Below are 72,089 nucleotides of genomic sequence, written 5' to 3'. Positions count from 1 at the left end.
TTTGCATTTACTGCAGCTTCATATTTGCTTGTGTGAAGATTTAATTACTATGCCTGCTTCGCCATCCCCACCCAGTAAACTCAGGGCTTGGTGAGGGAGAGTCCTTGTTGCCTTCTGTTCACCATGACATTCTTCCAGTGCCCAGCACTGTGCCTTGGAGCAGTAGAAGCTTGATAAACATTTGTAGAAAGAGTGAACAATGCGTAGTAGCAGTGTACGGAAGCCTGTAATGTTGGCCAGGTCTCAAGCCCGTGTATTTGTGTAATTAAATATCAGAAGACATAAAAGATGGTTTAATTTACGTTTGGAATATTGAAATCAAGAGATTATAATGAATGAAGTGCTATTTGTTTCTGCCCTTGCTTTTGATTCCTTAGGGCACCTACTAATTTGTCAAATGCCTTTGATGAAATTGTTTGCATTGTGTTTGATGTTTATTTGTTTTCTTGTTGTCCTTAGGGAACAGAATGCCTGTGTGACTCACCCTGACAGATCAGCAATGGCAGGTCTGCTGCTTTAGAAAATTATTCACCCCGAAGGCTGTAGCTCTCCTGTGGGGAAGGCTCAAGAGCAAATGCCCTCATTGGCAATGCATTGCTGAAGGCAGTGAGAAAATGCCAGGCATTGATTCGGCGTACAGGTTTTAGTAGAAAACTATGATGAATTTTCAGATTAACACAACAATAACCTTTAATCTAAATCCTGAGAGCTTCCCTTGTTATTTTTATTTTCTTATTTTTCTTGCCCACTGTTTTAAATTTAATGCATTTGTCTTCATATTATTCATGGAAACATGCCTTTATCAGAGAATTATTTTAGCTATACTATTGGCTTTCACTTCACTTTTTACATAGTCTATTTCATACTTCTTATTTAAAATCATCAAAAGAAAACTTCCCCAAAGTGAGGACAATAGGCATATCAGGTTTTCTTATATAAGGTCTTTTTTTTTCTTTTTTAATGTACGTACAAGTACACTGCACTGTCTTTCACATAACAGATAGCAAATATTTGTTGAAGTAATAAGCACATAAGCCTGGCCTTGTGGCTCAGTGGTTGAGCATTGACCCACGAACCAGGAGGTCACGGTTCAATTCCAGATCTGGGCACATGCCCAGGTCGCAGGCTAGATCCCCAATTGGGGGTGTGCAGGAGGCAGCCAATCAGTGATTCTCTGTCATCCTTGATGTTTCTATTCCTCTCTCCCTCTCCCTTCCTCTCTCTGAAATCATTTTTTTTTTAAATAAGCACTTAAAATAATTATATCGGTCTATTTCTCTCCTTACAAACTATTCTGAAAAATAGTAACACTTTAATTTAGTCAAAGTAAGATGCTTTTTATTTAAATATTCAAAAATATAAACTATAGTGATAATCCTTTGCTCTATAGGAGCCAACAAAGTTGAGTGAATGGACTGATTTGACCAAGAAATGAATTTCCTAAAAATTGTAGTAATTAGAAGAATGGTCAGGATTAAAAGCCAATAGTTAATGGGTACTTCTGAGATAATTTTGCTCAGCCTGTTTTCTTTAGATCATTATAGTTCAGGGTGTATCTAAACTTTGTTGATAGTTAAAGGATTTGAAAAGAAAGGAAGGGCTTGAGGTTCAAGTGTAAGATAGATGGAGCCACAGAATAATTATTTAACATATTGGCATCTGAATAAATAGTATGATAGGAATTCTCTTATCTAATTTGAGGAAAATCTATAGTTGGTTACATAATTGAAAAACAGTGAATGTGAGGACTCATTAAACAGTGATGAACACATACCTTGAATACTTTATAGTAATATAAACCTATAAATTTATTGTTTATTCACCAGCTTTTTGAGAGTTGTCTTCTGATACAAGGTCTTTATCTTCTTTCTTGCATACACCACACCCATAACACATCATTTACATTTCCAGTTTGAGTTTCATTAAGGACTTATCACTCGTAAAGCAATCTAAAAGTATAAGCATTTTAAATTTTTATCATAATATTTCACAGTTGTCTTACCATCACCTAACTTAATAGCATTTTAATCATTTCTTTATAAAATATTCAAAGATAACAACACTTTATTTTCATAATTACCTCATTAGATTTTACATAATGGTAACTTAAATAATTAGACTGATAAGAACAACTGGCTTTCACTTGTAAAGAAACAGACACAGCTGATTTTGACTCTGTAAGCCACACAGTTCAAGGAGAGGGAGGGAGCCAAGTGTCTGGGGCTGCTGGGGAGTAACTGTCAGGGACTGGGTGGGCCATGGGCAGACTGACCGTGTCTTAGAGGTGAATGAAGCACATTAGTGAATTCAAAATTTTGGTTAATTCTAAGTGGACAACATGCTTTTAAAAATTTACTTTTTCCTCATCTTAAGAATAACCTTTTTACAGAAATTTGAAAAAAATATATGAAAATAAAACCACACATATGATATACCACCTGAAAATCACTATAAATATTTTCAATCATTCTCAGTTCATAAGTGCACAGACCACATGCAACCCAATAGTTTTAAACACGGTCCATGTTTTAGCTAATAGTACATGTATCATATATCACATGGTAGACACAGCAACATCTAATCTAATAAAAGACAAACATGCAAATTGACCGTACCTTTGCTATGCCTTAAGCCACGCCCACCAGCCAATCAGAGTGACTATATACAAATTAACCCAACCAAGATGGTGGCCGGCAGCCACGGAGCTGGAGCTAGCAGGAGGCTTGGTTGCTCCAGTGATGGAGGAAGCCAAGCTTCCCGCCTCGCCCTGGTTGGCTCTGAGTTCCACTGAAGGCAACAAAGTTTCAATTATAGCAGGTAAATAAATCCCAGAATAAAAGAGAAAAAAGAAAAAAAGGAGAGGCTGGGAGCTTCTGTCATTGGGGGGGCTTGGCCAGCCTGAAAATGGCCCTCAGCCCCTCACCCAGACTGGCCAGGCACCCCAATGGGGACTCCCACCCTGAAAGGGGTGTGACCAGCTGCAAACAACCATTAGCCCCTCACCTAGGCTGGCCAGGCACCTCAATGGGGACCCCCACCCTGAAGGGGGTGTGATCAGCCTTCAAACACCCATCAGCCCCTCACCCAGGCTGGCCAGGCACCCCAGTGGGACCCCCACCCTGATCCGGAACACCCTTCAGGGCAAACCAGCCGGTCCCCACCAGTGCACCACACCTCTATCCTATATAATAAAAGGGTAATATGCAAACTGACCCTAACAGCAGAACGACTGGGAATGACTGGTCACTATGACACACACTGACCACCAGGGGGCAGACACTCAATGCAGGAGCTGCATCCTGGTGATCAGTGTGCTCCCACAGGGGGAGCTCTGCTCAGCCACAAGCCAGGCTGACGGCTGCCAGTACAGTGGTGGTGGGTGGGTGCCTCTCCTGCCTCCTCAGCAGCACTAAGGATGTCTGACTGCAGCTTAGGCCTGCTCCCCGCTGGCAAGTGGACTTCCCTCGAGGGCTCCCGGGCTGCCAGAGGGATGTCTGATTGCAAGCTTAGGCCCAACCCCCCGGGGGGTTAAAAGAGGGCACAGGCCAGGCTGAGGGACCCCACCCCCTGAGTGCACAAATTTTTGTGCACTGGGCCTCTAGTGTAATTATAACAAGCCACTATTTCTTTATAACTCATAAATATTAGTAGTGAAGTTGATCACCTATATTAGAGTTTTTAAATTTCTTTCTTTTCTACAAAGGTCTTGTACCAAAGAGATATTTTTATAAATAATATAAAAATGTATATCACTAATATGTACATTATGTGAACATTTTAAAAATTACTATTTTTTGGAATATTACATTTTTTAAATGCCTTACCCATTTACAAATGAAGATACATGATGATAGGAAGATTAGAGACACTCCCAAGACTACCTTGTCTGGTACTTAATGAAAGAGTGGGACATCCTTAGCACTGCCATGGAGGCAGGAGAAGCTCTAGCCACTGCCCCTGCGCTCGCCAGCCATGAGCCTGGCTTAGAGCTTCTGGCTGAGCAGCGCTCCCTCTGTGGGAGCGCACTGACCACCAGGAGGCAGCTCCTGCATTGAGTGTCAGCTCCCCTGGTGGCAGTGCAGGTATAGTGACCGGTTGTTCTGTTGATTTGCATATTAGCCTTTTATTAAATAGGATTTGAGGTGCAAAAGAAGCGGGGATGCTGGAAGAAGGGAAAGGCTACTGGCAGAAAGAAGAGAGTCAAAGGGTGGATCGTATGTTCAGATGGGTTTCCTGCACCTCCATTGACTCCAGTCTCCCCCTCAGGGCATCCTTGTAGGGGGATTGCTCTGGGGAAATCACTGGCTTTTAAGTGCATTCATAATGTGCCCTTTTATCGCCTCTCTGACCTGACGCTTCCTGCTTCATTTTTAACTCTATTCCCAGTCACATTGTACCGCTGCCACTGTTGTAGTGTCTATCTTGTTGAATTTCAGTTCTGTCCTAGTTTCTTCTGGATGTCCAACTCTCCCCTTCCCTCCCCCACCCCATTCACTTGCAGGCCTTAAGGGAAGCTACTATAACCTTTTTTTTTTTTTTTTTTTGAAATTCATAACATTTGTATATAGTAGAAAATTACCTGGTATTCCAAAGCACAGGAAATATGATTCATAAGGAGGAATAAAAGTAAAAATCAACTGAAACAATTTCAAAATGACACACATGATAGAGTTAGTAGATAAAAATATTAAAATAGCTATTGTCATTATAATCCATGTGTTCAAGAAACTGAGGAAAGATTGAACATATTAAGTAGAGACATAAAATAATATCTCCCCATATCAAACTTCTCCAGATGAAAATGACAATGTCCAATATGATGAACACAGAATGAGATCAACAATAGATTATACATTACACAAGGAAGAAATTGGTGACCTTGCAGAAGTTATGAATAAAAATATTCAAAATGGAAATTGAGAAAAAGAGTGAATTAAAGTTAACATCAGAGGGTTGTGGGAAAACTTCAAGCAGATATCTGCATCTACATCTATATACATATATATTATATAGTATAGCATTATATAATGAAGCCATCAGAGGATAAGAAAATAAGAAAAATATAAAACAACATAAAAATGATAGAAATAGATTACAAGTAAAATAATGATAAAATATACCATGATAATACAAATCAAAAGAAATCTGTGGTGGCTATATTACTATCAGACAAAATAGGTTTTAGAATAAATATTGCTGTTATGCCCAGATTTCAGGATCCCCAAGAAACCAACAGGGAGCCAGCCAGTCCGATGCAAAAGCAAAGAGTCCTTTATATTTCAAGCTAACTTGAGCTCCCCGTCCACCAGACTCACCGACACAACGGCAAGCCAAGTGGCCAAGGGGAAGCTACTATAACCTTATGTAGACAGTCTGCATAAGACAGCTCTTCATGTTTTCATTAGCAGCCCCACCTCCCTATTCTAGAACTAACTTTGTCATGGTACATGGTAGATTCTAATTCACTGCCTACTTGCCTGATTGAATTTCCTATTATAGTGTAAGTTCCTTGAGGAGATGGACCATAGCTGTTTTGTTTGCCACTATATGTCTAGCACACACAGTACAATTCCTGGCACAGAAGAGGTAAGCGATAAATATTGTTGAATAAATAAAAGATTATATTTAAATATTACCAGACTCAGGATAAGTAGATCTCCAAGTCAAATATCATGTAATTATTTTCTTTATTAAGTACTCTTCAAAAAATAAAATTGACACTAACCTTTTTAAGAACAAAAATTCTCCTACAGCCTGGCTGGATGGCTCAGTGGTTGAGCATTGACCTATTAACAGGAGGTCAAGGTTCAATTCCTGACCCAATTGTGGGTTTGATACACCAGTGGCGGGGGTGGGGGGGGGCGTGCTGAAGGCAGCTGATCAATGATTTGCTTTCATCATTGATGTTTTTCTCTCTCCCTCTCCTTTCCTCTCTGAAACCAATAAAAAATATATTTTCAACATAATTCTCCTACATTATGCTAGCAACACCGAAGTGCTCCTTGCTCCATAATCTTCCTTCTTCTCTTCTCCCAGTCTTTTCTGAGGGGCAATCCCTCTGCTTGCAGCATGGATTCTTCCTCCTCCCACTTCAATAGCCAACTCCTCCCTCTCTGCCCTTTTACCTCCCACCTCTTTCAGGAAGTCTTCCTGACCCCACTGATTGCCTCCCTCTTCCCTCTCAGAGAACTTAATTTTTAGTTCAAAGTCTACATGTGCTGCACTGCACGAAGGAGAGCAAACAACCTCACCCACTTTGGTCAGTGTCCTTATTTTGAAAATGAAGGATTTGTACTAGATCATTGATCTTTAATTTCCGTTTAGCAACCAAATTCTCTTATTCTATATAATAAAACTCTAATATGCAAATCAGCCTAATGGCAGAACGACCAGTGGCTATGATGTGCCATGACCACCGGGGGCAGACTCTCAATGCAGGAGCTGCCCCCTGGTGGTCAGTGTGCTCCCACAGGGGGAGTGCCACTCAGCCAGAAGCCGGGCTCACTGCTGGTGAGTGCAGTGGCAGTGGTGGGAGCCTCTCCTGCCCCCAAGGTAGCGCTAAAGGCCTCTTGGGGAATGTCGCTGAGGGGTCCAAGACTGCGAGAGGGTGCAGGCCAGGCTGAGGGACATCCCCCCACCCCAGTGCATGACATTCGTGCACTGGGCTTCTAGTTTTATAAATAAAATTCTTTATGAAGTCCAATATACTCATTAATAGAAGTCCATCATAGAGCAAATGCGTGTTCTCTTTTCCAGTGAGCTAAAAAGCATCTTGCAATCATGGAAGCTACCCTTCCCTACACTGCCTAACAGGGGCCAACCTTGTGGACACAATCATCAGGGTCACCTCTCCGGGAAGGTAAAGCACTGCAAGGGGTCTCAGTCATATTATCACATGCATGTCTTCTCTCTAAAATACCAGGAGCTGATGGGCTACTTTGTTATCTGGGAGTGAAAATGAAAGGCTTCCCTACTCCTGAAGGTGGATGCTTAGGGAAGGATATTGAATTCATGAAGGGATGAACATGAACCTGTTGGTGGTGGCAAAAAAAACAGCACCAGGTGTTAGAACCATGCAGTCAGACCGGATCTCAGTTCAGTAACCACGGTACTGGAGTTCCGGTTAAGAAAGAATTCAGAGGCAAGACACATACTATAAGAGAAAGTTCATTTAGAAAGTCACAGAGGTAGAATAAGTGATACATAGCAGAAGTAGGCTCAGGGAACAAGTTTCAGATGCAAAAAGAAGGTTCCTTGGAGCTTAGAAGAGAGGAAGGTAAAGGCAACTTGCCTGGAGGGAAGAAGAGGTGGAGAGGAAAGGTTCTGGCACATCCAAGGAGGGAGAGCCATAAGGACATTCAAGGGTGGGGATTTTTAGGGAAGGTCCCAGGAGTGGATCTCAATAGAATAGTCATCAGCTTTCCCAGCTGTATTCTTTTAGGGTCACTGTCTCTACTGATTGATCGGAGCTAGGGTAGGGGGTCATTAGTCAATGCAGCTGGTCCTGGCATTGTCTGGAGCTGAAATACAACTGAGGTTTAGATGTCATCTCTAGGGAGGAAAGGTCAGGGGGCCTAAATGGCAGGACCATTGATATGCCGGGGAGAAAAGGCCACCCAGGGGGTGAGGTTTGGCACCAGTTTTGCCCATTGCTAGGCACCCAGGGCTTTCCATCCTGGTGACCTTGTGTATGTGGCTATAAGTTAGTTGCTCACCCATTTTGTTCAGCTATCCGTCTCCGTTTCCCCCTTCCACTTGCCAAGGAATTTTTCTAGCTTCTTACTGTCCTGCCTCAGCACAATTTATATTTTAACTACTAATCAAGAATGTAATTGCTCAAAGTAGCAGGACTTAAGGCTTAGATATGTCCATTGAATCAATTTCTTCCCTGGAGCTAAAATTTAATAGATTGCCAAGAGAGCCAAATCAGTGATGTGTTCCTCACTTATAATCCTTCTATCTCAGCTTTTCAATTTTCATATAGAAATGTATAAATGTTCTTCACTGGTTTTGTATAGAAAAATTACATTCTAGTCAATTGGCTAAAAATTCAAATTAACTAGTATTGAAAACTTTTTAAAAAGAATGCTCTGTAGTTTGGCTTTACTTGCTTTTATATTTGAGTATTATTCAGTATCAATATTACACAGAAAGCTGACTTAAAGTATAATACTGAATCAGAGACCCAGCATAGTAGAATAGGAGGATTTATTTTGGAGAGTCTTAGAAGGAATCTTATTGAATCAATCAATATACAGCTTGGATCCAAATAATAGAAGAAAGTAAAATATGTATCTTTATAATATCACATTTTTCTTTGGACACTGTTGAAAAGTTCTGCTTACTATAATTATTTATAGGATTGATTTAAAGCTAAATTAATAACTAGGGGGAATATATTGTTTGAGAAGTGTGCCGAGCCAGCTCAGCCAAGGGTTTGAAAGCCTGAGTTAGGGCGGTGAAAGGATGAAGAAATGACAGAGAGTAAGCTGGGTCTAGGTGGATCTTCCTGTGCCTGGCTGAGGCCACACAGAGAGATCCAGAGACAAGCTGAGCCTTTATTTTATAGCCAGAGGTAAGCAAGGTAGTGGTCACCATAGTTACAATGTTCTTGTGAGTTTCCCTTGTTTTGGCTGCACCTCCCACAGCCCAGTAGCTGCCTAAGAAGGACCTAGGGAGCCTTATAAGGTCAAGCCTAATTATGCTAAGAGGACTGTGCCCTCTAAGCTGGGACTTGTTTGTGGCTTTGCCAACAGGTCAGTCCGAGGCTTAACCCTATTAGTCGCCCTACAGAGAAGTTATAAGGGTCTAAAGCTTGAGGTCCTCTGGTCGCCAGTGTATCTTACTGGCTCAGTGCCAACTGGTATCTCTGCTTCTCAAGGGATTTTCATCACAAAGCGATGCTGCATTTCACAGAGCATTCACTTCCATAAAGAGTTGCTAAAGGTTAGAATGTATGTGTGTTAATTCATCTTTAATTTTACCCCTTTTTTACATTCATGTCTCTTTCCGATTAAAAAAAAACAACACAAAACACTTGGCTATGCAATATGGTGTAGTGGTCCAAACATATTTTATGTAGCCCAACAGACACATTTTTCTGTCTTAAATAAAGGATTGTTTTTATTATTGTTCTTTCATATTAAATTTTATATAATTGTATATTGGTAGGTGAATTTTGAGATAGACATAATCATATTGGCGATTTGTCCCTAACAGTACCGTTATTGTTATTGATTCTAAAGGGGTTGTTACATGTGGCAAAGGGGAAGGATAGTCAATGAACGGCTTTCAAACTAACAATTAGTAATTTAGGGACAGAGAAAGCAGCCACAATCTTTTAAAAAGACATGTTTTGAATCTCAGAAAATAATAACCTATTGGTTGCATGTTAGAATTTCTCTTCGAGAAATGGTCCGTTTGTATTCTGTGGAGCCAAAAGGAAAGAATAATTATCTGAGAAGTAAACTGAGTGCTGAGTAACACTTTTCCTGTTCATTGATGTATCTTAAAACTTAAAATAGTCATTTCTCTTATTTTGTACTATGTCTTTTTTCACACACCAAACACTAAATGAAGGTAATAGATTGTATAACAATGCCAAGACAGGTAATAATTTACATGTTCTCTTTTGTATATAAAAAATCAATATTATGTTTTAGAAACCCTGTGGCATGCTGACACAGAAAAATCCATGTTCAAATCAGTTTTTGTACAAATGACCTCTGATGTCAACCAGACAATGGTTAGCCAACATATTTTCCGATTATATTTCTAAACTAGAACCTACAGAAATAGATGAGCTATGACAATTTTCATTTAAAAAAATATAATTACAGATGAGATAAGCTTTGGGAAAAGATTTGAAAGACATTTATTTTTTTCTTATTGCAGTGAATGCTTTCTAAATTTTCTTATAAAATAAACTCATTACTTTAGATTAATTTATTAAGCATGATCTCTTTCAAGACTTATATGTTCTTGATGGCATTTAAATTTTGCTAATAGCAAGAAATAGTTGAACTACTAAGAGCAAACAAATATTGTACACTTATAAAGTCTTTTCCTATGTGCCTAATTATTATAACAATTTGCATGGGCAGAGCTGAGACCAGGAATGCGTATCCCTGTTTTACTGATAAGAAAATTGTGTTTCCCAAAAGATAGGTGATTGGCATTGTGCAAGCTCCAATAGAGTGGCCGGAGTTCTCTGTGATTTTATTCATGGTCACCAAGTCTTTATTTAAGGTGCCAGAGCATGGCAGTCATCCAAGTAGGAAGGCATCATTGCTCAGGTTAAGGAGGGGACTTCTTCTGAGGCATCCCCACCTCCAGGATTTTCCTAAACCGCTCTCCAAGTTGGAGACCTCAGCTGCAGCTGACCGCTTTGAGAATGATGCTGTAATCTTGAGGTTCTTTACCACCATTTTACCATTTTCTATCAAATAAACCGCATTGCACACAGATCTTTGCTGTGTTTTATTAGTTAACATTTAGTATATTAAGGAAACTTCTCTACTTATAGTTTGCTAACAGATTTAATAATAATGATTGAATTTAACCATTTTTTTCCTGCATCTGTTGAGATGAATGTATCCTTGTCCTTCAATATCTCAATTTCATTAATTATTTTTAAAATGTTGTAAATCTTGGCATTCCTGGGACAAGCCCTATTAAATGCCATATTCAACAACAACAACAACAACAAACAGGTGGGGTTGAAATCAACTTGTCAGGATTTTCTTTGGTATTTTTGGATATGAGTGTGTAAATACTAAAACATCACTTTATTACAGAGGCTTTCACTACCATCATTATAAAGGGGCAGCCATTCCCCATTAATTGCTGTATTCCTTTACTCTCTAGTTTTTCTCCATAGTACTTATCATCTGACATTACATAAGTATTTGTTTATTGCTTATCTCCTCCAAGAGAATATAAATTCAGTGAGAGCAGACCTTTATTTTTTTCACTAATCTACCCTACATAATTTGGGAAAAATATTTGTGTACTGAAATAATTCATATGATATAATTAGTGTATGTAAATGAATAACTTACTATACATTGAGTGGCCAGATTATTATGACCACCTGACATTTGTAGGCAAATTAGCTATAATTTCCCTCTGAAGTTGCTAGAGGGCCAGACCATTACAAATAGGGAAAAAAGGTTGTTTACCACGACAGTAGAAGTGATTTTTTCTGAAGATATGGGAAAACAACGCAATTTAACATTCTTTGAACATGGGATGATTGTTAGTGCTCGGAGCCATGGAGCGAGTATTAGCAAAACAGCCAAAGGTCTGTTTGAACATCTTTGCTGTCTGCAGTTACCAAGATAAAACATCTCCAATTCACACAGGAACACAAGGATTGGACAGTCGAGCATTGGAAAAAAGTCATGTGGTCTGATGTATCACGTTTCCAGTTGTATCATGCAAATGGCAGAATGAGAATTTGGCGGAAACAGCAGAAAGCATGCACCCCACATGCATGAGTACAACCCTTCAAGCTGGTGGGGGCAGTGTTATGGTTTGGGGCATGTTTTCCTGGCATGATTTGGGCCCTTTAATTCATGTGGAACAATGTCTGAATAGCACAACATACCTAAGTATCGTTGCTGATCAAGTTCATCCTATCATGTTGATGGCATATCCCAATGGAGATGGCTTCTTCCATTAAGACAATGCACCATGCCACGGTGCTCATATTGTGCAGGAGTGGTTTCAAGAACATGAGGGAGACTTTACCTTGCTTAGGTGGCCCCCACAATCACCAGATCTCAATCCAATTGAGCATTTGTGGGATGAAATTAAAAGAGCTATCAGGCAGCTGGTTCCACAACCATCAAATCTCACAGAACTGGAAAGTGCTATTCATCAGGCATGGTGTCAGATTCCTTGCATCACCTTTCAACATCTCATGGAGTCAATGCCAAGAAGAATTGCCGCAGTATTGAAGGCAAAAGGTGGCCCATCGAAGTACTGATGGGGTGGTCATAATAATCTGGCCACTCACGTTCAAATATATCCCATATTCAAAGGCTGTTAAATCGCAATATTTACCCATATCTTCAGAAAAAAATCACTTCTACTGTCGTGGTAAACAACCTTTTTCCTTATTTATAATGGTCTAGCCCTCTAGCAACTTCAGAGGGAAATTATAGCTAATTTGCCTACAAATGTCAGGTGGTCATAATAATCTGGCCACTCAGTGTATAAGTAAACTAGAGGCCTGATGCATGAAAATTCGTGCAAGAGTAGGCTTTCCTTCCCCTAGCTGCGGGCACCGGCTTCCCTCCAGTACCCGGGACTCAGGTTGGCTTCCCTCCAGCCCTGGTTTTGTCAGGAAGGATGTCCGGAATGACTTCTGGAAGACGTTCGGTCTAATTATCATATTACCCTTTTATTATTATAGATAAGTCTATAATTTTTTCTCTTTCTCTGTCATTGTCGGATTTTGATAGTAAGGTTATTCTGGCTTCATAAAATGAATTGTGTAACTAAAACATTTTGTATAATGTATATTTTATTCCAAACACTTTGTATAAATGTATATTGATTTCTTTGGATTTGCTATGGTCTGGTGTTTCCTTGTGAGTATAGCATGATGATTTGATTTCTTTAATGTTATAGTTCTACTTGTTTCTAAAACATTTCTTCTTGAGTTATTCTTGTTAGTTTGTATTTTTCTATAAAATTATTCTTGTTAATCTACATTTTCAGGTTAACTGGTATATTAGCTTACTATTGCCGCTGCAACAAATTACCACAAACTTAGTGGGTTCAAACAACACAAATTCATTGTCTTACAGTTCTGGAGGTTAGAAGTCTAAAATGGGCAAGTAGGGGCCTTTTCCAGGTTCAGTAGATTCCCAGCATTACTTGGCTCATGGCCCCACTTCAGTCTAACCCTCCTGCCTTCCCCTGTGACTTCAAGGGCCCACCTGGATAGTCCATGATACTCTCCCCATCCCGAACTCTTTATAACTGAACCACAACTGCAAAGACCTTTTGCCATGCTCACAGGTATTAGGAATTAGGACGTGGACATCTTCTGGAGGGCCATTATTCTATCGACTACAATTGGCATAGTTTTCATTGCACTTTAGCCTGTCTCTCTAGATGCTGCCTTTTTTTCATTTCGAAATGTGTTTATCTCTTCCACTGCCACTTTCTCTCAAACAATTTGCATATCCGCCCACTTTAATAACTACACTCTGACAGCTGTGGTGGGAGTGTGGGGTTCATTACAAGGGTTGAAAAGGCACGGTCAGCCGTGGTGACACATTTGTGCAAGTGAATTTCCCCCATCTCCCATCTCCCGCTACTTCATCAAGCAAAACTACTTGCATTATGTTCTGGATGGTGCGTAGCAGCGCCTGGTAGACTGCTTCCTAACCGCCTTCGAGGTCAGGGTGGATACTGAGCATTCGCACTCTGCATCCCACGCTGGAAACTGTCCATTCTCTCCGAATGAAACCTCGGAGCTTCCTTTCTCTCCCGGAAAACCCGAGGAGGTGCGCGCCTCACTGTACTACCCGCGGGGGCCCGAGGCCTGGGCATGCGCACGGGCTGCAGTGGATTGGCAGCGATCGCTCGGGCCTCCCCCCCTCCCGCCTCCCGGACCGGTCGGGCTGGTTCCCACACCTGGGGAATGAGCACGTCCCACCCGTCCCTGGCCCAGAGCGGCTCAGGATCCGCGCCTCCGCCCTCCTTCCCCACCGGCTTCCAGCTCCTAGGAGTGGAAGCCGCTACAAAGGGCTTGAATGAAGCGTGTGTAAGATTAGTGAGTCGTAAGCCGCCAGGGGATCCCGTCTCCCCGCAAACCAGCATCTTTCGGCGGAGGCCGACGCGGGGGAGGAGGCAGAGCGCCGGGCGCTGGGGGTCGCGGGCGCGCGCAGCGGCTGGAGCCGCGGGGAGAAGCCAGGCCTCCTCCCCCTTCCCGGCCGGCACCGCCTCGCCCGCGGCGGTTCCAGGCACCGCGCTCTCCGCCCGGGCTGCACCGGCTGTCGCAGCAACAAGCTCCCGTGGCCGCCGGCACCGTCCCCGGAGGAGCAGCGCCCGCCCTCCCCACCCCCTCCACCGAGTCCCTTCTCTGCGGGGACTCGCCACCCAGCAGCCCGCGCCTCCTCCTGGTCAACTTTGAGCAGGAGGAGAAGCAACTTTGACAGTGGCTGCGGGGTTCGAGTCCCGATTCGCCCCGGCAGCTGGGGCCTCGCCAGTCGCCTGGGTTAGGGGGGGGCGAGAGTTTCCTGGGCGCAGCTGGGCAGCGTCTGGCTGTTTTGCAACCTGTTTCCAGCGAGCGGGGAGCGGGCTGGCAGCTACTCGGCAGCAGAAGGAGGTGAACTTCTTCCCCGTCGCTCGCCTCGCCGGCTCCTGGAGCAGCAGCATCGCAAGGATGTGAACAGGCAGAGCGACCGTGACCAAGAAGGCAGTCACCCAAAGGCAGGGAGGAGCGTGGGGCTTCGTCCGGGCTTCTCTCCGTCGCAACATTTAATCCACAGTCCGGTGTCGGTTGCAACTTTTCAAGGTCAGCCACCGGGAGCGGAGAGCCCCTCTCGGAACCTTGGGGACGCGCAGCGCTCGGCTTGGGTTTGGCTGAGAAATGCACCGGACGCCGGACGAGGCAGGATCGTAGCGCCGGAGGGTGGTGACCCCCAAAGCCCACCCCCCAAGCTCCCGGTCAGCTCCCGTCCCCCGCTCGCCGGGCGGGGGTATGTGACATGTGTCTAACTCTCAGCAGCAACTTGGGCAGCAGGTGTCGGTCCTGAGCGGGAGCCGAGGCTGCCGGGCGCACCCTCGCCAAGCCATGCCGGGCAGGAGCGCGCCTCTCGCCCGCACCTCGCGGTGGCTGCTCCTGCTCCAGCTCCTGCTCCTGCTCCTGCTTCTGCTCAAGGTGTCTGCCTCTGCTGCTCGCGGGCCCGCCCCTGCGCCCAGGAACGAAACTTGTCTGGGGGAAAGCTGCTCCCCTGCATGGAACCAGCGTCGCCGCCGGGACGCCTGGGGACCGGGTCCTTCTGCAGGAGACCTTCTGCTCAGCCGCGCGCCCGGGGAGGGGGAGCGGGAAGCAGCGGCGCGCGGGGCGCCCTCGTGGGACCTGCCGGCGGCCCGGGGTGGTGACCCAGGTGCGGGCAGAGGGGCGGAGGCGTCGGCGGCTGAGCCTTCGGGACCTCCAGCCAGACCACCTGGCGCCTGGAGGTGGAGAGGTGCCGGGGATCCGGAGCCCCCTGGACCTTTGGGGAGAGGGAACCCCGCTGGTCTCCAGCTCTTCCTTCAGACCTCGGAGGAAAAGGAGGAGGGTCCTAGAGGCGCTGGCATTTTCGGGCGCAGCCAGGAGCCCGGTGTGAGGACGGAGCCCGGAGCCGGCGACCTTTATTACTGGTCAAGAAGAGCCGGGAGACACCAGGGTTCCCTCCGCGACTCCCCCTCCAAGACGGGCGGTGGACCACTGGGGCACGAAGGGCGGATGATTGCACCCCCCGGAAGGGCGCTGGCTCAGAATGGGTCCTCGGGGGAAGGGGTCCACGAAGGCGAGGATCCCCGCCCGCGAAACAGCACAAACCGGCGCTTGCGACTGAAGAACCCTTTCTACCCGCTGACCCAGGAGTCGTACGGAGCCTACGCGGTCATGTGTTTGTCGGTGGTGATCTTCGGGACCGGCATCATTGGCAACCTGGCGGTGATGTGCATTGTGTGTCATAACTACTACATGCGGAGCATCTCCAACTCCCTCTTGGCCAACCTGGCCTTCTGGGACTTCCTCATCATCTTCTTCTGCCTCCCACTCGTCATCTTTCACGAGCTGACGAAGAAGTGGCTGCTGGAAGATTTCTCCTGCAAGATTGTGCCCTACATCGAGGTAATGCCTTCCAGAGGGTCTGAAACTATTGGCTTCACCCATTTCCGGGTTTTATATCAGGACTGTTGCTCGAGGTACCTACCTGACTGCTTAACCCCTTCACTTTTTCTGTGGGTCCCTCCTTCATTTCTCTTGCCAGTTTATCTATCTATCTATCTATCATCTATCTATCTATCTATCTATCTATCACCTATCATCAGGGGTAGCTTTGTTCACTCACCTTCAAACTCATCTGCTCCCAGATTGTGCAATAATTATGATCTCATAATGTGTAGAATTGTTTTGATTTTAAATTTATTTCCTTGAATATAGTGTCACATATATTTCTGATTTGGCACCAAGCAGAGATCCTAGAGTTAATAAGCGGCCAGTGCATGGTTGTCATGATCAGAATCCAGCAAGAAAAAACTTGTATAATTCATCTTCTAGATTTCCAGGCTCCAAGATGATTTTTCCCCTCAAGAGATTATTGCATTTTTTTTCTTAAATATCAAAATAGGAGTAATATTTTATTCAACAAAGGAAGTCTGCCTTTCTTTGTTTGTCAGTTGGCCTCATGATATATTAATAACCTCCTAAATTAGTTTAAGTGTCTTTGGCTGTCTGCCATGCTGTACCATCTAAACTCTCATATCATTTCTTGTTTCTTTCTGTTTCCTTCTCAATTTCTCAATACTTTCATTTATTTTGTATGAATGAGCGTAAGCAAAAATAGCACTTTGGCCATCCGGGGACAGAATTTATTTAACATTCTCAAAGTATATATGTTTGCCATTTGCCATTGGCTATTTTAAGGGATTGACTCTAAAACTAGATGATTTTTTAAAGAAGAGGGCCATATAATAGGTCCTAAACTTTGGAAACAAAATTTTTTTCTGCGTAAAATTTGACTGTTTCACCCTACAGCTAGTGTCCTGCACTGTTATTATGGCAGTTGGAATGTGCTCTTTAAATGGCCTCTCTTTAAACACCAGCTCTTGGAAGGAGCCCAAGTGTTTTGCTGCCAGTTGTGTCTTTAGCCAGCTGGCCCTTGATTTCCTCCATTCATACTGCTTGTTTCATTTATGGAAGCAGAAGAAGGGAAACTGTAAATATTCCAGAGCCCCTGATCCCGTCTGGCACCAGGGCCAGTGACACTATGTTCAACATTGTCCCAGGGCCTAAGGCTAGGGGATAAGTACACAGAAACAGTACCTACTTAGAAGGACCAAGACAAGAGACAGTAAATAAGACCCTGTGTTATCCTGGCAGGGATCAGATGCAGAATCAGGCCGTGCTTGCTAAATCAGCTGTTCCTACTTTACCAGGATCCAGGATTTCTCTTGTTGCCAAGCTCCAAGGAACTCTGAAATATCCAGTTTATTTGGTAGACCATTCAATGTTGAATTGCAGAGAGGTAGTTGAATTTATGTTGGTGAATATGTGTCTACCAATTGCCTTTTCAAGGTCAATTTCAACTTAAAATTTCTTTTGTTTAAGAATGTAGAAGAAATGAAAATATGTAAAGAAGAGGCAACAGTAAACTATAAAATAAACAAGAGAGTTACTCCAATAAAAGGCATATGTATTGGACATGGAGAAACCTGTATCATTAGAGGAAAAAGCAATAAAGAGGACAGAAAAAAAGAAACTGGTGAAAGAAACATTTTTACCAAAGTTCTTGAAAAAAAAAAAAACTTTAAAAGTAAAGAATTCCATCTGAATTCACACAAAAATTGGTTGTTAATGAGACCTATAAATTGTGAGCGATGGTATTTATTAAGTATGGGTTTTCATTTTCATTCTAATTCTAAGAAGTTTTAAAAAATATCTCCTGTGATTTCATTTGTATTTCATCTTCCAATTTAATTCTCTGCTCCTTAAGAATACTTGTTTTTACCTCTTATTATTAACACTAGTGGCCCGGTGCATGGATTCGTGCACATGGAAATTAATTAGAAGAAATATTTTAATATCGCTATTTGCCCTTTCTCTGTAATAGAAATGTCAACAAAAACAACCAAATTCATGATCAAAACACACACGTGCAGTTGGGGCCAGTGGAAGCTTTATATGTATTGCACATGTGCAAGCCAACGTTTATTTCTAAATTGCCAGTGCTGGTCATATGTACTGGCCAGTTGGTTGGTCAGACAGATGTAGGGTCAGAAACTTAGCCTTTTATATATAAAGACTAGAGGTCTGATGCACGAAGATTCATGTAAGAATAGGCCTTCCCTCCCCTGGCTGCCGGCACTGGCTTCCCTCTGGCACTCAAGACGTGGGCTGCTTTGCTCCTGCCACTGCCAGGCACCTGGGACCGGGGCTGCTTTGCTCTGGCCACTGCCGCCACCCACCGGGGGCATGCTTTGCGCCTGATGTGTGTCCGCTGGGGTGGGGGCATGCTCTGAGCTGCGCCGTGGCCGCTGGGGCTGGGGGTGGCACCCAGTCCCCTCCCACCCATCTGCGTGCACAGCTCCTCCTGAGCGGTCCTGATACAGCCTCCTCCTGAGTGGTCGTGATGCCTGGCTAATTTGCATATTACCTGATTATATATATAGATGGTTATTTTTTGGTCTCTATTTTTTCTTCTTTATAGACCTACTTAAAAAAAGTTATTGGTACCAGGCTTTATTTTCCCTGGAGAAGCAAAGGTTTGTGGGGAAAAAGATTTACTAATTTTTTAATTGAAAAATTAGACTATAATATATATTTTTACTGTTAAACTATGAGTGAAAATCTCAGTCTTTAATCTAAAATGTAGAATGTGTTCTCTACATTCCTACCTGATCTTATTTCTCTGAAATAATTTTATAATGTTTTATCATGCTTAGTGAAAATAATTACAGACAGTCCTCTCGACATATGTCGTTTCATGGTTATGTCGCCATCTCCCATTTATTTATTAAAAAAAAAAGTTCCGTCATTTCGACATATGTACATATGTGCTTTATGTTTTTTATTATTTATTTACCACAAGTAAAGGTCAGGAATTGTTATCTTTCTTTTAAATTTTTTTACTCTTTCACTTCATTACTGCTGTGTATGTGCTCCATGTGAGTGATGTAGGTGCTTATGTAGATGGGTTCTGACTTACGTGAAAATCATGCTATGTTGCACCGTAGGAACAGATCTCCCACTTAACCCAAGGACCTATTGTATTGGACTACTAACAGCTTCGTAATTCCTGATTATGACAATAAATAGAGTCCAAAACCCAAAATAAAGCATTTCTGCCTCCAGGAGGCACTGTTATTTTCACAGAAGTCACAGAGATTTATTTAGAGCCTGTTCCATGTCAGGTTTCCCCCAAAATAGACCCTAATGTGGGAATTCGTTTGCAGGAAGTATGTTGGGTACACACTCAAGTTCAACACGTAGTAGGGAATGAAGCATGCGGGCCTGGGCAAAAGGAGAAGTTGAACTGTGATGCAGATGCCACAACGACCACAGGGAGCTCTAGGTCTGAGGTGGCCCTGCCAAGATATCCTGAACTGAGGCCTGAGGGCCCACACTTTATGTCTCCTAATGGACCAGTCATTGGATACAAGTGGCTCCCAGAAAGGGGGCACAACCTTGAGCTGAGTGGATCTCTTTGGTCAAGGGCAATTTCTAAAGAGGGATGCATTTAAAAGCCATCAACCACCAGTAGTACCAGTGGTTGGGTGAATCAGCACTTTATTAGGGCAGCAATCTGGGTGGGGAACCACAGCCTTCACCACAGTAGCTTTTGAATTATCATGTTAAATTGTAATCAGATGGCATTTTAATCCAACTCCTTGATCTTAAAGATGAAACATGAGATTCAGAGAAAAGAAATGACCACCCTAAGTATATATACCTACTCAATGGCAATCAGATTCTTTGTCTCAACATTTGATGTTGATGTTTACTATTAGACTAACATCTTTGAGGCAAAAGGGTTCCTGGAGTACATTCATTTTTATTTCTGTTCTTTGGCATCTTTAAAAAGTATTTCTATATCCAATAGATGATAATAAAATAATAGACATCAATTGGTATACGATAGCATTTATAGCTTCTTATATTATTACCAGAGGCCCGATGCACGAAAATCGTGCAAGAGTAGGCCATCCTTCCCCCGGCTGCCGGTACCAGCTTCCCTCTGGCACCCAGGACCCAGGATTCCCTTGCAGCCCCTGCTTCATCTGGAAGGTCGTCCAGAAGGACATCCGGTCTAATTAGCATATTATGCTTTTATTATTTTAGAAGTTTCATCTTGTTTCTCATAAATGGACAATAAGGTTCTATAGTTGTTAGCTCATTAAATTTTTTTGAAATTGCAATAACCCTAGACAACTGCACTTTAAAAAAATAATTATTTTCATGATCAAATAAAGTTCTATAAGTTATATTTTATGTTTTTAAAATCACAAAGTGTTTTAGATTAGTGAAGAACATTACAACTGTAAACAATTGAAGGTTTAAAGAAATCAAACATTTGTTTAAACTTTCTCCAAAGCCGGTCTCTTCCCAATCATTTTCCTCTTGACCACAAGACTTATAAAAATGATTTGAGATTGTATCTCCTTTTATTATCTAGCTTTTGCTTTTTCTTCATTTATATTTATTTTATTTGTTTGCTATTTTCCTTTCTTTCTTTTTTTTTATCACATACCCTCTTATTTATTTACAATGTATGCTTTACCATTTTTTTCTGTTTTCAGGCTATTTTTAATATTTCTCATTTTAAAATTTTATCCATAATTTATTTTTATTGAGGTATTATTGACTAAAACATTATATTAGTTTCAGGTATACAACATAATGATTTGATATTTATATACATTGTAAAATAATCATCACAACAGGTCTAGTTAATACTTCTCACCTTACATAGTTACCAATATTTTCTTGTGATGAGAACTTTTAATATTTACTTTCTTAGCATCTTTCAAATATGTGATACAGTACTATTACCTATTATAATCATGCTGTGCATTACATCCATAATTCATTTATTTTATAACTGGAAGTTTGAACCTTTGACCCCCTTTAATCATCTCTTCCACCCTGCACCTTACTCCTGCCTGTGGCACCCGTCAATCAGTTTATGACTTGGTTTTTTTAATTTTGGGTTTTTTGTTTTGTTTTGATTCCATATATAAGTGTAGTCATGCAGTATTTGTCTTTCTGTGTGACTTATTTCACTTAGCATGCCCTTGAGACCCATCCATGCTGTTGCATATGGAAAGATTTTATTATTTTTTATGCCTGAATAATATTCCATTGTATGTATGTGTGTGTGTGTGTGTGTGTGTGTGTGTGTGTGTGATATATATATCATGTCTTCTTTATTCATTTAGCTGTCAATGGATACTTAGGTTGTTTCCATTATCTTGGCAATTGAATGCTGCAATAAACATGAGGGTGTATATATCTTTTCAATTTATTACTTTAGTTTTCTTTAGATAATTTCCCAGAAGTGGAATTGCTAGATCATATGGTAGTTCTATTTTAAAGTGTTTGAGGAACCTCCATACTGTTTTCCATAGTAACAATTCATTTTGATTGATCTTTACAAATCTCCTCTTTTGCATTATTTTCATTTTTTTTACCACAGTTTTTATTATTTTTTTATTTTCTGCAATGCGAGGATTAGCATAATCTTAAGGAGGTAGTGGAATTTTGGGGAGAGTTGGGTTTGTATAGAAAAATAGGAGACATTACTTCAGCAGAAATTATAGATCTTTGCAATTTGCATTCAACTCTTCTTTTTATTTCGATTTGTTGACATAGGCTTGAGGAGAACACCCAATCTCCAGGATCTATCACTATAAAGTTTTATCATATTTAATATTGCTTTGAGTGGAAATATACTGGGAACACTTGTAGTTGCTAACTTCTTCCTTTTCTTAATCCTCACTGGAGAATATTTTTTCCATTGATTTTTTTTTTTTTTAGAGAGAGAGTGGAAGGAGGGAGGAAGGGGGAGAGAGAATGAGAGAGAGAAACATGGATATGAGAGAGACACATCGATTGGTTACCTCCAGAACATGCCCAGACTGGGGCCTCAGGGATTGAACCTACAACCCAGGTATTTTTCCTTGACCAGATATCAAACCCAAGACCCTTCGGAACTCAGGCCAATGCTCTAACCATTGTCAATGCTGGCCAGGACTAACTGCTTCCTTTTTATTCCAGGATTATGATGCTTTGTGGCTTAGTGATAAGTCCCATAAGGACCAAGGGCAGATGGAGTGGTATGAAAGGAAAATAGGAGAGAAGGCATCCTAACATACGCATTATTTTAAACTGGTTTATGAGATAGTCATCAGACAAAAACGATACTCAAATCAAAATTTATATGTGGAGAGAGAGAAAGGGGGAAAGATAGAACTAGAGTTAGGGATTGAGATAGAGACAGAGATGAGATAGAGATAGAGCTAGAGATATAGAGATAGAAAGAGAGAGAGACAGAGACAGAGACAGAGATGGAATAGAGGTCTGGGTTACAGTAGAAGAAAGGCAGAGGAGTTTCCTATCACACCATCTAACAAATGGTTAAAGCCAATATTCAGGCATTGAATGTGGCAAGTGAAATAGCTCTGCTCATTACTTGATGGAAGCCAACCAGAGTCCATGTATCCTCTGATACAGATCCACTGCTAAATATTTATTTTTTTGGACCTTAATGGGAGGTTTTGAATTATATAGACTCTTTAGTTTAAAGAAGTCACACCTTCACAGTGTGTGGTAGGGCAGAAGACATCAAATAGTTCTAAGGTAATTCCAGCTCTAACTGTATTTTTTATTTTTACTTGGATATAGATTCCTGCGTGAGGGTGGAAAATGAATAAAGGGAATGCATTTCATCAGGGTCTCTGGACTAAAAATGATTTGTGAAAGGTCTAGAATCTCTTGGGATGAAAAGAGCCAGTTTCTCCCAGTGGCTTTAGAAATACTGGTTTTAAAGTAAATGAAACAAATGGCTCTTTCATTGCTTTAAAGATTGTAGTTAGCACCGACGGGTAAGAAAGGAAGGTACTGAAAGCAGAAGATGATGGTACTACACAGGTAGGCAATTCTTCACAGGTTTCCCTTGAGTCCCTACATTCATGTAATAGCACATTGATCTTGACAGATGGTAAATTTGCTTGAGTGTTGGATTAGGCATTAGGTATTCTAATGGACTTTTAAGTGGAAACATACAGTTTTATGAGCAATTTGAAAGTTACTAATATTCTCAAGGAAAATAGACTCAGTGTGTGAGAATGATGCTTAAAAAATATTTAATGCTTCCCATTAATCTCTTTATAATTATTTTCTGCATACCTATGCAAATGAAAATATTTAGCTGATAACTCCTGCAGAAAGGAAAAAAAAAATGCTATAGAGTATGCTCTTATTTATAATTCCATTCATGAACAGTGTATGGTGAAGTTTACTGAATTTGGGTTCCATGTAAGAAATAAAAGCTTTATGATATTCAAATGTGAAAGTCAAATAATTTTTTCAACTGTTGATTGTAAGAAGAATGTCATACTTTTCTACAGCTTGTCAATGAGGTACAAACAGGAAAATGATTTTTCTTTATCTCCCTTCTAGAAATATTAGTTGGCATTCAGTTTTGAAGGATTATATATAGAACAGCAGCACCCAATAACTGACTAAAGAACAGTTTGAATAATTCATTTTCTATCATCCCTTTCTATATATGTCATCATTCATTCATTTATTCACTATACATTCATTCATCAAATATTTATTGGGCTTCTTTTTTTCTATGATAGACACTATGTTAGGAGGGGACTGGAGTGGAAGGGGGAGGGGAAGAGCTGAAAAGTGTCCAGCGATGACTAACATAGATGAGTCACTGCTACTAATGTTATGGGAAAGTAAAATAATGTCTTCCCACGTGATGAAAACTATAATAAAGGTTTAAACAAGGTGTTATGGAAGTTCACGAAAGGCCATGGAATAGGTCAGCTCACAATTGTACCTGGTTATGATCAAAGACAAATTAAAGTGAAAACTGTGCTCCCTCTAATTCTTTTTGAATAATTTTTTTTACAGTTAGTCTTCATAAATGCCATACATCCTAGATCTGTGGTGAAAAGTTACATCAATGAAAATATTTTAACTCTTGTATTCTTATTTTTTCAACCTTTCCTGGCATAGGAGAGCTATAAGAATAATTGGCAAAATTATTTAATTGATATGACAGTCTTAGAAATTTTCTTTATAAAACAGAGTTATTCTAAATATTCTTGAATATTTAATTATTATTTAGAATATAATTTCTGAGATAACCATCCTTAGTAACCATACTAGAGGCTCGGTGCACAAAAATTTGTGCACTCGGCGGGGGGGGGGGGGGGAGGGGAGGGGGTCCTTCAGCCCGGTCGGTTCCCCCTCGCAGTCTGGGACCCCTCGGGGGATGACCACCTGCTGGCTTAGGCCTGCTCCCTGGGGGATTGGGCCTAAGCTGGCAATCAGACGTCCCTCTGGCAGCCCGGCAGCCCTCAGGGGATGTCCACTTGCCAGGGGGGAGCAGACCTAAGCTGTAGTCGGACATCCTTAGCGCTGCTGAGGAGGCAGGAGAGGCTCCCACCACCACCTCTGTACTGGCAGCCATCAGCCTGGCTTGTGGCTGAGCAGAGCTCCTCCCATGTGAGAGCTCCCTGACCACCAGAGGGCAGCTCCTGCATTGAGCGTCTGCCCCCTGGTGGTCAGTGTGTGTCATAGTGATCAGTCATTCCCAGTCATTCTGCTGTTAGGGTCAGTTTGCATATTACCCTTTTACTATATAGGATAGAGGCCTGGTGCACGGGTGGGGGCCAGCTGGTTTGCCCTAAAGGGTGTCCCGGATCAGGATGGGGGTCCCGCTGGCATGCCTGGCCAGCCTGAGTGAGGGGCTGATGGCTGTTTGCAGCTGGTCACACCCCCTTCAGGGTAGGGGTCCCCACTGGGGTGCCTGGTGAGTCTGGGTGAGGGACTGAGGGCCGTTTTCAGGCTGGCTGGCGACCGAAGCTCCCAGCCTCTCCTTTTTTTCTTTTTTTTTTTCATTCTGGGATTTATTTACCTTCTATAATTGAAACTTTGTTGTCGTCACTGGAGCTGAGAGCCGGGCTCCTGCTCGCTCCAGCTCTGAGACCACGGCCTGCTGAAAGCAGGTATCTGGGGTTTGTTTAGCTTCTATAATTGAAACTTTGTTGCTTTCGGAGCTCAGAGCTGGGCCACATCAGGCGGGGAACCTTGGCTTCCTCCATCACTGGAGCAAGCAAGCCTCCTGCTCGCTTCGGCTGCGTGGCTGCCGACCGCCATCTTGGTTGGGTTAATTTGCATATCTCGCTGATTAGCCAATGGTAGGCATAGCGAAGGTATGGCCAATTACCATGTTTGTCTATTATCAGACAGGATAGGACATTAATTAAATCAAATTTTAAAATTTTATTTAAATGACTAGCTTATGTAGCAATGTAATAATAGTACATTAAATTGAGTCCCTTCCTTCTGAAAATCTTAATGGCATACCTATTATTTAATTTGACCTTAGAGAACCTAGGAAGAAAGCCTGACTAGTGAGATATTTTAGACCCTGTCATTGAGTGGTGGGAAGGAGAACATGAAGAATGCTTTTCTAAGAATTGGATTAATCTCTCAAGCACACAGTCAGAGTGAGGACTTATCCTGAGTTCCTGAGGGCTGTCAAGTGTTAAGGTATCTGTTTACAAAGCATCCTTCAAGAGAAAAGAGGAATTGAATATGTCTGCAAAAGCAAAATAGATCTGAGCTTATGTCTAGCCAAGGTGGAGTAGGTGTGGGTCTACCTTGTCCTTGGCCCTTAGGCTGCCTGGTTCTTGATAGAATGCTTCCACCTCTAATAGCTCTTCCTGTGTGCTGCATCTCTATTCAACAGCGTTATGTCGGCCACATAGGGATCTGTGTTTGGGATGTGGACTGTGGGGAGACAGATGGACGGGCTGCTGTGCAATGAGGTTTGTCTCTGTCACTGCACTTCTTCTCTCATCCCCAGGGTTCCTCCTGTCCTTTTACTTCCTAAGAATTGACCTGCCAATGTCCCATAATTAACTCAACTTTATTGCCAAGACTAACTCTTAAGTATCCTAATTAGAATGGTAGTCTTTGTGCCAGAAGAGATGATCTCATCTAAAATTTCAAGGTGGAGAGGAGAAAGGGATCGCAGCAACCTCAACTATGGGGTCTTTCCATTGGCAAAGTAGGTATACTTTCCATTAAGCCCAGAATATAATCATAGTACCAGGCTTATTCTTGAGACAGAATATTATTAGTTTGTGAATTTATAGTAGTTTTCAGTGTTACTTGTCAGCACATTTGAGTGGTTCATAGCATTAATGAGGCTAAGGTCATTGATTTGACCTCTGCCTGGAGTGATTCGTTTTTATTACATCTATGACTGTGCTTAGGGCCACCCTTTTACTCCCTCCTCATCATTTTCTACTTTCTGCCTTTCCTCCTACTTTTACTATCTTCTCCTTGGGGCAAATCACTCCCATATAGGAAAAACATTCTGTTAATCAATTCACAACAAGTTGTGAGATTAAGAGATATTTGTCTTTTATAAGAGGTTTGACTGAGCATGAGTACTACTTCTGAATAGACTACCAAGAAAATTTACAGAGAAATTTTGTCTTCAAATATGGTTTATCAATATCTTCAAATCATAATTACACAAGCACAAGTGGAGGAGGCCAGCTCTAATTTTGTTTTCAGTGTAGGTTCGCCATCATGCAAATCAATGTCATTAGATAGAGGGAAAACATTTGTTACTTATTCTTTAGAAACTCATCAGAATCCCAGGGTAAAAAAAACCCCTGAAATTCTAGGTAACTTGATGATTGATTAGAAATATCATAATAATACCAAGCATTGAAAACTGGACTGTGGGTTGGGGTAAATATTATGTTTTGAAATGAATATGGAATATATAACTCCCTTAAGACCTGTTGTTTTCAATAGATGGCTTTTTCATCTTAGGACCCATGATATTAACCTTGCTTCATTTGCATTTTTATACTAATGAGCATTTGATTATACTTATAATTAAATCACAACGTTTTAGACGAGTTACAGTAAATATCTTTTTTTTACTACAAAGAAATATACTGTTACAAAAACCAGAAGTCACAATTGGTAAGACACCTTATGTCAAGGTGCGACTATAATGGTAAAGAAAGATTTGCAGAATCAAGACAAGTTTGGGGGTAATATATTGGCTTTTAAATAGTCTCAATTGTTTTTAAAATAAGCAAGAGCATTTTACCAGGCATAAGCAAGACAGAGAAAGGTGGAGAATGAGGCAGTAATGACAGTTAATGCCTTCAAAATATTTTTCCCCGTGACATTGAGATCATGTATAGGTGAAATGGATTGGGCACCACTGAGATAAATGGACATTTAGGAGATGTGGGTGTGTTAGATGGAATCTCAGTGGTGCTGGTAAAAGGAGAGTGGCCGTGAAGAGCTCTATTTCCTTTCAGAGATCTGTGCTGCTGGGAGGGGTGAGGCACATCACGCCCACTCACTCTGTGTGCTTCGGAAACGCTAGTGGAAGTGTGTCACTGCCATAGGATCATGATTTGCACGCGCTCGGAAATAAAGACCTTTAGAGAAAGGCCATCTCGTTCAAAGCTGTCTGATAAACAGTGGCTCTGAAAAACACGCTGTCCCCACTGGTGCTCAGGGCAGTGTCTCTTCCTGGGGAAGTTGCCCTAAAGTGCCGAAAGGAACAGGATTATGGAACATGCAGGAGGAAGCCAAAGGCATATGAGCTGCAGCCATTTAGAGTTTTCAAAGGAACAGCCCTACCCTGTGCTCCTCCTGCTTCTTTTCCTGACTGATTGTTAGGCCTGTAACTACGGACTCATAATAGATAATCATTCATGGCCCAAATGAATGGGTTTCCTTAACAATAATGCCCTTGTTTGCAGAGTTACTTGTAAACAAAGGATAGCACAGAAATAGATGCACTTAAACATCTTTTTGAGGTAAAATATGTTAGGCTAGAGTACAATTGTCATGAGTTTGGTTAGAAATTTCCCTATTTTATAAAAATCAGTGTATTCCAGTAGCTTTGCTGTACTTAAAGCATGTAGATTTAATTTTACATGAAAGAAATTTTGCTTAGAAGTACATTGGTCTAGCCTTGCTGGTGTGATTCAGTTGTTGAGCATCGTCCTATGAACCAGGAGGTCACGGTTCGATTCCCGGTCAGGGCACATGCCTAGGGTGCAGGCTCGATCCCCAATAGGGGTCATGTAGGAGGCAGCCTATCAATAATTCTCTCTCACCATTGATGTTTATATCTCTCTCTCCCTCTCCCTTTTTCTCTGAAATCAATAAAAATACATATATATATTTAAAATAACTACATTGGTCTATTTTATCTCATTAGAGTTATCACTAATTTCTATGAAAAGGTTTAGTAAAAGATACTCTTTATGTGATTAAGAATGGGACCTCATGTGATCTGTGTTTCTGTTTCACAGCTTCCTCTCATTCATAATACTTTCTTCTTTTTAAAATATTTTTAATTCTCACATGAAGACATGCTTTTATTGATTTTAGAGAGATAGTAAGGGAGAGGGGGAGAGAGAGAGAGAGAGAGAGAGAGAGAGAGAGAAAGAGAGAAACATTGATGTGAGAGAGAAACATTAATCTGTTGCCTCCAGCATGCACTCGACTTGGTATTTAACCTACCCTGGGTATGTGCCCTGACCAGGAATTGAACCCATGACCCTTTGGTACACTGGACGATACTCCAGCCAACTGAACCACACCAGCCAGAGCCACAGTGCTTTCTTATGTGTCTGCAGTAAGCTTCTGAGAAATGGAGCAACAGCTAACACAGGATCTTCATCGGTGAATGTCTTTCATAAAGTGTGTGCTCTTTGTTCATATCTTTTTGAATGAACAGGGATTTAATGTAGCACCAGGTGATTATGGTGGACCAGGTTATCTCATGATGGGGAGTTTGTCTGGCATTAGAAACCTCACCAATTGGCAAGGCCATTTGACACAGGAGCTGCCGCCGTCCCACCGGAGAGCTCAGCTCTCGACTTTCCCTGCACCTGTGGGTGCCTTGAAGCCCCCAAGCCTCCCTGCTCCGATGCTGACCTGGCAGGGGCGGGGGGGAACATTACTGTTGTGACTCTGGGATAGAACACCTCTGTTTGAAAGAAAGATTTTAGAGTTGTTTATTTTGATTCTTCTTCTTTTTTTTTTTTTGTATTTCCTCTTTTTTTTTAATTAAATTTTTATTGTTCAGATTATTACATTAGTTACTCTTTTTTCCCACCATAACTCCCCTCCACCCAGTTCCAACCCCACCCTCTGCCCTCACTCCCCACCCACTGTCCTCATCCATAGGTGCACGATTGTTGTCTAATCTCTTCACTCACCCCCACACCCCTTTCCCCCACCCCGCCAAGAATAGTCAGTCCATTCCCTTTCTATGTCCCTGATTCTATTACAATCACCAGTTCATCAGATTATTTATTCACTTGATTTTTAGATTCACTTGTTGATAGATGTGTATTTGTTGTTCATAATTTGTATCTTTACCTTTTCCTTCTTCTTCCTCTTCTTACAGGATACCTTTCAGCATTTCATATAATACTGGTTTGGTGGTGATGAACTCCTTTAGTTTTTTCTTATCTGTGAAGCTCTTTATCTGACCTTCACTTCTGAATGATAGCTTTGCTGGATAAAGTAGTCTTGGTTGTAGGTTCTTGGTATTCATCACTTTGAATATTTCTTGCCATTCCCTTCTGGCCTGCAAAGTTTCTGTTGAGAAATCAGCTGACAATCGTATGGGTACTCCCTTGTAGGTAACTGATTTTCTTTCTCTTGCTGCTTTTAGGATTCTCTCTTTGTCTTTTGCTCTTGGCATTTTAATTATGATGTGTCTTGGTGTGGTCCTCTTTGGATTCCTTTTGTTTGGGGTTCTCTGCGCTTCCTGGACTTGGAAGTCTATTCCTTTCACCAGGTAGGGGAAGTTTTCTGTCATTATTTCTTCAAATAGGTTTTCAATATCTTGCTCTCTCTCATCTTCTGGCACCCCTATAATTCGGATGTTGGTACGTTTGAAGCTGTCCCAGAGGCTCCTTACACTATCTTCATATTTTCGGATTCTTTTTTCATTTTGCTTTTCCGGTTGGGTGTTTTTTGCTTCTTCGTATTTCAAATCTTTGACTTGATCCTTGCGACCCTCTGGTCTGCTGTTGGGAGTCTGTATAATATTCTTTATTTCAGTCAGTGTATGCTTAATTTCTAGTTGGTCCTTTATCACAACATCGAGGGTCTCATTAGATTTCTTGAGGATCTCACTACATTTATCGGCGGTCTTACCAGTCTTTTCGAGGGCTTCTAAACAGTTCTTTAAAGACCTTAAAAGTGTGGTTTTGAACTCTATATCCAACAGTTTGCTTTCCTCCAATTCTGTCATTTGTGTCCTGTTTCTTTGTCTCGGCATTTTTTTATGCTTCGCTGTGTCGATAGAGTGCCTTTCTGTGCTAAGTGTCCCAATTACCTAAGGTAGACACTCTTGGTGCACCCCCTTGTGGGCTTTGTGCACAGTCTTGTTGTGGTTAAGCCTTGATTGTTGTAGTTATCACTGTGAGGAATTGACCTCCAGGTCAATTGGCTGTGAGAATCAGCTGTGTCTGCGGTGGGAGAACTTCTGTGCTGGAGACACCCCTCTGGGGCTAGACTTGCTTCAATGGGGCTTTGGTGCTCACTGAGTCTGCCTCCTGAGTGTGTCTTTTATGGTTCCACGGAGCTTAAAGCTGGATGGTCCCACTCTGACCTCTGGGCTTCCTGGCTCCTGGATCTCTAGGGAGGTGCTAATCTAGCCTTTGCCTGAGGCTATCCAGCAAAAGCCTCCCTGCAGGGCTTGGGCGGGGCGGGTCCCACGGGATCAACAGGGCGGGGTTAGCAATTATGGCTGCTCTCAGTCTTGCCCTCAGAGGCTCTGCTTCTCAGTGTCCCAGTAGTCGCTGCAAGCCCCACGGAGAGAAAGCTGCCCTAGGGTTCTGAGCGATGCCAGACAGTCCCGCTTCTCCCGTATGAGTCTGGGTCCTTAGAGACTCGCCCGGAACTGGAGCTCAGAGCCTGAGACTCCCTCCCGATTGAAAACAACCACGCCCTCAGCCTCCAGCCCGCTCCACATGCACTCCGAACTTTAGTATTTTACTTCAGCACTGCGCCTCCTCTGAGCCTCGGTATGCTTTTCTCTTTCCTCCTAGTTGTAGAGCATCCACTCAGCCAGCTTTCCTGTGGTTCTGGATGATGTCCGTTCCGTCTTTTAGTTGTATTTTTGAAGTGGTTGTTCGAGGCAGCAAACTCCCGTGTTTACCTATGCCGCCATCTTGGTTTTATTTTGATTCTTCTTGTTTCTGTGTTTTGATGCCAATCCCCTGAAAATGCTCAATATCTTAGTTTCCCCTGTAGTTAAACATTTCTACTTCCAGTTTTCCTCTGACGTTGAGGCTCAAAATTAATAGCTTTGTCTATTCAAAGTGTTTACAGTTCTGCTTTTGTGGATGTTAATTATTCCTCCCATTGCAGTTTAATTAATACGAGATTGCATCTTACTCATTTCATCTCTCAGGATGTTGCTTCAAAGAACTAACCATCTAAGCTAGTGCTTAACAGCTTCACTCCCAAGAGCATATCTCATGGTGATATTGAATTTTAGCAATCAGATATGGTCATTAAATGCAGAAGATCCAGTATCCATGATACAGTTTTATAATTATATATAATTGCACCATTCATCTTGGTAGAATTTCTAATGAGCTGTATGTAAACAAGTATATTTAAAAATTGTGATAGAAATATTTTCATGTTACCCCAACATTTAGCAGTTTTAATTACGTGGATACATTTCATATCTGAGTAAGCAGAAATTAGCCCATTATCCATTATCCAAGTGATTTTTATCAATTAATATCTGAGGAATGCAGTTTATTCTTTACAGATGTTTAAAGCTTTCTGTGAATGTTTTGGGAAAGTACTGAGCAGGGACTTTGTACCTTTATGGTTCTCTCACATCATAAAATTGAGTGCATACGTGAATTTATGGGAAAAAATATGTGAAGTAAAAACACTGCAGGCAGTGATAGCAGGAGGGAGCAGATAGACATCTAGGACTGGCATTGGGCTGAGGTTGCTGTGGCAACTGCTTTGTAAGTGCTGTCTGCATTTGGGGCAGCATTTTCCTTAGAGCAGCGGTTCTCAACCTGTGGGTCGCAACCCCTTTGGCAATCGAATGACCCTTTCACAGGGGTCGCCTAAGACCATCCTGCATATCAGATTTTTACATTATGATTCATAACAGTAGCAACATTACAGTTAAGTAGCAAGGAAAATAATTTTATGGTTGGGTCACAACATGAGGAACTGTATTTAAAGGGCCAGAAGATTGAGAACCACTGCCTTAGAGGCTCCTCTAACAATCTCTCTGGAGCTCTTGTGACCTTCCTGGACAGTTCACCCTCTTTCCGCTGGATCTTGATGACAGAGAATACAATCAGAGAAGTCCAATTTGAAAACAAGAAGCTGGAAGCAGGAGCTTCCTGAAATTAGACTATGAAAATTGGGGAAATTGGGGAAATCGAGGTTCTCTCAACCAATGAGGCATCAAGAGTATTACAGATCAGACATGTCAGGTTCTGACTCGGAACTACAACTTTTGGGAACGTGGCTGTAGAACTGAGCATCTTCAAATGGAAACAGTGGAGAAGAGTTGCTGAACAAAACGTTGGAGCGCATGTAAATCTTGCTTAAAATGTGTCCTGGTTTTTGTTATGTGAGATGAAATACACACAACCCAAGGAAGCCCTGTTTTGCTTTTCGAAGCAATGAACATCTTCTAAGTAAGAGTGAATGTGTAGCCCAGCTAATGATATCTAGGAGAGGCCATCAAACGCACCAGTCTTAATGTATGTCCACCCACATTTATTTGTTATTACTTCTCAAGAAATGCTTTGCCACTGACGTGTGGTTAGGTATGCAAATGCTAGCTAGCTCTTGTGATAATTGCTCCAGATTTTAAATCTCTAGATTTAAAATTAGGGAGAGTAATTGGAAAGAAGATGCTATCCCGGGTGCGTTCTTTGTAAGTAATGACAGAAAACTACCAAGAAAATAGATGTTTTGAGCCTCTGAGAGATTGCCTCTCTTTAGAATCGCTGGTATTTTTATTTCACCAAGCTATTCTTTTCATAGAAATGTTATTCCAAATTTAGAAAGAGTGCACAGCAGCTTTGTAGCTTTGTCTTTGTGGACTGAGTCTTGATATAGAGTGACAGGGAAACGTGCAGACACATCTGCATTAGTGAAGTCCCACAGAAAGCCATGCTGAGGATTTGTGCATATTTGATAATTTGGGAATTTTTGTTTTGTTCTACATTTTTATAGGAAAATGAATCAAAATATTTCAAAAGCTAAAATGTAAATGAAAAGTTTCAAAAAACTCTAACATAGAATTTCTGCAATTTCTACATAATATTGTTTGATTGTAGACTTTCAGAAAATGCCAAGTCCTTCTCAGATTTCCATTCAAATGTGACAATTTACTGATGTTAAAAATATATAATCTGATCATAGACAGTGGCACAGTGTAGATCTCAATTTTGTTGTTGTTAATCCTCACTTGAGGATATTTTCCCACTGATTTTTAGGGAGAGTGGGAGAGAGAGGGAAAGACAGAGAGGAAGATCAATGTGAGAGAAACACAAGGGGTGGTTTGGTTGCCTCCTGCACGCACCCTGATCAGGGCCGGGGCCAGGGAGGAGCCTGAAACCAAGGTACTAGTATGTGCCCTTGACCGAAATCGAACCTGGGACCCTTTGGTCTGCAGGCCGATACTCTATCCACTGAGCCAAACTGGGTAGGGCTAGACGTCAATTTTAAAAATTGCTAAAAGCTCAAAACAAATTTCCATCAAGGTGAACTTATTAATTTGAGGGTTAATTTTTAAAACATGAATATAAAGATGACTTCATTAGTCATATTAGATTGCTATTTCTTATATTGTTTATGGAATACTTTCTTTTGTTAAATAGGAATTGTGGTTATAAACTCCATCAAGACCTCTTGTTCTGCACTGACCTAGACCATTGTTAGTCATATTAGTTCTTCATTTTTGCTTTTCGCAGAGTTAAACCCCTCATTATATCTCATTTCCAGACTGTCCTCACCACTAGGAGAACAGTCAGGGGATGGGTCCAATGTCCTTACTTTCCATATTAGAAGTGGTAGACACTGACTAATGTGTAGAGTGTAAGAAGAGGAGAGACAACTTGATGCTGGAACTCTCAAAATCCAGACGGCTTGCTGGATGCTGGAGCTGCAGGAGGAGACCATGACTTCTGCCCAACATCGTGTATGAGACTGAAAGCCGGGGTCTCTCTCGGAGCAAGGACTTCCGCCACCCGGTCGTCACCAAAACTGAGGTCATCTGGAAGTCATGGATGGCTTCTCTCCGTCTGGAACAAGAGAGATTGAGGAAACACCACAAAGATTTTCTGCTGAGCACGTGACTGCACGGGCAGATGCAGAACGTGTTTGGGAAAGAACTGAATTATTCTTGGAATCTGTGTCAGAGGAAATTTGATTTGTTAGTTCGCAGGCCTGCCAACATAATCCTGCAGATCTTCTCTTTTCTTAATTGGAATGACATTGGGCAGCTATCAAAAACCTGTAAATAATTCCCCAAGATGTGTAACAGTGAAGAATTCTGGGGGAAATGTAGAACTTTACAGAAGAAAAATATGCTTTTGCCACAAAGATGATAGGTATAATCATTTATAAGAAGCTGCTGGCTTTCACCAAAATGTAGCCCAACAGAAGATCACACAGAGAAGACAGGTGACATTTTTCTAAACTTTACTGAAGTTACTAAAAAAAAAAAAAAAAAGGATTTAACTGAACTTTCATGTAACAGTTACTACCATTAAGACCTTGCCTGTAGCTGAGACCACAGGCAAGCAATTATCTGGTGGGTATTTGTTGGTAATTTGTTTAAGAAAAATCCTCTTGACTCTGAATATTGTTCCGAAAATAAACTTATTTTCTGTCAAAAAAAAAAAAAATCCACAAGGCAAGTTGCCATCGTTCTGGGGGAGAGTGACAGCTTGAGTGCAGTATGTAAACAACTCATGTTTTGAGTGCTAAAATTGTTATCACAAATGGCTTCCCTTTTGTCAACATGATCCCTTTGAGTTCTAAAAAATTAGATATTTACATAATCTATATGTAGTCCTTGCCAAGGCATGACCTATAGCTGTGCTCCTTACACATTTCCACTAGCGGAGGGCAAAGTGAATGCATATGCCCAGGTGCCAAAGCATTCCATCTATGTAGGGAGTTTTCTTTTGGTCTCCTGTTTTCTCTTCATCCTTATGAATAGTTTACCTTCTATTTATTGTCCTTGATTAAATATATAAATAATGGCCACATTTATTTATTTATTTTTAAATAATCCTTTATTGTTGAAAGTATTGCATATGTCCCCCATTGACCCCCACCAGCCTGTCCTCGTCCCCCCCACCCTTGCCCTCACTGCCCCATTGTCTGTGGCCATGGACCATGCATATATGCATACAAGGTTCTTGGTTGATTACCTCCCACACACCCACCCTCCCACACCTTCCCTCCAAGATTCCACACTGTGTTCCCTGCTTCCATGTCTGTGGACCCGCTCTGTTCATCAGTTTATTTTGTTAGATTCCACTTATGAGTGAGATCATGTGATACTTGTTTTTCTCTGACTGACGTATTTCACTTAGCATGATACTCACCAGGATTAATGACCACATTTATTAAACACTAGAGGCCTGGTGCACAAAAATTTGTGCACTCGTGGGGGAGAGGGGGTCCCTCAGCCTGTCCTGTGCCCTCTCGCAGTCTGGGACCCCTCAGGAGATAATGACCTGCTGGTTTAGGCCTGCTCCCAGGTGGCAGAGGGAAGGCCCAATCCCTACGTGCAGCCCCTGGTCAGGCTCAGAGCAGGGCCGATGGGGGAGTTGGGGCGCTGCCTTGTCATGCACAGAGCAGGGCGGATCAGGAGGTTGTGATGCCACCCCTAGTCACGCTCAAGGTATGGCCGATTGGGGGGTTGGGGCACCGCCCCATGTCACACTCAAGGCAGGGTCGATGGGGAGGTTGCGGTGCCACCCTCTGTCATGTACAGAGCAGGGCCAATCAGGGGGTTGGGGCACTGCCCCCTGTCATGCACAGAGCAGGGCCCATCAGGGGTTTTGGGGCTCCGTACCCTGTCACACACAGAGCAGGGCTGATCAGCTCCCCCCTGTCATGCACAGAGCAGGGCCCATCAGGGGGTTGAGGAGCTCCCCCCTGTCACTCACAGAGTAGGGCCGATAGGGGAGTTGGGGCACCGCCCCCTGTCACACACAGAGCAGAGTGGATCAGGGGGTTGGGGCGCCACCCTCTATCACCCACAGAGCAGGGCCGATCAGGGAGTTGGGGCACCGCAACTGTCACACTCAGGGCAGGGCAGATGGGGAGGTTATGGCTCTACCCCGTCACACACAGAGCAGGGCCCATGGGGGGGCGGGGGTTGGGGCTCCGCCCTCTATCACCCACAGAGCAGGGCTTATCAGGGGGTTGGGGCACTGTACCCTGTCACACACAGAGCCGCAGGGCGATCAGGGGGTTTGGGCGCTGCCCCCTGTCATGCTGATCCAGGTGCCAGGAGGCATATTACCCTTTTACTATATAGAATAGAGGCCTGGTGCACGGATGGGGGCCGGCTGGTTTGCCCTGAAGGGTGTCCTGGATCAGGGTGGGGGTCCCCACTGGGGTGCTTGGCCAGTCTGGCTGAGGGGCTGAGGGCCGTTTTCAGGCTGGCGGGTGACTGAAGCTCCCAACCGCTCCTTTTTTTCTTTTTCTTTTTTAAATTCTGGGCCAGCTTTAGCTCTGAGGCCTCGGCTGCCGAAAGCAGGTTTCTGGCCTTTGTTTACCTTCTGTATTTGATACAATGTTGCGGTTTGGCTGGCTGAAGCCCAGCTGACTAACACAGGTTTCTGGGGTTTTGTTTAGCTTCTATATTTGTAACATAGTTGCTTAGAGTTGCAGCTGAGAGGCCGGCAAGTCAGGCAGGGAACGTTGGAGTCCGCAGTCACTGGAGCAAGCAAGCCTCCCTGTTTGCTTCAGTGCATGGCTGCTGGCCGCCATCTTGGCTGGCAGTTAATTTGCATATCACCCTGATTAGCCAATGGGAATGGTAGCGGAGGTATGGCTAATTACCATGTTTCTCTTTTATTAGATAGGATTAAATCACTTCCATTTCCCCCAAACTGGTTGAATAAATTTGATGCCCCAGATGGTCACTGTGAGAACCGGCTTCCCCCTTCTTGCTTGACTATGGCCTACTTGAGTGAAAAAACTGCTTCTTATTCCTTTCTATATTCCCCAATGTCTGGCCGAGCACTGGGCATAGAGTCTTATTAATAAATGTGTGCTTGTGTTTAATGTATGCCTGTGTCCCCTATTAGAGTATATGTATGATGCTCAATAAATATTTCATATAGAATATTGGATGATAGTATGTTTACACTAGAAACATGTATTTTTAATCTTGTAAAAACCTCTGTGTGAAAAAAATATATACATGTTTTTGGTTCTTAACTTTCAACTTGACTTATTGTGATGTCTAGACCATATGGGTGTAAGAGCAGTTCCTCTTTGAATATAGTGCTCTATGTAGTCAGCATCAGAGTTTTCAGATCTGAAGTTTTCCTGTGGCTCCGTATTTAGACATTCTATCTGGTTTCTTCTTGTTTTTTTTCATGCTTATTTTTTATATCTCCTATTTTCTTTGACATCCCCTCATTATTCATATTTCTTTAAATTTGATGAGCATATTTATTTCATGATAATTGTACTTATGTCTGATTCCATAATTTTTTTCCTTTGGCACATGAGCTCAGAGTGGCGGATTGTTTCTTGCATATTGTGATTTTTATTATTTATTTATTTTTAAATATGTATTTATTGATTTTAGAGAGAGAAGGGAGAGGGAGAGAGGAGAAAAAGAAAACATCCATTGATTGCCTCCCATACACACCCCAACCAGGGACCAAACCAGGGACCAAACCACAACCTGGGTCTGTGCCCTGACCGGAATTGAACCAGTGACCTTATAGTGCATGGGACTAGTTCAACCAACTGAGCCACACCAACCAGGGCCATATTGTGATTTTTATTTTTATTTTTTATTTATTTATTTTTTAAAATATATTTTATTAATTTTTTACAGAGAGGAAGGGAGAGAGATAGAGAGTTTGAAACATCGATGAGAGAGAAACATCGATCAGCTGCCTCTTGCACACTCCCCACTGGGGATGTGGCCGCAACCCAGGTACATGCCCTTGACCGGAATCGAACCCGGGACCCTTCAGTCTGCAGGCCGACGCTCTATCCACTGAGCCAAACCAGTTTTGGCCATATTGTGATTTTTAATTATGCGTTCACGTTCCCTGAAATTTTATCTGTGTGATTTCTTTGAGGCCTGGTTTTAAAGTGACTTCATGCTCACTTTTCCAGTGCCTGGGACCATTTTAAACCGAATTGTGGGTTTCTCTGAGCCGTGTAGCTGGTGTGATTTCTGGCTCTAGTCCAGCATCAATTCAGGCTTCTGGTTGGAATTTTCCCTTCCCCTTCAACTCCCCAATTCATCTAGATCCAAACCCTAAAACCCAGACAAGCTCCTCCACTATCTCGCTTGTTTTTTTTCTCTTTATAATCATGAAAATGTCACTATTCGGGGCTTTCCAAATTCACAAGGAATCTTTGACCTAATCTCCATCACAGTGGCCACAGTTTTGTTTACTACCTATGTACTTAGGCACCTGGACCCATCCTTCTAGCTTAAATGACTTGGAAATCTCGTCAGGATTAGCAGATGCGTCTAGGGCAAACGTGCAGCATGGGGTGGGGGTAGGGGTTGGAGTCCGTGGGTGGAGGGGGATGGGGGGGAGTTTACTGACCTGTTTGAAGTTTGTTTTCTCTTTGATGATGACCTCTAGAGACTTTCCCTTTTTTGTTTCCCATAGATATATGCAAAAAATAATATTAAAATACTTTCATTTATATTTAGGAGAAATTGGAAGAGATCTCTACTCTTATCCAATAGAGATCTCTATTGGAAACAATAGCTCTTGTATATCTGCTGTGTATAAGGCATGCTAATGACCCTCACACTAGAAAACATGGCCATCCTCTTTACTAATGACAATGGGAAACACTCAGTGATCCTTACTCCTTCTCCAGCCCATCTGGTGGCAGGCATTTCCATGATGACTGAAATTATTGGGGGGGGTCTCTGTGTTCTTATCCTACGTAATAAAAGCCTAATATGCTAAGTGTCTGACAGTTCATTTGACTGGCTGCTATGACACTCACTGACCACCAGGGGGCAGACATTCTGACCGGTAGGTTAGCTTGCTCCTGGGGTCCGGCGGATCAGGAGTGGATGAGACAGAACAGACACACCCTGGAGCCCTCCCCGGCCCCAATCATGCACCGTTGGGGTCTCTGGTCCCAGCCTGCTCCCTCCCTGTCCAGCCGGCCAGTAGCTATGATGTGCACTGACTACCAGTAGCAGATGTTCAATGCAGGAGCTGCAGCTCTTGGGTGACACAACCCGGAACCAGAGAGGAGGGAGGCTGATTCCTCACAATTCCTCTCATACTCTGGGGCCCCTGGGGGGCGCGGTGTTGGAGAGCCAGTTTCAGCCCGATCCCTGCAGGCCAGGGTGAGGGACCCTACCTGCCAGAGGGCCCCTGCTCACTCTGCAGATGCCTTTTGAGCCTGTCCAGGTGTGGCAGACCGGGGAGAGATGGCGGAAGGTTGGCTCCAGTGCATGTCCAGCCCATCTCCCCAAGTTCTGCCATGCTGGCCACCACCTGGGACCACCTGCGTTAGTCCCTGCACCGGAAGGACTAATTAATTTACTTTCAATGTGCATGAATCCATGCACCAGGACACTAGTCTACAATAAAATGGTGTTGCACTAAATGATCTTTACAGATCCTTCCAGATCTAAAGTTTTTTGACCCTATGGCCCTGAACCACTACATTTTCCCCCCTCATTTTCGTTTTTCCTTCTTACAGTGATATCACCCCTATTCTGTGTTCCTCCCACAGGTTGCTTCGCTGGGAGTCACGACCTTCACCTTATGTGCTCTGTGTATAGACCGCTTCCGGGCGGCCACCAACGTGCAGATGTACTATGAGATGATCGAGAACTGTTCTTCCACCACCGCCAAGCTGGCTGTCATATGGGTGGGCGCGCTCCTGTTGGCGCTTCCCGAGGTGGTCCTTCGCCAGCTGAGCAAGGAGGACCTGGGCTTCAGCGGCCGCGCCCCCGCGGAACGCTGTGTCATCAAGATCTCCCCCGACCTGCCGGACACCATCTACGTCCTAGCCCTCACCTACGACGGCGCGAGGCTCTGGTGGTACTTCGGCTGCTACTTCTGTTTGCCCACGCTGTTCACCATCACCTGCTCCTTGGTGACGGCGCGGAAAATCCGCCAGGCGGAGAAAGCCTGCACCCGCGGGAACAAGCGGCAGATCCAGCTCGAGAGCCAGATGAACTGCACGGTGGTGGCGCTGACCATCTTGTACGGCTTCTGCATCATCCCCGAGAACATCTACAACATCGTGACCGCCTACATGGCCACCGGGGTTTCCCAGCAGACCATGGACCTGCTGCACATCATCAGCCAGTTCCTGCTGTTCTTCAAGTCCTGCGTCACCCCGGTCATCCTCTTCTGCCTGTGCAGACCCTTCAGCCGGGCCTTCCTCGAGTGCTGCTGCTGCTGCTGCGAGGAGTGCGCGCACAAGTCCTCCGCGGCCGCCAGCGACGACAACGACAACGAGTACACCACCGAGCTGGAGCTGTCCCCGTTCAGCACCATCCGCCGCGAGATGTCCACCTTCGCCTCTGTCGGAACTCACTGCTGAAGGACGCTGGGTCTGGTCTGATTATTTTTATTTTATTTTTTATTTTCCTACCCTGGGAAAGTTTTTACTTCCTATTTTTTTCCTGACCGGGAAAGAAATGCAGACAAAAAGAGAGAGAACTATTAACTACTGTAGAACTGATTTTGCAAATTAATATTTGTGCTTGGAAAAGAAAAAAGGTTTATATTTAGTTATTGAAGAAGTCCGAGGAGGCCAATAGTTTTAGATAATTTTATCTGGTATGGTGCTAATATTTTCTTTGGGAAAAAGAAAAAAGTTCTCGCACCCTAATGAATTGCTAATTTTCCTTCTTTTCAAAATATAATCGCTGTACCTTGATGATAGCCATGTGATTTTGTAGGTTACATTATGTTTGAGTTGTAATTGAAAGTATATTGTACATATATCATGAGATGATTTGTAGATAAGAGACATTCACAAAGTAGCACCAAATAAATGACACTTTATTCTTTAATACCATTGTCAATCTGCTTTTAACCAATTTTCAATAAATCCTTTAATTGCCTTAAATACACAATTACTGGTTCTATGCACAAGTTAAAAATGGCCTTATTGTTTTATAATTTTATTTTCCTTCAAGGCAGGTCATCACTGTGTTATAAAGTCTTCTTAATACAGTAGTACTATTTTATATGCATGGCTCAGAAAACTATATCATGTTAAAACAAATTGTATTTTAATATTTAGATGCAGATGTAAAATTACTTCCAAATATTTACAAAATACAAATAAACAGACAGCAGAGTAGGAAGAAACTATCTTTTTTAAATTATTTTTTTAAAACTCACCTTTCAACTAGCATGTAGACCTGTAGTGTTTCCTATAAGGAATAATGAGCTGAATTAAAGACTAAAATACAATGCACTTGTCACCCACTTCCCTCTGAACACTGACCTTGCAGCGCTGTGGCTCTCATGGGAAGCACTCTGAATGCTAATTTTCCTCCTTTTAAACAATGAACTTGATTAAATCTGTGTGATCTCATGTCTTTAAGTAGACGGAAAGTACAGTAGTGGAGTAATAAAATATTTATATATCTTGATTAGAACACTTGAATATTCAAATGCTCCCTTTGAATTGGCATTCCGCAAACTTCCAACAAAAAACAAACCCTCTCCATCTGAAGACTTCGAATTCCTTGAGGAGTTCAAGTTGCAGCAGCTGTGCAGGATGCCTGCCAGGTGGGGCACATGTCTAAATCAGATGGCAGAGGCGGTGACCTGGTGACACAGTGTGGCAGTGTGGCACAGTGTCTGTGTGTTCAGAACAGTTATATAGGGGAATCCAGTGTTCTCGCTGGAAACTGCCCTCTGCTTTCGGCACTGTTTGGCATAGCTGAGTAGCACCGTCTTTCTTCCAGGTTATAACATGATGTTTTTTTTTAAAAAATATATTTTATTGATTTTTTACAGAGAGGAAGGGAGAGGGATAGAGAGTTAGAAACATCGATGAGAGAGAAACATCGATCAGCTGCCTCCTGCACATCTCCTACTGGGGATGTGCCCGCAACCCAGGTACATGCCCTTGACCGGAATCTAACCTGGGACTTTTCAGTCCGCAGGCCGACGCTCCATCCACTGAGCCAAACCGGTTTTGGCGCGTGATGTTTTTTTAATCATTACACTTTAGTGCTAGAAAAATAAAGATACTTAATCCAGACTATTCATCTTTCACATGAAACCCAGGTTCTGGCAGTGCCCAGGATACCTCCTTCTTCTTAGTCAGTACTGTTCAAAGGGATTTCCCCCACTTTCTGTGTGTATTCTGAGGGATTTGGAGGAGAATAAGAACAAGGCATCATTGCTTTACAGATCCCTGTAACAGGTCTTTGGAAAACTTCTCAAGGATGCTTGAGCTAGGTTTTGGCCGCTGAGCCGATCAACAATTGTGATGCCCCCGTGTCTCTCATAATATTTACTCAACTTTATAAATAAAGAAACATTGGCTGAGCACATGGTATAGAAAAGGTTCGATGCTATTACCTGCTGTAGATAAAAGTATACAGAGCTCAGGGTCAGACTTTACAAAACCAGGCAAGGGTGGGATGGGAATGAAGGCATACGACAAGTAAATCAACAACTCTGATATCAGGTGGGACCTGTTAGGAAGGAGTGAAGTTCTAGGATGGTTCACAGCTCAGGGTGGAGGACATCATGAAAGGCTTTAGGAGGTAACTGGGTGGATAGGCTTCAGCAGGAGTTGATGAAAGGTAGTATGAGAAATGCACATCTCAGGATGAGAGAGCTCATTAAAGGAGTAGAGGAAGGAATCATGAGGTGTGCTTGAAGAATAAGTGAATAGTCCAGCTGGGTTCCTCTGTTATATGTGTGTAGAAACCTCATGGAAAATACTGATGAAAATAGGCATTGAGACCATATCATAAAAACGTATGGCCTTATGTCTTTGGCATTCTATATCTGTGTTCACATGAGAGGCCCTGCCCTTCCTCTGCCCCATACTCTCATACTGCGCCAGGTGTGGTGAAAATAGACATTGAGACTATATCATAAAACATTTAAGATGCTTCTGTTCAAGAACATTTTTCCTCCAACCCTGCCCCCTCATTTAAAAAATAGATGGACTTTTTTCAGTCTTCAAGAATGCTCCAAGGTAACACATGACGGTTTCTTCCTAATGTTTTGAATTCATCTTGCACTTGAAAGTATTCTTCAATTACTTTCTGTTGGTTTTGGTTTCCTATGTTCTTTTTCTAGGCAGCATATTCCAGTATATCTGATTACAGCTACCTTTTTCATAAAGAAAGAAGGAACAACATATTAAAAGTTTCTACAATTTTACAGTCATGTTTTATGAATGTCCCTTCTCTCTGGTAAGCAGAAAGTGTTTTAGTGAAGAACATCTACTGAGCTCCACTTATGCTCTGCTACTTACATTGTCAGTCTTTGAATTTGAAATCACTCAACATAGGGCCTGTATAATATACTAGAGGCCCAAGTGAGGTCCCTTGGCCTGGCCTGTGGGGATCGGGCGGAAACTGGCTCTCTGATAGCCCCTGAGGGGTTTTGGATTGCTAGAGGGCGTAGGCGAGGCAGTGGGACCCCATTGGTGCATGATCAGGGCAGGGAGGGATGCAGGAGGTTGGCTAGTGAGGAGGGACTATGGGAGGGCCCCAGGGCATGTCAGGCCTGTCTAGTTCAGTCCTGATCGGCCAGACCCCAGCAGCAAGCCAACCTGCCAGTTGCAGCGTCTGCCCCCCAGTGGTCAGTGCACGTCATAGCAAGCTGTTGAGCGTCCTAAGCATATCATTAGTATATTATGCTTTGATTGGTTGAATAGATGACTGGACACTTAGCATATTGGGCTTTTATTATATAGGATGGCAATTATATTATTTTAGAGCCCCAAGTGATCTCAAAGTCTTCCCATATTACCCAAATCTTTATATGTACAGAGCTGATCCTCTGAGAAGTTTACTGACTTACACAAAGTCACATAATTTGACCCTGGTTGATTTAGAATAAGAATTCTAAGAATAGCCCTGGCCAGGTGGCTAAGTTGGTTGGAGTGTTGCCCCTCATACCAAAGGGTTGCAGGTTCAATTCCTGGTAGAAGCATATATGGGAGGCAACAGAGCCATGTTTTTCTCTTGCATTGATGTTTCTCTCTCTCTCTCTCTCTCTCTCTCTCTCTCTCTCTCTCCCCTCTCTCGCTCTCAAAATAAATGGAACATATTATTCTCAGTCAAGGATAAAAAAAATTCTAAGAATAGAATATCTCCTTTTAGAGATTATAAACAATAATTCTTACTACTTGACCAGTACACTCACAGCAATCTTTAAAACACTACATTTATTTGGATAACATATACTACGTGTTCATTATATGTTTGCTCAGTGAAGGAATAAGCAAATATTTAAACTGAAAGAAGATGCAGAAACATTGTTTAGCAAAGTACAGACGGAAAACCAGGACTTTGAGTTAAGAAGCCATGCCAAAAGAAAAAGTAAGAAAGTATAGTTTTCTTGTAACAGTGTTCAGACCGTAAATGAGTAGTCCAGCATTAATCATATGATGTACATATCTATGGCCATACATGTAGTATGTTTTTTAACAAAATATAACATCGGGTGCTACCATTAAATCTTCAAACTTCTCGATCTCAAAGTTACTAAGTCCAGGTAGCCCAAAAGCCACTTTAGTACTTGGCTCATGTTCTTCTTTCCCTCATTCACTCCATTCATGCAGCTAACCCTATATGCCAGCACTGTGCTAAATCTCAGGGACATGACAGTGTATGAATTAGATATAATTCAGTCCTTTTCCAGTTAACAGTTTACACCTGTTGAGCGTTATTTCCTCCATTGACTCTTTAGCAAAAACGTGAGTAGTGCTGAGAAAGAAACGTGCTCTGGGAGTATGCGATAGGGGAACCTGACCTAGTGGTAAAATCAGAAAAAGTTTCCTTGAGGAAGTGCTAGGAAAGGGTTAGAGGGATGAGTCCAATAGAGGGAAGTCCTGTGTTAAGGCTCTGTGTGAAGACAGAGCAAGTTCAGCAAACAGGGAAGGCTGTCATGCAAAAAGCCAAGGCAAGCATAGAGTAGTAAGTAGCATGAAACCAGAGTTTGAATGAAAAAAATGTCTGTTCATCTTCAATAGATTTCTGTTATGTGTAGGTAGGATAAATTCAATTTATCAATCTTATACTGACCTTCTATGGTTCATGGGAGACCAGTCATCATTGTTATTAGAAAACTGACTTCTTATGTAATTAAATCTGTCTCAATTTTTAGTCTTGATTTTTCATTATAATTCATTGAATGTGCTTCCACACTTGTTCTTCAGATATTGCAATCTAAAATGCAACAATTTGTTGATTGAAGAAATTGTATTGATATTAGTAGAAGAGAATTATTTACTGTCATACTAATGAGTACTTCTGATCCCTAGAACTCGGGTGCTAAATCAACTTTTCATTGCATTCTATAAATTTGTAAGAGGATTAGAAGTCTTTTGGCTCAAGCACTCAGAATTTGAATTTGAAGATTGATTTTAAAAATAGTATGTTTTAATCAATCTTGACATGATCATTCTCTTGTACTAGTAATACTTCAATCAATCACATGGCTGTTAAATGATATTTACATTTCCTATTAGTCGATTGTTGTCATTTCTAAAAACTGGATTTAATATTTTTCTTGTATTTTTAAGACATATAAGTAATTCACATGCAATACATTCTTTGAAATCCATAAAAATCTCCTGAGTTGAATGAATGCTTTGCTATATGGGCAGGCATGTGATTGATTTGTCTTACACATTTTATATATGCTGAATTTACATATAATCATAGACATTTAGAATTGTTCGATTTAATCATAATTTATTTTCCCAAGTTTTAAGAGAAATGGTCTCCTGTAATTTTATTACTCATATTTGTATCAATATTATATTTAGAAATTTAGATTGACTAGGATTTCTTGTCCCTAATCAAATATTTTAAACTTGATAAAATCTGAAAAATTGTCTCAGACAGAATTTGAAAATTTAAGGGATAGTGTCTTTGAAAGAGAGAGAGAGAGAGAGAGAGAGAGAGAGAGAACATCTGGAATGTCTAGAAGAAATCACAATGATTGTGAGGGAAGCTTTCAAAAGAGTTCATAAAATGACAATCATACTTTTCTTATACCCTTAAGTGACTTTTCATCCTGAATATCTTATTGGGTCTAATTCCATTTATAAAAAAAGTGGGCTCTGATCACCAGTGCTTTCAATGCAATGGAACTGTGGCTTAACATGAAGCATTTTGGTAATAAGGGAGTTACGTTGGAATGTATGATTATGTGCTTTAGTCCTTCTAAAAATGCATCCATGCTTTTGTTTAAAAACATGAAGTAGGTGAAGAGATTAGCCAAAGAACATATATGCATAACCCATAGCCACACATATAACACATATAACAGTGTGGTGAAGCCAGGGGGAAGAGGGGCAGGGGCTAGGTGGAGGTGGGCAAAGGGGCAGGAGGAATGGAGATATCTGTAATAGTAAAAAATAAAGTTGAAAAATAAATAGAAACATGTTTAAACATGTAGACATTTAAAAACTCTCTATAGCTTGTTTCTATCACATTAATATTTCAAGTTAAAAATACAAAGAACTTGAGAAAAGTTTGTAAAGATGAATATGTCCTTTTGTGAGTTGTCAGTTTGTGGGCAGGAGGGACATCACGAATCACATTTAAGTTCCTGAAAGTCATGTGGATCAAGTTTTCTTTCATTTTGAAATGATGCTTTTGTACCATAGAATTAGGCTAATGTGGGCAGCATTTCGTTCCACTGTGTTTTAATCTTGCTTTCACTGGCTGCTCCTGCAAAGAAGACTTTTTGTGAGTGAGTGAGTTTGTTTCTCCGTGTGTGATTAGCCCTAGTGACTTGGTGTTCGGGCAGCATTCTATCCTGATATATTCTGATTTGAATTCAGATTGATGTAACAAGGCCCACATTAACAGGTTTGCATTCTTCTATGGGCATAATACAGTGATTGTTGGAGAAGTGTGGCTTCAAAGTCCACCCAGGGTGTCAGATAGTAAATGGGTCTTTTGTTGCCTTTGGGGGCTGGGTTATTTGTCTTTGTCTTGCTGATTTTGAGATTGTTGGTCAGAAATTTAACTTTTTCTTTTTTTTTTTTGGCAAGAGATTAAAAAATCGCAATAATGTTTCTTGAAAAGGCTTCATTGATTTCCATAGAACTTGGTTTCTGAATTAACTTTTATCTCCCGAAAACCTTGGGGCAGGACAAGCCAGGCATTTACACGGTGTTTGCAACAATTAGAAAGTTTACTGCTTGGGACTGATCTTTGGTCACCGAGTTGAAAAAGACTGAATGCTGTAATGCCAACCGATGGTGTAACTGTTTAGACCTGACTCATAAAGGGTTTTCGCTGAAGAGTCTTTGTCTAGCGCAGGCCTGTGAGGCCCAGCTGCGCCAGTCCCTGCAATGGACGCCTTTGTGTGAAGGGTCAGCCCCACTCTGGTATTTGATCCGCCCCTATTTGTATCTCAACCTATTTCTCCATCAGCAAAGTGTGCATATAGTGCTGGGCTTTGTAACTGGGTGAGAAGATGCATGGGTGTTCAGAGGTCCCCTCGATACTGTCACCTTTTGGATGATGAAGTCTAGTGGAAAGAAACATTATGTGAATAATTAAAAACACAATGATCAGTGCTAAGCTAAGTTAGGACAGTGACTCTGTTTCCAATGTTGCAGTTCCCTGTTGCCAAGGCGAATGATCTGATTTGGCTGTTTTGATTGATCAGATTAACTATAATGAACTTCATTTCCTACAGACCCAAGGACTATGTCATCAGGCTTCAGCCACTAAAAAAGGAGAGAAAATATTTTTATGGTTAGAGCCTGTTGAAGATAAAGAAACTCACACAAAGCCAGCTACACACACACACACACACACACACACACACACATACACACACGACGTTACATACAATGATATGGAAGTGGTCAGTGAAACTGGTAATGCCTTTGACATGCAGTTATACCTGCAGCGTCTTCCTGTTTAGAATCATAATCTCAGAAAGTCACATCAATCCTTACATCAGCAGGGACTAGGAACAATGTCTCTCAACAGAAACACACTTGGCCTTTAGGACAAGACAGTTCTTTGTTGTTCTTTGCTGTGGGTGACTTTTCCTGATGTTGCAGCATGTTTGCTGTGCCTGCCCCCAGGACCTAGATACCGGTACCATTTCCTAGTGCGGGTGATAAGCTCCTTCCTTTCCATCCCCACCTCCCATATTTCCAAAGGCCCCTGGGGAGCAGTGGGGTGGTGCCAGATCAAGCCGATTGAGAGCCACAGTAAGAAAATACGGACACCGAAATAGTTTGAAAAATACACTGGCATAGCCGCTATTCAGAGCTTACCATGTTTTATAAAAATTAGAATATGAAATAAGAATATTCAGCTAGAAAATTATAGCATACATGTAGACAACTCCTGAGTTTTAAAATATTATTACAAGAGGGTTTTTAATTTTTTAATTAGTTATTTGTAACTTTATAAACACTTTCCCATAGAAATTGTTAGGCTATACCTACAAGATTTATTGAACAAGTTGTAGACTTTTTTAAATGGAAAGGCCAAGGACTTGGTGAGGTATGAGGATGCTGTCAGGCGAGAGACCCTCCTGAATTGCATTTGCCAAAGTCCAAAATGTGTTTTGGCCTTGAACTCTTTCAGTATAAACCAGGGACAATGGGACTTTGGTTGACAAACTCACTGACTTAGATGTAATAAGAATATCATTATATTTTGGGGCATATAAGTATATGTTCATATCTTCTGTCTACTATGGTGTGTCTTGATATCAAAGAACTCGAGGATTTACATTAGTAACCACATGATGGCTTGATGGGTAAAGGGAAATGACAGGTCTAGAGGGCTAGTTGTTTAGGCCCTGGAGATGCCTGGGCAAATGCCTTTTCATGGTGGAATTGCCAATATCTCTGATTCTGAATCTCTCTCCTTTACCTCTGTATGCCTCTGTGTTAATTTCACTGATTAAACCGAATGCTATTACTAACCAAGTCTACTGTTCCCAGATATCTAGGGAATGATCTGTTGTATCCTACTGGGGGTTGACATTAATTTTCCCTTCAGAGAGAAATAGTCTTCCTTATATTTCAGAGTTACTCTAGATGAACCTCAGCATCATCTCATATCCTGAGATACTCATTATGTTGGTACTAGAGGCCTGGTGCACAGATTCGTTGGGTCTCTCAGCCTGACTTGCGCCCTCTTGCAATCCTGGACCCCTCAGGGGATGTTTGAGACTTGGTGCATGGATTTGCCCCCATCCCTGCAGGCCAGGCCGAGGGACCCCACCAGTGCACAAATCCGTGCACTGGGCCTCTAGTATACATATAAGATCCTCAGTTAATCTCTTGCCCCCCTCTCCACTCACCCCTTTCCTCTGAGATTCATCAGTCTGTTCCATGTTTCCATGCCTGTGTGTTGAGTGTCTGCCCCCTGGTGGTCAGTGCGCATCATAGCTACCAGTTGAATGGTTGAATGGTCACTTAGGCATATATATACATTAATTATAGCAAATATTTATATAGCATTTACTTTATACCAGAAATAGAAATAAGTATACAAGTTTGAAAACATGTCTTACTATACAAACATTTAAAGAACTATTGAAGGACTTCAGTGAACTAAGATTATATAATAAACAGATTGCTGCAATATTTTTCACGAGTTTATCTTCCTAGTTGTTCTCTCAAGGTAATAAAAACATCGTACTCTCATAAACAGTCATAATTGCATCTTAGGCCCATTTTTCTTCCACTGAGTTGTTCTTTTCAACATTAGGCATTGCATAAGCAGTCTTCAAGTGCTAAACATCTTTACCTCACTTCAGATAGGCCTTGTGACAAATGACAGCTTCCTTAGACATTAAAAATATATTGATCAGGAGAAATTGTAAGACATGGAAGAAAAATTAATCCATACCCCTCTTATAAAGAAAAGAAAAAGCCACATTTCAAAGTAACCTTTGAACTGAACAAACCACAGTCTTAAGAGCATCTGCCAGTTTCACATCTTTCCTGAGGTGAGTGTACCACAATACATATTCTAGACTGCCCACCCACGTATTGTTCTCCATTGAAGGACAGCCATGGATCCTGTAACTGCTTCCCCCAGCTCTAAAGGTAAGCTCATTGATTCTTACTCCATCTTTCTCTCTGGAATTATTCCTTTGGTTTCTTAATTGATGCCTTAGCCGGTGGTTGGCAAATTGTGCCTCGGCAAACCACGGCTCGTGAGCCACATGCGGCTCTTTGGCCCCTTCAGTGTGGCTCTTCTACAAAATACTGGCTCTTCCACAAAATACTGACTTCTGCGCAGGGGCCACGAAGTTTCAATTGCACTGTATGTGCACAGCCACACATGGTATTTTGTGGAAGAGCCACACTGAAGGGGCCAAAGACCACGCAGTTTGCCGACCACGGCCTTAGCCAATCAGCTCATGGCATTTCTCTTGCCACTGTGACATGTTCTGTGTGAAACCCAGTGTGTCAGTATTCCATGGCTATTTTAACAAATTGCCACCAATCTAGTGGCTTAATCAATATGAATTTAATCTCTTACAAGGTCTGTAGGACAGAACTTCTTAAGAATGGCAAGATTTTTAAAAATCTTATTTATCTCATAATAGCACAATGGATTACAACAATGGAAGCTTTCTTCAACTAATTTAAGTGACAAAATAAATGTATTGATAGGATAGGGGTAACTCACATCTGAAAATATGGTAGCTATGAGATCCAGACTAGGAACTAATGTAAGCACCACGGAGATGAATCTGACCAATCCCTTATTTGTGCTAGCACCACTCTGCTCAAGATTCAGATATTCATTAGAGTTTGATTGGCCATAGTTGGGTCATACTTCCACCCTATGACTTATGGTAGAATACTATGATTGACAGCCCTGCAAAGATTACCATTATGAGATTTGGGAGGCAGTGGGTAATTCCGTCAAGAGAAGTGGGGATATTATTAACAAGAGGAGGCAGAAAGGATGCTGGTCAGCTAAAACAACAGGTGTTTGCTATCCTACATTCTAGGGTTGTTGGGGAAATGAAATGCAGTAAGAAATATGAGGTGGTTGGGACACAGTATTCTAAATGTAGTAGTTACTATTAAAACTTCCACTTAAGTAAAACCAAGAGTCACTGCTTCAAACATCAAACATGCAATTTGAGAAAAATCCGTGACATTAATCAGATTTCCTATCTGGGAGAAAGATTTACCCCCTGGGAGGTGATGCACACACTCCTGCATGTTTAGAGCTGTTAGGCAGGCAGCCATCCAGATAAGCACTCAGCATGCAGGAACACCAATGATTGGCTCTTCTTCCTTCCCAAGTCTAGGCCTAGACTAGGACAAGCTCCCTGCTGAGGAAGCTGGCGTTGACTACAGCTTCAGAGCCAGTGTTCCTCTGGAGAAGGACAGTACTTGGCTCACTGGGTGATGCTCCAAGGCACATAAGGATCTAGTGGGGAGACTTAATCTCAAACACCAGCAGGTGCTAGAAAAATGGTGCATGGTCATGGAGACAATAAGCGTGATGGTTGGCAGCAATTTGGAGAGGACATGCTTGATGTAAGAGGGCACCTGCTGCTCTGTTCCAGCCAATGCAGTGAGGAGGGGGGGATGCAGGCCCCGTGTTGACAGATTGCTTGATTTTCAAAGAACTAGACATTCTGATTTTTAGGTGAAGTTAGTAGGGAATGGATTTAAAAACTTGGAAAAATACTTTGTCATCTAACATTATGCAGGCCAAAACATCCTATTTCGCAGTTAAATTTGTCTATTGGCTGGTCTGTTTGCCATTCCTGTTCCAAAAAAGGCCATCAGCCCATAACACTTCATTCGTAGTTGCTGCATTTTCTACTTTATTTCCATACTCATGCGGCCACTCATCGCTATTTATTTCAGCATGAATTTAGTTACAGATGAGAAGTGTTGGGGACAAGACTAGAAAAGCATTGGGGATGATTTTTCTCAGACAATGACTCGCCCGGCTGTACTCAGGACTGAGACTATAAGAAAGTATGTCCAGAAATGCAGGCTGGACAGGGTGGCCGCACAAGGTGCTTGGGAAAAGGCAGAAAACAGAATTGTCTCGCCACCCTCCCAAATCTCTTCACATGCTTATTCCCTAAAACACTTGTGGAGTCGGGAGTTGGGGTAAGAGACACATTATTATGCCAGGGTTTATCTGTAGTGACATTCCCTTTCTTCCTTCTTTGTTGGGCGTCTCTATGCACAGCTATCCTGGGAACGTCTGCCCTCTGAATGCCATCTCTACTGGGTTTGTATACAGTGATTACCTTCAAAGACTCCCATGGTGCTGTGGTTAGGTTTTTACAAGCTGCATGCTTTGTCCTCTGGGCAATTTCCTTTCAGCAGCTGGGCACTCCCAAAGGACACTGGGGTATCTGGAAGGCTCAAAGAAATGTAGATATTTTTCAGCAGAGCTTTGTCTTGTGCAGTAACGCTCCACAACACCTAACTTAATACAGGCACGGAATAAATGCTTCTTGATTGATTTATAACAGTGACCTTGCATATGGCAGAAATATAGGACCATGGCAATAGGATGCATTGGAAATTCCTCAAAAATATCTGCCAGTAAACATCTTTTTTTTTAATGAAGATACTTAACATTTATATCATTCATCACTCGTTTTGATTTTCTTCTGAAGATAACATGTAATTATTACCAAGAACAGGATGCATTATTCAGTTAATTACCATTATTGTAAACTATAAAATAATATGTAAAATTAAAAAGAGATACCGAAGCAACCCGTTCTGGATAATGGCTGCTTAAGGCATGAGAAGGACCCCAGAATTTGCCTGATGAGAAATTATGTCAGTGAACATTTTGTCTTCTGGCTGGTCTGATTTAATCGTGATTAAAATTTGATCACGATTTTTGGTCTCAGCATAGTTTCCAGTGGATCTCAAAACTTCAGAAATTTCACCAAGATTCAGGTTATACCCCCAGTTATTTCCAAGAGAACAGTCTGAAACCTGTGGAGCAGGTAAGAATGAAGAAGTCATAAAATATTTAGCATCCTCTAGTTTCCAACCAGTGGATGATTGAAACTTGAGGTTTATGGCCTCTCACACTCTTACTATCCAGATACGTGGAAGGTGAAGGGTGAAGTGTCCTTCTGACTTTAAATGGTTTTCTTGAGTGTTTTTAATTTAATAGAGTATCTGAGTATCTGAAGAACATGCTGAGAAATTTGAGTAGGAAATGTATTGCCACAATCCAATGGGAGCTGACTGCCTTAAGGGGTTTAAATTGTAATTATAAACATCTGCAAGTATGTTACATCTCATTATTAATTATGGATTATGTTTTGCTTCTTCAGTTCTAAAACTACCCATTGCGGGTTCCTTAATGACCCTAGAGAATTAGTGACCATTTTCTGCTGTCATTCTTCTATCCTCTTCCCATACAAACATGCAACTCTCATTTTGGGTTTATTCAATCTTAAGACATATCAAGTGGAAAATTGACCCAAATCCTCAGGTCTTGTAATACTGTGAAAATATGTACTCAAAGAGTTAAATAACTTTATGAATGTCTATTATTTTTAAGGAAACATTTCAGTATTTCAGAGCTGCACTACTGGGCTTTACTATAAGCTACAGAACTCGTTTCAGTTAACAGCAGAGCTATGCTTTATACCTGGAGGCTTGTTCATGGAGATGGAGGTCATAAGTGAGGTCTTATTGCAACATCTTGACAGAACTGGCCAGTATTATTAAATTAACTTCACAAATGCAAGCTAACGTGAAATAAGACAGGTGTCGGATATGAGCAATGAGACTATATCAGGGCAACATGTTGTTGGACAGAACGTGCCCCACCTGATGACATGACTATAGGCACAGGCTCTACTGTTGATGAAGACCCCAGGACTACAGGGTATACACATGGCAGAATAAATTATTCTACAATGCAATTTATATTTCTTTCTTTTTTTTATTGATTTTTTACAGAGAGAAAGGGAGAGAGATAGAGAGTTAGAAACATCGATGAGAGAGAAACATCGATCAGCTGCCTCCTGCACATCTCCCACTGGGGATGTGCCCGCAACCCAGGTACATGCCCTTGACCGGAATTGAACCTGGGACCTTTCAGTCCGCAAGCCGACGCTCTATCCACTGAGCCAAACCGGTTTCGGCCAAATTTATATTTCTTTAATGACAAAAATTAAATTGTCACTTATTAATTTGTGTATATAAATCAATGAACTAAAATAATTAATTGCAATTATTACTAAACTATGGGCCCAGTGCATGAGTTCGTGCACCTTGAAAGGAACTGTGGGCTGAGAGGCTGCAGTGGGCACAGGGGTGGATCTCAGCCCATCCTCCACGCCCCTGCCCAGCCCCTCCCACCACAGCCCCCCTGCCCCAGTCTCCTTTCTGACGGCAGCCCCTCTCCCACCACTGCTGCACACATGCACTGATGGTGCCAGTCCTGCTCACACCCACTGAAGGCGCAGAGTGATTGGGGCTGGCGCTGTCAGCAGGTGTGAGTGGCAAGCTGCTGCCCTGATTACCTCTCAGGAACAGGGGGGAGTGGAGAAGCCCTTAGAGGTGATCAGGTCCAGCAGCCGCTGCTTGCACCCACTGACAGCACTGAGTGATGGGGACTGGTGCATCTGGCAGCAGGTGTGAGTAGCGACTCTGGTGCCGGCAGTGGGTGCAAGCACCTGGCGGGACCACAACACGCAGGAGCAAAGAATTTTCAGTAACCACCAAAGGCTTGCCCTGATGACAGCAACCAGCGCCCTGCCTTGGTCTGGCACCCCTGCTCACCTGTTCCACCATCCCGCTGCAGCCGATGCCCACCATGTTCCACATGTGCCCCCCGGTGGTCAGTGCACGCTATAGCAACCAGTTGTTAGGTTGTTCTGCCATTCGGTCTATTTGCATATTAGGGTTTTATATATATAGATATATTTTAATCAAGAGTTCTTCTCAAAGGAACTAAAATAAATGATAAATGCACTTATACTCTACCTACAAGTTTACAGAAACATTTCATTTAATCACAGGCACTGAATGATGTAGACATAGATGATGAATTATGAAATTGCTAATTTTGTAGATTAAAAACCAACAATTATTAGCAATTTCATGTAGGTCACCCTAAAAGTTGAGAAAGCCAAACAGTTGAATGACTATGTAATTTGAACAAGCTCAGAGAGTTTGTAGGGGCAGAGCCAGCTTTGTGTCAATGTCTGTCTGCGTACAAGCCTCTTGGCTCCTCTGCTTTCAGTGCTCAGTCCTGCTCGGCGTCTCCATGGCCTCTCCAGCTGTGGCAGTTACACTGCAGTCAAAGCAACAGGAATACAGCAGCACTGCCACATTTTGCCAGGACACTGGGACACATTACGGGCTATTTCTTTCCTGAATCATCCCGTCTGTGTCAGTCTATGTTCCTGCCTTTGAACTAAGGTCTTGTCCTTGGTTATGCCCTAAGTGAGCAATGAAGCAGTCAAGAGAACTTAGGCCAGTTTCCTTAGAAACCAACTAATCACTGCACTCAGGAATATATACGGAGACAAACTAGCCAAGTGCATTGAAACACAAAGCTCCTACATAGATCTTTTATAAGCCAATAATATTGATTTTAATTAGTGTTCTAGATGTGTTCCCCAAGACATTGCACTATGGTGGGATACATAGATCTTTCCCCCCATATACATGTAATCTGAGGCATGAAACAAAAATATGCTAGCGTCTTATTGAAATTTATTACTTTATATAACTATGTGCTTGAATTTATTTGCCATAACTGGCTTAGTTATTTGCTTCATTGTCCTGGTAATTCAAAATACAGGAGTTGGCAAAAGTATGTTTATAGTTGTGAGCATGCGAGAGTTAATTATTATATTCTTATTTATTTATTAATTATTGTATTATTTATTACCATTATTATTAACCTACTTTTCCCTACTCCTGTATATTGCATTAAAAGAAATCAATTTGAGATTTAAATTAAATAGTAACTTTTTTTTGTTTTTCTTCTAGGAGATTAAAGTATATATGTGTGTATTTTTTTCCTTTCTCCCTTTCCTCCCCAACAGTCTCCTGTATATGTGGCTATTTCAGAGTCATTTTATTTTGAACTAACAAACACAGACCTAATATGGCATGGGCTAGTGTTTTCCTGATAGAGCGATACTAGATCATGTCAGTTATGATTTAATTTTCTGAAAAAAAAAAGTTTCAGATCCAGTTCTGTTTTGCAGTGGCTACCGTTATGTCTTTCTTTCATTTATCCCACTAAGATTTTTATCTCTTTGTGTCTGTATGGAACAAAATAAATATGTTTACTTAGAAATTCTATTTAAGATATGATAACAGGGTTAATAGGCTTTTGAATATTCTACAACTATATCATATTTCGTTCAGTTTCTTCTTTTTTTATGTCTAGTTTTACAGAACCAGTATTGTAGAAATTGGTTTTTATAAAAGGAAAATAAGCCCAGAGCATAAATAGGGTATGTGTTTTATTTCATGATTAGGGAGAGTATCAGACAAGTTGTCCAGATGTAATGCTGATTTAATTAATATAGTCCCAAATATATGCTATAATGATAGCTGATAATATGGAATTATGTGTATGTGACTTAAACTGGAAATAATATCTAGAGCAAGATTTGGCACACTTGGGCCCAAGGGCTAAAATCAGCCTGCTGCTTATTTTAATGTTTTACACAAATAGTCTTTTAAAAAATCTTTATTGTTGAAAGATGCCCCCTCCCCCCCATTGCCCCCCTCCACCTGGCTCCTGCCCCACCCCAGGCCTTCACCACCATATTCCTGTGTTCACAGGTAATGCATATAGGCATATACAATCTTTGCTTAATCTCTTCCCACCCCTCATCCCCCATTCCCTCTGAGATTTGTCAGTCTGTTCCATGTTTCCATGCCTCTGGCTCTATTTTATTAATCAGTTAATATTGTTCATTAGATTTCTTGTTCATTTATTTTGATTTTTAGGTCCAATTGTTGATAGATATGTATTTATTGATATTTTATTGTTCATATTTCTTTTGTCTCTTCTTCTTCTTCTTCTTCTTCTTCTTCTTCTTCTTCTTCTTCTTCTTCTTCTTCTTCTTCTTCTTCTTCTCCTTCTTCTTCTCCTTCTTCCTCTTCTTAAAGAATACCCTTCAACATTTCATGTAATACTGGTTTGGTGGTGATAAACTCCTTTAGATTATTTTTCTCTGTGAAGCTCTTTATCTGACCTCCAGTTCTAAATGACAGCTTTGCTGGATAGTGTAATCTTGGTTCTAGGTCCTTGCTATTAATCACTTTAAATATTTCTTGCCACTGCCTTCTGGCCTGCAAAGTTTCTGTTGACAGTATTATGGGTGCTCCCTTGTAGGTAAGTAACTGCTTTTTTCTTGCTGCTTTTAAGATTCTCTCTTTGTCTTTAATCCTTGGCATTTTAATTATGATGTGTCTCGATATGGGCCTCTTTAGGTTCATCTTGTTTGGGCCACTGACATTGGGGGTTGTTTATTACTGAACCACAACCCCCATTCTGACTAAGACAAGCTCCAACTTCCCCAAAGACTCAGAATTAACTAAAGAAATACCTTAATTATTTTGTATCAAAACTGGTAGACAATTATGTTGGCAGGAAGTTTTATGACTGAATCTTACAACTTTATCATCCAAGTATAAGGCTAACTTGAATGATAAAAAAGTATGCTTAATACTTTTTTATTAAGCATAGCACTAAGTTCAATTATTCACTGAAAATTGTGTGTCCAATAAAGTTAGCTACAAAGCAATTTGGTTTCTTGTTTACTGCTCCAGTTGTAGGACTTCCATTCAGCCAGATTTCAGGCAGTTCTGAATAATGGTTTTTCTGTATTTTAGTTGTAATTTTGATGTGGTTATGGGAAACGGTGAGTACCAGCATTTACCTATGCCACCATCCTAGTTCTTCCCCTATGTATGGATTATGGAAACTTTCTTGCTACAATGACACACTTGAGAAGCTGCAACAGAGATCATATGTCCTGTAAAACTGAAAATATTTACTATCTTTTTCATTTATCTTTCAGAAAATCACAAGAGTATTTAGAAAAAAAAAATCCCATGAAATGGATATAGGCAGAAGATTAAGGTACATTCTATTTACATCTAAATTAGAAGTTAGGGGAAAACATCTTCTCAGGCTAGATTGGGCATATTTTTAAAGGACTCAAAGAAAGTTTGGTATGTAGAGACAAGTGGGTATATGAACTGATGGAGTCAACTGAGTGGTGCTCTTAGCATGTACATATTCTAAAATAGTTCTGATTCTTTCACATTAAATTTATTTTTGTAAAAATGGCAAATGAAAACACTTTAAAAAAATTAGAGTCATATATCAAAGATTAATTCTGGAAACTTCATAGTATGTGTAGTTTCCAATGATATAAGTTGAGATTCCTCACAGAGAAGTCATCTGAATTCTGTTGTCATTGGGGCCCTCAAAAGTTAATAAATATTTCTATGCTTGCTTTACGTTTCTCACTTCAAGGATTAGACTTAGAACTTGAAATATAGCCAAAACTAATTGGATCCCTGTTCTGCTGTTTAGTTTTCAGTATCAACTTAGGTTCCGCATTAATCTTATATATCCCTTCCCCAGCATCCCATTTGGAAAGGACTGAATCATATGAAACTAAAAATAGCTAGAGTTTGATTAATATCTTGCAGGTGCCTGAAGGGGCAGCATGTAGAGGCCTGCTTCAAAATGGTGTCCAGAATTCATAAGTCTTCGTCTTGCTATAAAAGCAGATCAATGGCCATCACTAGTGAGCAATTGAGCATGGGCTTGACGGTTTTCTATTAACACTGGGTATTATAGATGATGCCCTCTCACATCCAAATATTCTTGCGACTCACAGTTGGCATCTTGCTGAAGATTAATGGCTCAATTTGAAATGATGGGTTTGTGATAGATTTCACTTATGATTGTTTTTTTTTTTTTTTACTATTTCACTTAACATTCTTCTCTTGCTAGACATTTACCAATTGGAGTCATCAAACTCAGTCAATGCAATATTTTAAGTTTGTACACATTCACTAGCCACAGCTTTTTAAAACTAACTTTTATGTATAACTGAGTCAAAGAAATAAAATTGGTATATTTTTTATTTTCTAGCTAATGGAAATTGTTCTTTTCTAGGTATAAATCACTGGATGACTAGTTTAGATGTCAAGTTTGGGTGTGTGTATAATTTTTAAAATTCACATAACATACTAGTCACAGGCTATTCATAAATTACCATTCTTAACTCTTTAAAGAAAGATTAAAGAAAACAAAGCCATCATTGGAAAAAGATAAAACATTTTCAAAATTGTGATTAAGTGGTCAATGAAAATGTTTTATTGAGGTTTAAACTCAAACCCCACAGTTTAGTAAAAAGTGCAGATTTTAGCTCTGGATTCCTCTTGCATTGCTCTTCCTGTTATGATACTTGTTGACTGATTTCAGTGAATCCACACGTGATGTTCTGGCCTCTGATCTCCTTGACTTCCTGTCCAACCATCAATCAATAGTGTCCTTCACACAACCTCAGCCACTTGCTCCCACACTTATACTTGGATATTGAGTATTGAGTTCTCTCTCTCTCTCTCTCTTTCTCTCTCTCTTCCTTCCTGCCACTCTTGATGATTACCCTCAGCTGTTTCCTCACGTATCCAACTCTGCTTCTGTCATTCCCACTTTCCACTGAAAACCTTGATTCCGATTTCATGAGTTAACAGGAACAAAAAGAAACAACATTCCTAAACTACACGACCCCCTCTACTCACCCACATCATCACAGCCCATACCCTCTGTCTTCCCTTCCTCACTGTGGATTCATTGTCCATGCTCCTAATGGAACAGCTGTTTTTATTGCAGTAGCTCCCATCCTCAGTTGCTTTGGCTTTCTGTCCTCTCTCTCCCATCAGCTTACCTCTCTGCTATATCATTCCTATCAATGTAAAAAAAGTGTTATTTCTTCTTGCTCAGAACAAACAACCTTCTATTGACCCCACTTCCTCTCCATCCCTGGTCTCTTTAAAGCAAAACTTTTCAAAACTGTTGTCTATAATCTGTGACTAATTCCTTTCCTGCTCATCTCTGTCTTAAATCCACTGAACAGGGAGTTGTCCTTCCAGTGCCATTAAAGTTTCTTTTATTAAGGTCACCAATAACCTTCCCACCCACTTAATCAGCAAATCATGTTGGATCTAGATTTCCATTACATCTCAAATCTCATCACTTTATATCACTTCTGTTGCTATCACCCTGGTCAAAGTCACCTGAATCATAACCCATGTGAGTCACTGCATGTTGGGCTTCCGGGCAGGTATCTCTGCCAACCCTCTTTAGGCCCCCTCCCCACACACCTATTTTCAGCACAACAATGTGATCTGTTACAAAGTAAGCATTCCATTAGACTCATTCTTTGAAATGTTCCAGTGTTTCCCAACTCCTTCAAAGTAAAAGTCAGTGTCCATATAGCCTGTGGGATTGAGTTCCCTTCCTTCACTTCTTCCTTACTAATCTCCACTGTGCTCATTTCCCACCAGTCACCTGGGTCTCCTTGATGGGCTTTTAACATGCCAGAATACTCCTACCTCAGGGGTTGGCCCTTGTTTTCTGTCTCTGCCTGGGATGCTATTTCCCCCATTTAGAAAATGGGCAAAGGCTTGAATAGATGCCTTTCCAAAGAGGACATATAGATGGCCAAGAGAAATATGAAAAAAAAAAAGCTCAACTTCATTAATCATCAGAGTTGCAAATTAAAATTACAATGAAGTATCACCTTACACCTGTCAGAATGGCTACCATCAACAAATCAACAAATGACAAGTGCTGGCGAGGATGTGGCAAAAAGGGAACCCTAGTTCACTGCTGGTAGAAATGCAGACTGGTACAGTCATTATGGAAAACAGTATGGAGTTTTCTAAAAAAATTAAAAATGGAACTTCTGTTTGACCCAGTGATCCCATTTCTAGGAATATATACTAAAAATCCCGAAACACCAGTTAAAAAGAATATATGCACCCTTATGTACATAGAAGCATTCTTTACAATAGCTAAGATCTGGAAACAGCCCAAATGCCCATCAGTAGATGAATGGATAAAAAGCTGTGGTACATTTACACAGCGCAATACTATGGACTTTGAAAAAGAAGAATTTCTTGCCCTTTGAGAGAGCATGGAGGGATCTGGAGAGTATTATGCTAAGAAAAATAAGCCAGTCAGAGAAAGACAAATATCACATCATCTCACTTATAAGTGGAATCTAATGAACAAAATAAACTGACAAACAAAATGGGTTCAGAGACATGGATGCCTGGAACAGACTGACAGATCTCAGAGGGAGGTGAGACGAGATTAGCCAAAGAATGTACATGTATATCTGTATAGCCTGTGAACTCAGACAATAGTCTGGTGAAGGCCTGGGGTGGGGTGGGGATTGGGTGGATGGGGATAAAGTGGTGGAAATATGGGACATCTGTCAACAATACAAAGTTAATTAAAATGTTTTTTAAATTATAATTTTAGTGAGATATAATTCCCATACTATGAAACTTATTCTTTTAAGTATACAATTTGGTATATTTAATGTAATCACAGAGTTGTGCAAAAGTCACTGTAATTTGAGAATATTTTTGACATCCTCCAAAAGAAACTCCAGTACCCATTGGCAGTCACTCCCCAGTCCCTACTCCCCTTCTCCTGACAACCATTGATCTACTTTGCACTTCTAAGGATTTTTCTACTCTGGACATTTCATGTAAATGGGACCTTGCCTCTGTGACTGGCTTTTCTCACTTAGTATAATGTTTTCTAGGTTCGCTTATGTTATGGGATGTATCAGTACGTTATTCCTTTGTGTTGCTCAATAATGTTGCATTGTGTGAACGTACCACATTGTGATTATCCATTCATTAATTGATAGGTATTTGTGTTGTTAACCTTTTTAGCTATTATGAATAAAGCTGCAATGAACAATCTTGTACAGGTTTTTGCAGATACATATATTTTCATTTCTCTTGTGTATACTGGTATACCTAGGAGTGAAATTTCTGGATCAGACTGTAACACTACATTTAACATTTTTAAAAACTGCCCAATTATTTTCCAAAGTGGCTACACAGTTTTTAATTCCACCAATAATATATGAGGGTTCCATTTTCTCTACAGTCTTGCTGACACTTGTTATTATCTTTAACACCCCCAGTTGATATACAGTGGTGTCTAATTGTGCTTTTGATTTGCATTTCCCTGATGACTAATAATATTGAACCTCTTTTCATGTGCTGATTTGCCATTAAGAAGGGCATAGTCCAGGGGTGGGCAACCTTTTTGTGAGTGCGTGCCAAAACCAGCAAAATCTCTGACTCAAAATTCTTCTGCGTGCCAATCCTAATTTTTTGAGAACATATTACACCTACTTGATATCTCTTTAAGGTGTACGTATGTGAAGAACCTTGAAGAAATAATAAAATTCATTCGAGCGACAAAAACACAGTATATGATGATGAAAACTACATTTATTTTTTAATGTATACATGTACACTGATAGTCCGACAGAAAACTTTATGACTCCGTTTGATATTATCAGTGGGACTTTTGCTGCTGCATCACTGATGACAGAGATTTTACATCAGGTTTATATTTCGTGACCTTCAGAGATATGCACGAGCTACTACTTTCATCCTTCAGGCTACTCTATTACGAGACTTAACAAAATTCATCACTGAGAACAAAGATTCACAAGTGTATGTGGATGAAACCAAAACACTGGTTGGATCTAGGAAGGAGGGAGAGTTAAGGCAGAGGCATAGAAATTGCTCTTCCCCTCTCTCGTCAATCCATGTCTATGGTCTTTAAGATAACTTGTTATGTAAAATTATTTATTTATCTAAGATGCACCTACACTGAGTTTATCTGAAAAATAAAAAAGTTGATATTAAGAAAAAAATTGTAAATGGAAGATTATAAGAGAGGGTTTCACGTGCCAGCAAAAGTTACTGGCGTGCCATGTTTGGCACGTGTGCCAGGGGTTGCCCACCCCTGGCACAGTCTGATATTATTTCGTTTTCAAGGAAGGCCTTTTTGAGGGCAACCTATTTTAGTAAATATAAATAGAGGTGGGATTTAGCTGGGATAAGCAGGAAGGAAAAATCTCTCCATGCTGAGAGAACAGCTATGACAAACATCTTGAGGCTCAAAAGCACTTGATTTGGGAGGAACTGAGAGAAGGTCGGCGTGGCTGGGCAGGAGCGAGGGAGGTGGGAGGTACAGTGACAGGCTCCGGGAAGTCAGCAGGCACAGAAGCATACAAACCTTTTGAAGACATAACGCAGCAAATTCATTGCATTCGCAGGGTATAGGGAAGACAGATGTTTTAAGCAGAGAAGGTAAATAATCTGATGTATGTCCATAATAGCTGATGATACATAGTACATCACATTCTAGGCACCATTCTAAGTGCTTCATATATATTTACTACGGCCATAACCCCATCGGGTAGTATGTCATTTTCCTATTGCTGCCACAACAAATTACTGCAAACTTAGTGGTTGAAAACAGCGCTCTTTATTATTTTACAATTCCGAAGGTCAGAAATCAGCTCCACTAGGCTGAAATTAGGGTGTCGACAGGGCTGTGTTCCTTCAACAAGTTCTAGGGGATAATCCATTTCCTTGTCTTTTTTTTTTTTTTTTTTTTTTTTTTTGGCCTTTGCTCTTTTTGGCTTGTTTTTTGTTTTTTTTAAATTAAATCTTTATTGTTCAGAATACCTTTGTTCATCTTTTTTTCCCTCCATAACTCCCCTCCTCCCAGTTCCCGCCCCACCCTCCGCCCTCACTCCCTACCCACTGTCCTCATCCATAGGTACACGATTTTTGTCCAGTCTCTTCCCGAATCTCCCACTCTCCTTTCCCCCGCAAGAATAGTCAGTTCATTCCCTTTCTATGTCCCTGATTCATTATAATCACCAGTTCATTCTGTACATCAGATTATTTATCCACTTGATTCTTAGATTCACTTGTTGATAGATGCATGTTTGTTGTTCATAATTTGTATCTTTACCTTTTTCTTCTTCCTCTTCTTAAAGGATACCTTTCAGCATTTCGTTTAATACTGGTTTAGTGGTGATGAACTCCTTTAGCTTTTCCTTATCTGTGAAGCTCTTTATCTGACCTTCAATTCTTTTTTTTTTTTAATATATTTTATTGATTTTTTTTTACAGAGAGGAAGGGAGAGAGATAGAGAGTTAGAAACATCGATGAGAGAGAAACATCGATCAGCTGCCTCCTGCACATCTCCTACTGGAAATGTGCCCGCAACCAAGGTACATGCCCTTGACCGGAATCGAACCCGGGACCTTTCAGTCCGCAGGCCGACGCTCTGTCCACTGAGCCAAACCGGTTTTGGCAAGACCTTCAATTCTGAATGATAGCTTTGCTGGATAAAGTAATCTTGGTTGTAGGTTCTTGGCATTCATCACTTTGAATATTTCTTGCCATTCCCTTCTGGCCTGCAAAGTTTCTGTTGAGAAATCAGCTGACAGTTGTATGGGTACTCCCTTGTAGGTAATTGAGTCTCTTTCTCTTGCTGCTTTTAAGATTCTCTCTTTGTCCTTTGCTCTTGGCATTTTAATTATGATGTGCCTTGGTGTGGTCCTCTTTGGATTCCTTTTGTTTGGGGTTCTCTGCTCTTCTTGGACCTGTAAGTCCATTTCTTTCACCAGGTGGGGGAAGTTTTCTGGCATTATTTCTTCAAATAGGTTTTCAATATCTTGCTCTCTCTCATCTTCTGGCACCCCTATTATTCTGATGTTGGTACGCTTGAAGCTGTCCCAGAGGCTCCCTACACTATCTTCATATTTTCGGATTCTTTTTTCATTTTGCTTTTCCGGTTGGGTGTTTTTTGCTTCTTCGCATTTCAAATCTTTGGCTTGATTCTTGTGCTCCTCTGGTCTGCTATTGGGTGTAATATTCTTTATTTCAGTCCGTGTATGCTTAATTTCTAGTTGTTTCTTTATCATAGCATCGAGGGTCTCATTAGTTTTCGTGAGGCTCTCCACAAGTTTATTGCAAGCCCTCAAAATTGTGTTTTTTAGCTCTATATCCTCCATTTCTGTCATGTTTTTTTGTCTCCACATTTTTAATGCTTTCTTGGTGCACCCCCTTGTGGTCTTTGTGCACAGTCTTGTTCTAGTTAAGCCTTGATTGTTGTAGTTAATACTAGAGGGATTTGACCACCAGGCCGATTGGCTGTGAGAATCAGCTGTGGGAAAACTTCTGTCCTCTGGGGAGGTGCTAATCTAGCCTTTGCCTGAGGCAATCCGGCAAATGGCTCTGGGCAGGGCTTGGGCGGGGTGGGTCGCAGGGGATCAACAGGGCGGGTGGAGGGAGCAGTTATGGCTGCTCTCAGTCCCGTTCCCAGAGGCTCCGCTTCTCAGAACCCCGGCAATCGCTGCAAACCTCGGAGAGAAAGCTGCCCTCACGTTCCAACTGATGCTAGACAATCCTGCTTCTCCCGTTTGAGTCTGAGTCCCTAGAGACTCGCCCAGATCTGGAGCTCAGAGTCTGAGACTCCCTCTTGATTGAAAACGACAACCGTGCCCTCAGCCACCAGCCCGATTTGCGCGCGCACCTCCGCACCTTTAAATTTTCCACACTCCACCTCCTCTGAGCCTGGGTATGCGTTGTCTTTCCTTCTAGTTGAAGAGTCTCTCCTCAGCCAGCCTTCCTGTGGTTCTGGGTGATGTCCGTTCCGTCTTTTAGTTGTATTTTTGAAGTGGTTGTTTGAGGCAGCAATCTCCAATGTTTACCTATGCCGCCATCTTGGTTTCTCCTCTGTTTTTTGTTTTGTTTTGTCTCATGAGCCTATCCTTTGGTTCTGCATCCCTTTTCACATCTTCTTGGACACTCCTGAGCCCTTATTCTAAGGCAGTGTTTCTCAACCTTCCTAATGCCGCAACCCTTCAATACAGTTCCTCATGTGGTGACCCCCAACCATAAAATTATTTTCGTTGCTACTTCATAACTGTAATGTTGCTACTGTTATGAACCGTCATGTAAATATCTGATATGCAGGATGTATTTTCATTGTTACAAATTGAACATAATTAAAGCATAGTGATTAGTCACAAAAACAATATGTAATTACATATGTGTTTTCCGATGGTCTTAGGCGACCCCTGTGAAAGAGTCGTTCGACCACCAAAGGGGTCTCGACCCACAGCTTGAGAACCGCTGTTCTGAGGGCTCTTGTGATGGCATAATTTAGGCTCATCTTTCCATCTCAAGCTCCTTGGAGTAATCACATGTGTAAAGTCCCATTTGTCACGCAGGAAGCTAGGAAGCATAGTCACAGCTGTAAGGGGTTAGGGATGGGACCTCTTTTCTGGAGGACATTAGTCTGCTACTGAAGGATGTATGATCATTCCTGCGCAGGAGCTATTCCCGGTCACAAGGATGGTGACGGCCCTGGATTTAAACCAGAGGTCTGCGTCCAGAGAGCACACCTTTACCCCGAGGCTACCCTGCACCTCATAGTTGCTCTGCTTTTACGAATGTGTAATTCCGTCTTTTCCGATGGCATCGACCTATTGAACTCTGCATCAGAATACGGTTACTGTAATGGATAAGTGATTCTCCTGTGTGCTTGCGGGCGAAGCTCAATAAGTCTGGTTCCTTCTAATGTGGTGGTTTATTATTTCTTACATTTTTATAAATGCTCTCCTAGATGTTAGCATTGGTATCTTTCTTTGACATTTCCAAAAAGTTGGCCATTGCACGGAGAAAAAAATCTCAGTGGTAAATTTGTACCTTTTAGTACAGGAAAGAAAATTTGATATTTGTGTAAATTGTTCTTATTATACAAACTAAATATTCTGTTATGTTTATCAGTTTTCACAAATGAGGAAGCACCCAGAATACTTGTCACTTAGGCCACTTTAACTCTCTGAGGCTAAATGTCAATTAATAATTTCTGCCTTATAGTGTTCGATTGTCCAGAAGATTTAATGGAGGGAAAAGTATATGAAATCATTATATAAAAATAAGAGGTACACATAGTCCCTCTATGGAGAGAAATCCTAACTGGAACTGAACTGTTAAACCCTGAATATGGTAAACAATAACAGTTCTATACTTTGCAGTTTCTTAAACCTAGTCAGATATAAGTACAATCAAAATGCAGCCCACAATGTACTTTGAATTTTAAGCCAAAGTCATATGCCTTCACTTAATTATTATTGGTGGAATAATTATTTTTGTCTTTTGAGAAAAAAATTTGCCTCAATGCTACCTCATCTGTAATTTAGCCTTTTTCTTACAATTATGCTCAAAATGAGTACAGCTTTTTATAGTTTTCGGGAAGCAAATACTGGAACCAACAAATATGTCCCCAGTAATACCCATTGTCTTATAGCATGTGAAACAAGGCTTCTCTTTTTGAATTGTTGATTAGGACTCTCATAAACTGTACATAAATTAAAATGTATTCTGAAAATAAGAATGCTCTGTGAAAGGAAACACCTTTACTCTTAAAAAAATGTTGATAATATTGTTAAAGAAGTCTTTGTCTGTAAGGGAAAATTTTATCCTTAATAATAGCAAAGCTGTTTACATGTGTAAATCCACATCGAACTCTTGAAAGTATGTAGTAGAGTTTAAATACTGGGTGAGATTTTGGTGGAAAAGAGGATGCCAGAAAATGATAGAAGCTCGTCTTAATTGTTGTAATTTTACTTCTTTAATTACAGTTTTCTTGTAAGCACAGCAGGCCACACTACAATGATATGCCAGTTCGGGCCATTTTGGGGTCCATTTCTAAGAAACAGTGTGCATGTGTGTGTTGTGTGTATGTTGTGTGTGTGTGTGGAAGGGGGATGTTGAGGGAATTCCTACAAATGTGCTTCCCTCTTCTTTATCCTCCCTCGGCCTTTGTCTTGTGCTTGACTGGAGCATAATCCAGGGGTTTTGGATGTTGTGGCACCAGTGGGGACGGAATCTGGAGAACTGGGTTTCAGAATCAGCTTCACCTTAAGTATGACTTGGATGGCACAGCCTTTTGGGGAACTAGCTCTCTAAATTACAACTGGAAGAACTGGACTTGGTGGTTCCAAATTGCTCCTCCCGTGTGCAGGTGATATGATTTACCAGGAGTTAATCACACAATGCACACTGTCCAGGGTTGACATGGTCCAGGGATGGCCAGCACAGGGTCATTCCTACTTGGCATTCTCACAGTTGGGAAGCCTCTGCTCATTCGCTGAAGTCTTGCCTCTCCACAGCTGAGGCCCTCTCTTTTGGTTTTGTTTTCTTGGATATCGGTCTTTTCAGATACTCTCTGTTTCACTTCAAAACCCAATTTAAGCTCTGCCCCTGAACTCTCCTGGTCACCGAAGAAAACAGTCCCCTCCCCTGCCCCCTTCGTTTTTTATTTCTCCAAGATGGAGAAAGAGAGTAAGTTCTTAAATCCCTACACCTTCTACATGTACTTCTATCTGCGTGGGTCCCAGGGGCTTGGAAACCCCCAGTGCTTTCTGTTTCACTGGTTCTCACTTTTGGCTTCTCTTGTTCACTCTTCCCTTCTTTTACTTTCTCCCTGCCTTTTTAAAAAAATATGTATTTTTTAATGATTTCAGAGAGGAGGCGGAAGGGAGAGAGAGAGAGAGAGAGAGAGAGAGAGAGAGAAACATCAATGATGGTAAACTGGGCATGTGCCCAAACTGTGACCTCTTGGTTCATAGGTCGATGCTCAACCACTGAGCCACACTAGCTGGGCTCTTCCTGCTTTTAAATGAGCACATGCAGGTTATTTCTCTCTGTTCTCTCTTGTTATTCATCTCTATCTATCCGTATTCGCCAAATAACAAAGTCAAACGTTTTATCCTTTACAAATAGCACATTTGATTTGCTTCTTCTCTAGGGAAGACATATTTGTATGCTGACCACTCACAAAGTTAAGGGCATAAAGAGGGCCAGCTCACCTATATCTACACCTCAGTGACCAAATACATATTTTATGGCTTTTTGTTGTTGCCATGATTCCAGATTGGGAGTCGGAGGATGAGTGGTCAAGTTATTTTTTGTTTTATTTCCTAAATGAGTACTAATTAAACATCTCAGGTGAAAGAGCAAGAGTAATAGCTTTTTCATGTAGAGTAGCAGAAAAAAATGGAAGTCATTGAAGATATCATGTGGTGTAAAACTTAGGAATGCATCTGTTTCTACTATGTTAACCTAGTCTCAAATCTATTCCAATGATAATTCATAAGTCACAAATATAAAATCTGAACTAAAAGAATATTTATCTTGGCTACTTAAGAGATATATTACAGACAGAGCTTTGCTACCCAGTGTGGTCCTTGAACCAGCAATGTGGGCATGGTCCAGGAGTTTGTTAGACAAATCCAAGTTCAAGGCTTCACTCCAGGCCTAGTAAATCAGATTCTGCATTTTAAAACCACCCAGGCAATTCTGTGCATTACAGTTTGAGAAACATTGCTCTAGAAATAGTTAATACAAAAAAAAAAAATCTGGGAAAAAATTCATATAGGTATGAAATTATAAACACATATTTTTTATTGGTAGATTTAAAAACTCACAGGAAAAATTAGATTCAGATTCGTACATAAAAGTTGCTCAGATTTACAAAAAGCACAGTATTTTCAGTACATATCCTAATCGTCTTTAGGTATAATTGAAATTCAGAGGGCTAATAAATATGGGATAATAATTTTAAATGAACACTAAATGTCCTTATGCTTGGGAAAGTTAAGTAACACTGTATGCTAAAACATCTCAGTTTAAAAGAAACGTGCCTTTATCCTCACTTCACTTGTTTCTCTCTATTGTGACCACCACTTCATTAAGGGGGTTTTCACAAAGGCTTAATCACACGTTCTTTGTGTCTCCCACCTAATTAAAATTATACTGCTCCATTCAGTAGAGGCCTAATGGTTTCAAAGCAGAGTGCTGAAGCAAAGCCTCAGGTGGATCGTTAAATGAGGTGTTAATTGGATGGCAGATGCATTAATTTGGGAGTAAGACAATCAACAAGCTGGTAGTTATAGATTCAGCTAGGAGGCCAAAGGGTCATTTTAAAGAATTGCCACTCCATTTTTAAAGGGATGCTATTTATACAGTTTTGCAGTCATGGGATCTGAAAGTCAGGTGAGTTCACATTATGGTTAAATGCTAACTGCCATAAGAACTAGACAAACAACTCGTTCCTTTTGCGTGGCATTTTTCTGTTTACTTCTGCTCCCCCCCCCCCCCCCCCCCCACACACACACCCCCTATCCCCGCCACTCTCCCCCACCAGCTCAGATGGGAGTGTTGGCTGCCTTCTCTCTCATCTTCAGCACCTCTCCCCCAACCTACTGTAAATCTGTGCACCCATCAATAGTCATAACCGCTTCCTTATCACACAATGGATGCTTCCTTTTGCCTGTTTCCTAACCTCGCTTCACCACTGACTACCTGTCCTGAGACATTTACCGCTTAGTCCCCTACTTAGGATACAGAGAAGGGGGAATGCTAGATGTGGCAAAGGAAAGTGAATCAGAAACATAGGACAAGGTGAGCCCAGAATGGGGTGCTGGACATCACAGTAACCTCTCCAAGCCGGCCCCGTACATCTATCTCTAACCAATTAGTTCATGTGGTCACTCTATCTTGTGAAAGAGATCATTCCTACAGACAAAATGTGTTTTCAAATATGGCTGCTGACACCCTAAAGCAGTGGTTCTCAACCTTGGCTGCACATTCCTCCGGAATGAGGCCCAGAAATCAAGATTTTTAAAAAAGATTCTCAGGTGATTCTAATGTGCAGCCAAGGTTGAGAACCACTGCCCTAAAGAAAATCACCTGGAGGGCTGTTAAAAATGCAGGTCCCTGGGTCTCACTTTAGTCTTTAGGAGTCAGAACCTTCAGGGATGGCCTTCAGAAACGAATCTTTACACAACACTCCCACATGATTAACTTGTACAATAAACCATAGTTACATCTTGGTATAGACAGGACGCCCAGCTTATTCAATCTACTGAAGACAGAACAATTCCCTCCCAGTCATTCCACCTTGGCTCTAGAAAAACAAGCAAGCAAACCAACAAAATCCCCACCTGTTTATCAGTGTGTTAAAAAAAGTAGAATTTTCAGTATGGGAAAGAGATGAAAACTGTGTAAATGCTATGTTTTTTGTTGTTAACTCTCTATTAATTTTCAAAGTAGGGTATCCTTAAGGACTGTTCAGCAATTAAATAAAAATAATAAAACCACTTAGCAGCCATACTCTATGAGGATGGTGATCTAGCTAAAAGATAGGTTAATGCAGTGGTCGGCAAACTCATTAGTCAACAGAGCCAAATATCAACAGTACAATGATTGAAATTTCTTTTGAGAGCCAAATTTTTTAAACTTAAACTATATAGGTGGGTACATTGTTATTAACTTAATTAGGGTACTCCTAAGGCTTAGGAAGAGCCACACTCAAGGGGCCAAAGAGCCGCATGTGGCTCGTGAGCCACAGTTTGCCAACCACGCAATTAACCGTTAATGTATGTGCCACCTTTTCACAATATTGCATTCACATAAACAGCTATAGGATAGAGATGGTGATGAT

General features: G+C 41.4%; 1 protein-coding gene across 1 annotated transcript; it reads left to right on the top strand.

The window, feature by feature from the left end:
• The first annotated feature begins 13,999 nt into the window (after positions 1-13,999).
• GPR37 (G protein-coupled receptor 37) lies at positions 14,000-41,315 on the top strand. The gene is made up of 2 exons (XM_070423834.1): positions 14,000-15,862; positions 40,022-41,315. Exons 1-2 carry the CDS (start codon positions 14,813-14,815, stop codon positions 40,838-40,840), a joined length of 1,869 nt encoding a protein of 622 aa, XP_070279935.1. The 5' UTR covers positions 14,000-14,812; the 3' UTR covers positions 40,841-41,315.
• The last annotated feature ends 30,774 nt before the right edge of the window (positions 41,316-72,089 follow it).

This window comes from Myotis yumanensis, unplaced genomic scaffold, assembly GCF_028538775.1.
Source record: "Myotis yumanensis isolate MYYU_CA2020_CCGP unplaced genomic scaffold, mMyoYum1.0.hap1 SCAF_9, whole genome shotgun sequence".
NCBI classification, from domain to species: Eukaryota; Metazoa; Chordata; class Mammalia; order Chiroptera; family Vespertilionidae; genus Myotis; species Myotis yumanensis.
Note: the sequence above shows the minus strand (reverse complement) of the source record. Positions and strands in the feature narration are given on the sequence as shown.

What these genes read in the sequence shown, in the direction of transcription:
- GPR37 (XM_070423834.1), top strand. Translation starts at nt 14,813, where the DNA reads ATGCCGGGCAGGAGCGCGCCTCTCGCCCGCACCTCGCGGTGGCTGCTC. An exon ending in AGATTGTGCCCTACATCGAG is followed by an intron (nt 15,863 to 40,021) that starts GTAATGCCTTCC and finishes TTCCTCCCACAG; the next exon opens with GTTGCTTCGCTGGGAGTCAC.